The following is a 72089-nucleotide window of genomic DNA, read 5'->3' on the forward strand; positions in this document are numbered from 1 at the left end:
CCTTAATACTTAGCTAAAATCTATCATATCTATTATTCGATTATAATCATAATCCTAACCTGGACCCTAACCCTAATCATGTTAACCATAAACATAATCCTAACCCTAACCATAATACTAATGCTAACTATAACCATAACAATAACTCTAGCCTGACCTTAAACATAATGCTAACCACAAACCTAAACATAATTCTAATTGTTCTTCTAAAACCAAAACTTAACCATAATACAAAATAAATTTAGTTATTAATTTAACCCTAGTCCTTATATTAACCCTATCTCAAACCCTAACAATAACCTTAATTATGATTATTATTCTAACCTTACTCATAACATAACCATAATTATGAGTGTAACCCCACCATTAACCCTAACCTTAATACTAAATTTTAACCCAAAACCTAATCCTAAGCATAACCATAATAATGATGTAAATTAGAACGTAATTATAATCCTATCCCGAACCTTAAACCCAAGTTAAAACATATCATCTACTATTATATCGCAATCATAATCCTAACCTTAACCATAACCAAATTACTAACCCTGTCGCTAAACTTTAACTTCAAATAATATTATCAAAATGTTATATTATTAATAAATATAAAATATAAAATATTGTTTTTATTTAATAGTTTTTTAATTTAATATAATATAAAATAAACTAACCATAGCATTATAATGTATTATAATTCAAGCCCATTAATGGGCTTCATAGGGTTCATCCTTTGCTTCTAGCAAGGAGGGAGAAGTTGTGGAATCTACCTAAGGCAAGGTGGGTGAAGGTCAACTTTAACGATGCCTCCAAAGGAAATCTTAAGCCATCGGGTATTGGTGTGGTTGTTCGAGATAACGTTGGAAATATAATACCTGTGGGTGCCAAGTGTCTAGTTAGTGGCACCAACAATGAGGTTGAGTGTGCGGCAGCTATGAAGGCTATTCAGATGGACCTCAAACTAGGTGTTAGAAAGTTGCATTTGGAAAGGGACTCTCAAATAGTGGTGAATAGGAGTATTAAAATAGAATTGTAAGCATGACATTTAAACAAGTACATTAGAAAAAATCAATAAATGTTAAATGAAGTGAAGAAGTTTAGATTATCAAGCATATAGAGAAGTAAATGATTTGGTCAATAAGTTATCAAATATTGGGGTGGAAAGTTCCCTTGAATACATTTTTGTGCTTTTTGAATATTTTAGAGCAATAAAAGCTACAGATTTGGATTTAGATGCTTAAAGTGTCATGATTTGTTTTGGGTCATAGTGAACGTGTGGGAGTTCCACATTTTTTTATGTGTGGATTGATTTGATGGTTGGTTGGCATTTGTACTACAAGTTCAAAGTAGGCATATGTGCCTTTTTCTGCACAAGTATTACAATAGTTGAAATCTTTTCATGGATCTTGGTCGCCTTCTAGACAATTCACAAAAGGTTTTAATTAGGGATTGTTTTGAAATGAGGCACAGAGAAGATAGGTGTTTGGTGTGTGATTTGGTGTTGTGGAGGTGAATTTCTCATTGAAGATTGATTGTCAAATTCCCTCTTTCACAAGGTTAATCTCTATGAAAAGATTGTGAAATATTTTCAAGTATGATAGCAAAGTTTTTTGGGATGTTGTTCTTAAGATTTTTGGAGAAGAATATCTTGAGAAGGATTGGCACCCAAAGTCAAAGTTGGACATCTTTTCATTGTTTGTGGTATTGGCTTTTCTGGTGGGAGAAAATAGGACAAAAGCTATATGTGTTTCTAGGGCTTATCTAGAGCTAAAGTGGGTGATTGGCTGAGAGGATGTTGTTGCCTGCGCAAAGGTGAATGTTGGCTTGCACATAGGTAGAGGGTCATGGATGTTGATTGGAGCTAGGGACAGAGTGTTGCAATTGTTAAAGTAAAAGGTTCATTTCATTTCATTTATTAAATTAGCTTTACTCCCTTCTTAAGATTTCACTTTATGCTCCTTGCATTTCCATTTAATAATTAACTAGTAATTTTGAAATGTCATTTACCTTTTAGGGTTTCCCTTTTAGGTTTTCGATCTCCTTCTATAAGGATTAATCTTTTTTAATTATCTTTTATCTTTTCAGTCTGATAATATAGTTCTCATATTTTCAGAGCAAAACCCTTGCCTCTTCCTTGCTTTTTCTTTTTTGTGACAAGTTCTTGCATGCAGGTGTTCTTTCATTTTTGTGGATTTGTATTGTGTATTTCTCAAATTCTTTATGGTATTAGAGATCCACATCTTCATGCCCCTATTCTATTTATGAGAGGTTTGGCTTGGGTTTCAAATTTGTGATTTTTCTATCAGAGAGTTTCATTTTTTAGAGTTATTTTGTTTTGAATCTGGGGGGAGTCACTAATTTTTGGGTCACTTTGAGCCCAAAAGGACATCACTGTTGAGCTCAAAGCACCCAAAAACCCATATTTTCATATACAATTTGTCCATTTGAGACAAAATTGAAATTTGAGGCAAAATAATATTACTTCTAGATTAGGCGCAGTTCCCGGTGCGACAATTTTCTAATTTTTGGCATGCAAATAGAGATTTTATGGTTTGAAAATTAAGATTTTTGCCACATTTCCTAAGGTGGTGACTTTTTGATTTTCGGCATGCTACTCGAGATTTTTTGGCACACAAATCAAGATTTTTGGTACAAAAAACAATATTTTTGTTATGGGATCAAGATTTTTGGCACACATATCAAGATTTTTTAGTGCACAAATTAAGATTTTTGCACACAAATTGAGGTACTTTTGCACAAGGATCAATTTGTGTTGGCACAGATCCCAAGATATTTGGTACCTATTTTTTTGCTTGAAGTCAGATAATGTTTTCTATCTTTCAAGCGGTGTAACTTGCTCATTTTAGCTCCATTTTTCAATCCAAAAGAAGCGTCAAAGAGCTCTTCTCGAGCCCTGTCCAGATTCTCTATTTTTTTCATTAGTATTTCTCAAAGGTACATGCAATTCTCAAACTAAATCTTTTTTCTCTCTTCTTGTTTATTCATTCCTACTAGCAGTTGGGGTTTAGTTTTTTGCATTATGGGGGTGTTTTGTATTATTATTTATGTTATTCACATCAATAAACTAGAATTTTTTTCAAAAACAATCCAACACCTTCTAAAACAATGGTCGAGACCTCTTCTTGTCTAGAACTTCTAACCCCTCATAACTATCACACATGGAAGACCTTGATGACACGACTTCTCCAATCAAAATGGTCGTGGTCTTGTTTAGATGCAATGCAATTAGTTTTACATAGGCCTTTTGAGGTCATGCAACATAGGAACAAGATGGATGAGGCAATAGGATTGATTTCTTTACAGGTATCCAATACTCTCCAGTTTCATCTTGATGGGTGCAATACCCCTCTAGCTATATGGACCAAGCTTGAAGGCTTGTTTAATATAGTGAATGAGTTCAGGGCACTTCAAATTGAGGCAAAGCTTACCTCTCTTGTACCAGATTATTTTCCTTCCATTGAGGACTTCTTGATGAAGTTCATCGGTAGAGATCTTTATTGCAGGGTTGTGGGAAGACCAAGACTAACACTAAGTGCATTTACCTAATTCTTGATCAACTTCATGGAAACTTTCAAATTTTTGCTTCTACCTTCTATTCCACCAAAGATGCTTTAGGTAATAGATTTACCATGTCATCCTTTGAGGTTTTTTATGATTGTTTGACTTGAAAGAAAGCTAATCTCTCTCAGTTTGATTCTCTCACAAGCTCATCGACTTATGCATTGCTAGCTCAGCCATCTTCAGGGACGAAGGAGAAGACATAGAAATTTCATTCTATAGAGTCTCAGATTGATTCTAGCACTCACACTTCATCAGGGTCACCTCCTCCTAAGGGGGTAAACCAAAGCTAGAAAGACCGAAGTGTATTTATTGTCATAAGCCTAATCATGAAAAATCATATTGCTATGAGAAGAAGTTAGATGGCTATGACAAAAAGGATTCAGATTTGAATGCTCTCCTTCAAAAGAGTAACATTGGTATTCCTTCTACTTCTCACAGATCATCTTCATCATCGCCGTTTCAATCATATCTTAAAGATATAGGAAAGGGTCATGCACTATGTGCAACTGCTACTCCACATTCTTCTAGATGGTTACTGGATTCGGGTGCTTCACACCATATGGCATCTTCTCAAGATGTGTTCCCTTCTTTTGAGGCTTCTCCCACTCCACAAATGTTGATAGGGAACAACACTATTATGACTATATCTGGGAAAGGTTCTATTGACATTGATGATGGTACATGTCATGATGTACTTTGTGTTTCATCTTTGTCATCTAACCTTCTCTCTATTTATTTGATTACACACAGTGGGACAGGGAAGATGGTTGAGTTCGTACAAGATTCAATCCACATCAGAGATAGTGAAACATGCAATATTGTTGCTACATGGACTGTTGATCATGCTTCCTGCCTATATTCCTTCTCACATTTTGGTCCACCATCTCCACTATCAGAAACTCACTTTCCTTCTTTATGAGAGACTACTGAGATGAAGTCAAGTCACTTGAACTTATGTATTCTGACTCCTACACCTCCACCTCTTGTTCAGATTTCATCTCTTGCACAGGATTACTCTTCAGTATTGCCTACTATTGTAGCTCCATTCATCAAGCCACCTACTGTAGTGGTTGAGGATATATCAAAGGACACACATCTCCTCTCATAAGACAAATTTAACACATCTGTTATCCTACCTCCATTGGAGATTCTATTTTAGTATTTTCATGATTTCTCCTTTGAGCATCAGCTAGGTTTTCCAGCTGCACCTTACATACATGGGTTTTATCATCCTTTTCCATAGTCTCTGTTTCCATCATATTGGAGCCATATTGGTATGTTTATCGACACAAGAGTTCTTCCATTCTGGGGGGCTATGAAGTCTCAAGCTTCTATCATGGGGGCTTTCATTGTACTTATGGTCTTGAGACATTCTCTTGAGATGTTTCATTTGTGCATCATTTTCTATCTCTTTTTGGAGTGGGGTTTATTCCATTGGGTTTTCTCTATTTCTTTGTTTCATAGATATTTGATTATGATTGGGTACCTCACCAGGCCTTATTGTTGGGACCCAATTTTGCTTTCAGCATTATAGTTTCCTTGCATTGTTTGTAGTTGCATTTTTGCTCATCTTAGGGGGGGTGTTAGAGTAAAAAGTTAATTTTATTTCATTTATTAAATTACATTTATTCCCTTTTTAAGATTTCACTTTATGCACCTTGCATTTCCATTTAATAATTAATTAGTAATTATTAAATGTCATTTACCTTTTAGGATTTCTCTTTTAGGTTTTCGCCTTCTATAAGGATTGATCTTTTGTAATTATCTGTTATCTTTTCAGTCTAATAATATAGTTCTCATATTTTTAGAGCAAAACCCTTGCCTCTTCTTTGTTTTTTCTTCTCTTTGACAAATTCTTGCATGCAAGTGTTCTTCAGGTTTTATGGGTTTGTATTGTGTATTGCTTGAATCCTTCAACAATCATTATTTTTATGGTCTTCCTTGAACCCGGAGCCATTGCACGTGTCGAAGGTCAAGGAAGGGTGGAAAATGATGTTGGAGTCCATGGTTTCTCAAGTGTGAGTCCTAGGACTTGGTGTGGATGTGGGTGAAAGCAAACAAAATTTTACTATTGCCAAGTCCTCAATGTTGAGGGGAGAGGACGGGTGACCTTTGATATGGAGGCAAACTTCTCATCATGGTGGTCGTCGTGGTAAGCATGACAAGTCTATTAGCAAGAGGTCAAGTGTTCGTCTGGTTTCAAAGCAATGAGGTGGTGTTGTGGCAAGTGTTGATGTGTCAAGTTGTTGGACCGTTCTGGTGATGTTGTAGAGAGTAGTAGTGGTAGGATGATTGTGGGTGGGGTTGGAGCTAAAATTCCAAATTTGACCCATGAGGAAGTGCCCAGATATTTTTAATGAAGATGTCACATGACATTTGACTTTTCTAAGTCATGGAGTTTATGCATATTTTGTATGTGTTATGCTTTGTTGGTGTCTAGGGGGATATAAGGTAGTGTTTGAAGTCCAAGTCTACATATTGCCACTAGGTGGCCATTTTGGAAATGTAACACTCGATGTACTTTTATTCCTATTAAAATAGAATATATAAAATATTACCGATCAAAAAATGTATTACAATTAAAAATATTATTTAAAAAATTAATGTAATTTTATTTGATAATACAAAGCTTATTTAATGTCTTCTACATAATGATGCAAATGTTACTAAATTATACATATTTAACTTTATAATATAGAAAATACGTAATAGATATCCTTCTTGAGATGCTTAATCAGCCTTAAGGTGAAAAAGTGATTAAAAATAAGCACATCAAGAATGATCTCTCTCACAACATTATGTATATGCATATGTGCATAAGTATGTATGTATGTACATATATATGTATCTATAGATGTATATATATATGCATCAACATTTTTGTGTGTGCACACGAGCATGCATGTGCACGTGCATGAATATATCTAGATGTGTATATATGTAGATGTGTATATTTAAAGATGTAAAATATTTAAACTAAAATCAAATCTAGCTACACACAAGTCTAAAACAATTAAAGCAGGTTTGTATTTATGCTTCAACAGTTCTATTTTGTTCCATTTACTTTATAACAAGGTCCATTTAGTATTAATCAACAAAATAGTATTAATTTAGAATCTCGGTAAAATGCACAAAAAAGTCCAATGTATTCATTGAATGCAACTTTTTCAAGCATTTAGCTAGTCAATCCATAGTTGTCCAATTTTTATAATTCTATGGATAGGTATCCTTGATGTACCTATCCATCTCTAACAACTTGATTGTAGCTAAGTTTAATTTTTATAGTTGTCCAATTTTGTTTTGTTTTTTTTTAAATTGGTCAACCCATCTTAGTAAACATATATGTTGTGAAAATTCTCTTTTGAGACTAGCCCAAAGGAAGATACCTGCTTTCAGAAGACATGTTGGATCCCAACATAGATTTAGAGGGGTGTCAATCTTATCCAACTGTTGATAATTTATTATATTTTTGTAACCTTGTTGGACTATAATTTATGTCTTTTGAGGCTCCCAAATTAGTTTATCTTTCCTATCTTTGTGATTTGGTTTCCTACTTTTAAAATTTTGATTTAAAATGTACTTTTCCTATGATGAAAGTGGAGTTTTGGCTAAGGTTTTCCATTGCCACCCTCCATACTGATTATCATTCATTTTAATTTTATAATCACTCATGTTCTTCCCTTGCATTGAAAGAGTATTTTTTTTATGTTTATAAGTAGATTTACACTATCTAGAGAAGAGAGCCTTCCCATGAATCTCTCCAAAATAAAGCATCATGCCCTCAAGCGATATCCCAAGTTAAGTTATTAGTTATTAATGGATTGCAATTCAACATAAAGTTCTAAATACTTGAACCTTTTCGAATATTTTTAGTTCTGAACAAAGTTAGGGGATTGTTATTGTTTAAATATTTATGATATAAAATTTTAGCCCATTTACTATTATGTTCTTTGAAAATTCTCTAGATAAGTTTTGCCCCTAGCACCTCATTTTGCCAACTCAAATTGTGTATGTCTAAGCCTCCAAATTCTTTAGGTTTACTTTTTTTGTCATTTTTACAAAGCTTTTTTTTTCTTATCTCTAGCATCTTGCTAGAAGAAGTTTTTTAAGTTTAGAGTCTAATTTCCTTATAGCACTTTTAGGTAGGGGAAGACATGACATATGATATGTGGAGATGGCCAAAAGTGTTGCTTTGATCATAGTCATTCTACCAGCTTTAGTTAACCATTTCCCTTTCCAACTTCCCTTTTTTTTATCCAAATTTTCTAAAATCGTATCCCAAGCTTTACTTTCTCTAATGTCTTTTTCAAGTTGAATGCCAAAAAAGTTGCATAGAAAGGTTCCTTTTCTGAATTTCATTATTCTACAAATTTCTCTCTTCACTTCCTCTTTTATATTAATAAAGAAAATATTTGATTCATTAGCGTTTACTTTTTGGCCTAATGCTTCCATATAATTATTTATTATTTGCTTAAATTTTTTAGCTTCTTCCTAAGTGCTTTCTCCTGGTAGAATTGTATAATCTTCAAATTGTTGATGTGTTATGTTAGGGACATCCTCAGTTAATGGGATTCCTCTAATTTTTCTTTCAATTTGAGCCTTTATTATAGCTCTGTCAAAAGCTTATGCCATAATAATAAAGAGAAAAGGTGATAGAGGACCCCTTCTCTTGTTCCTCTAGATATGCTATAAAAGCCTTCAGGAGTACCATTTATGAGAAGCGAGATTTTTGGTATCGAAATGCAAATATATATTAAGTTGATCCATTAACGAGAGAATTCAAAAGCTTCGAGCATCTTACATAAAAATCTTCAATCCACTTAATCGTAGGCATTTTGGATATCTAACTTCATTAGCATGCAAGATTCCTTATTAATTTGTACATAATGAATTAATTCTTGGATGATGAAAATACCATCAAGAATTAACCTATTGAACAAAACCTTATTGTTCCTCTGAAATGAGCTTTAGTAGTACTTTTTTAAGTTTGTTGGCTAGTGATTTTGAGAGCATTTTGTAGATTATATTACACAAGGCTATGGGCCTAAAATCTCTTGGATCCATATGTTCAGTTTTCTTTGAAATTAAAGCTAGGAATGTATGGTTAATTTTGGTCAGAAGGGATCCAAAAAAATTGGTTGCCTCAATTGCCTTCCAAAGGTTGTCTTACAAAATATCCCAACATTTTTTAAAGAAAAAAGCTTGAAAGTCATCAAGGCCTGGAGATTTTATTAGGATTAAGTTGAAAAATGGTTTCTTTTAATTCTTCTTTAGTAAATTTCCTATTTAAGTTTTTATTATCTTCAATTTTTTTTTCGGGAATAGAACCTAACATCTAATTCTAATAAATTAAATTTGATGATTCAAAGTTATTAAGGATATCTATATAATAATTCACAAATTTCTATGCTATCTCATTTGGATTTTCAATTACCCTTCCTGAATTATCCTTCTTTTTTGTTATTCTATTGATATTTCACCTATCAATAGTACTATTATGGAAAAAAAATTATATTTCTATCACCTTCTAACAACTATGTTTCTCTTGATTTTTGTTTCCAAAATATGTGTTCTTTTGTTAGTATATTTTCTTGTTTAGTTAGAAGATCTTTTTCTTTGGTATATTTTTCATTATCCATCCCTACCCTAATGATTTCTTCATTTAAGTTTATCTATTCTTTTTGATTGTCTATTTTTCCTTTAAATATGCTATTAAAATAATCTTTATTTCATTTATTTATTTTTTTATTTATTGATTTCAATTTGGCTATGACCTTCAAATTTCTCTCTGTGCCACCATTGATCGCTTTTTTGATTCACCTATTTCTTGTCTAACCGGATAGTGATCAAATCCTTCATTAGCTAGCATGATTGCATTGAAAGGATGATTTAAAGATATTAAATTTCTTTTAAATATAAATCTGTCCAATATTTCTACAATGTTACAAAAGCTAGCTCATTTATTATTCCACGTGAAACCCTTGTTAGATGTTGGAATATCAATAAGGAACTATCTTTTACGAACCATGGTTTGAAATCTAATATAACCTGGTTAATGATCGTGGAACCACCTACGTTTTCTCCTACATCTAGAATTGCATTAAAATCTCCCCAAATGAAAACATTTTCTTGTGGATTTAACTCTGAATAATTGCTAATCGCATTCCAAATTACTTTCTTATTCATTGTTGGTGTTGGCCCGTACACATTAATAAATAGGAATCGAAATTCATTTTCTAAGTTTTTTAGTCCCCCTCCCTCCTACACCACCCATCCAATTATTATTGGATACAAGTGGAGTGAAATATACCCTCCTTGGTTCCCATATATACCAATCCCACCTAAGGCCTCTACTAAATCAACTAGTTATGTTTTCCAAGAACCTAGTTATCTTCTAAATTTTTATCCTCCTTTATTAAGTTTTGATTTTGTATTAATACTATTTTTTATTCAAATAATGTTAAATTGCATTTGAGTAAGAATTTTTTTAGGGACGTTTAGGACCCTAAAATTCCATGTTGTAAGCTTCATGGCTCCTTGGGAAGGAACTTCCCTTCCCTACCTTCTTAAGAACATTAAACTTTTTTTGGTTGCTAGTCAATCATGTTGTTGCTCTAAGTTTGTTAGAGTAATTATTTGTTTGCACTTATTAATTAAATCACTTTGATTTAATTAATTAAGTTTTTTATTACTCTAGTTTGCTTAAGCTATCTTGTAGGTGCATATAATTAATATTTTATTAATTATATTGTGCAACCTAACTTTTAAGGCTTTAGGTTACCCTTTTCGGGTTTCGATATCCTTTATAAGGATTGATCTCTTTGTATTTTTATTATGAAAATTTGTTGAATAATATTTTCTTCATCTGAGTTTTTCAAATCAAACCCTTGCTTCTTCTTGTCTTTTTCTTCTCCGTGACAGGTTTTCTGCATGCAGATTTTCTTAGGTTTCGTGGATTTGTTGTGCGCTTTTGCTCAAATCCTACATGGTATCAGAGCCAGATCTATTGTAGCTTGTTTGATGTTTCAAGAAAAAGGGAGAACAAGGGTTTGGCGGATCAGATCTGGTGTTTTTTTGGGCTTTTTCTGAGAAAATAGGGGGTCATTGATGTTCAGAGCAGTTTGAGGCCAAACAGACCTCATGGATGGATTCAGAAGGCATCAAAACCCCCATTTTGATATAAAATTTGTCCAATTTGGACAACGTTGATATGGGAGGCAAAAAAAATTTGTCTGACTGGCCTGTAGTGCCATTGGCACGCGGATCGAGGCAAAAAATTAAAAAAATGGCAAAAAATATATTAAAAAGTGGCACTTTTTGCTGCAACAGTTTAAAAAATCGCCTGCATTCACTAAGACCGCTAGCGGTTAGCGGTAACCGCCTGCAGTAAACCGCCGATGGTCCGCTGACCACAGCTGCTCTCGGCGACCGCTACCACTTTGCAACCTCTGTCGCCGGTGGCACCGCTCGCCCACCACTGCGGCCACCAGTGGCTCTGCCGCCTTCCTCAGCTCTGCCTCCACCCAAGTGGTGACGCTTTTTTTGTGAAGTTTTTATTATTTTTTTATTTAAAAAATAATTTTTTATGCATTTCGGAGGCCCTGGTGGTTTTTTCTCCGTAACTTGAGCATACAGACGTATTTTTTCGATCTGAAAAATGCGTCAGAAAGATGGTTCCAAGACGGAGATGATGGTATAGGTTTTTTTGAGTTTTGATGCAGTTTGGTTGCCTATTCTGGCAGTCAAAGCTGGATGTTCTGTTTTGCACTCTTGGAGGCATATCTTGAGCATTCGATCTCCGTTTTTGGACTTCTTTATATCGCTAGAAAGCTCTTTTTGTGCTCTTTCCAATGATGCTGGTTGTTCCAAATTCTGTTCCAGGCACATACTATTCAGTCTTTTGCATTTTAGCATTCTGGTGGATATCATGTTTGTTTCAGGTCCGGGGATCGATTTTGTTGCTTCAGTTGCTTTGTTTTGGGCTCTCCTTCTGTTGTTTCAGCCTTATGTTTTTTCTGATCATTGTTGATATTCATTGTAAGCATCTTTATGCAACGCACTGAGATAAAGTGCCACTCTTGCATTTTGGGATCCTTTTCATCATTGTGGTTTGTTGTACTCGCACTATTTTATAAAGTACCATAGGGGGGATAGTTGTTTACCACTTATAGGCCCTTTTTCTCTTTTGCCTCATGCAATGTCGATGACACGTGCCTTTATTGGTGTGTGTACCTCACTCTCGATGTGTTTGGTTCCTATGTTGTAGGAGATTTTTTGGCCCACCTTTTCAACTGCCTATCACCTCACCGGCATTAAGGGGGGTTATATTGTTGTTCTATGCTTCTTTGGTTGATGGTTCGTTGGTGTGAGCTATGCATTTAGTACTTGATCCTACATACTAGGCGATTATAGTGGTTGGCTACCTATGCATTTCAGTGAGATGGATCATCTACCATATAGACACGCTCGGTTTGTGCCTTCTATTTCCATGGAGGTTCTACATATCAGCATTTTGACAGAGTTTTGCGGTTCTTCATGCTTCAATGATTCTCTTCTGATCTCTTTGTTCCTTCTTCTAGAACATTCTTTGCTATCTCTTTTTGGAGTAGGGTTTTTCCCATGTGGTTTTCTCTATTTCTCCTCTTTATAGAGATTTTGTGATTAGGTACCTGATCAGGCCTTATTGCTGGGACCCAATTTTCCTGCTTTCATAGTTGTGCTAGGTTAGCTTACCTCTTGAGCTTCGCTTAAGGGGGGGTGTTAGAGTAATTATTTGTTTGCACTTATTAATTAAATCACTTTGATTTAATTAATTAAGTTGCCTATTACTCTAGTTTGCTTAAACTATCTTGTAGGTGCATATAATTAATATTTTATTAATTATATTGTGCAACCTAGCTTTTTTAGGCTTTAGGTTACCCTTTTCGGGTTTCGATCTCCTTTATAAGGATTGATCTCTTTGTATTTTTTTATTATGAAGATCCGTTGAATAATATTTTCTTCGTCTGAGTTTTTCAGATCAAACCCTTGCCTCTTCTTGTCTCTTTCTTCTCCGTGACAGGTTTTCTGCATGCAGGTTTTCTTGGGCTTCGCAGATTTGTTGTGCGCTTTTGCTCAAATCCTACAAAGTTCAGCTAAAGATTCTCTTCCTCATTTTCTGCTTTATTTTTCACATATTGGATGTTATAAACCTTAGTTTGCCAAGATACCAAGATTGTCTAGATTGTTGCTAACGTTCTACACACTTGCAGCAATAGATTTATCTTCCCTTTTATATGAATGTTCTTTTTCTAATTCTTTCAAAATTTTGTTACTAAATTCGATATCATCCTTGTCCATTTCTTTGCCTATTGTTTTCTTAATGTGACTATTTCCTTTAATTATTTTATTTATATCTTACTGAAATTCTTCTAATTCCTGGATCCTGAACTTCTCTCAGTTTTGAAATTTCCCTGCTTCGTTCCTATCAAGAATATCCAAGCCCCATTTATTTGATATATCTTCTTTATTTATCAATTCAGATTCCCTTTAAAATGTCTCCACCTCAATAGGAATAAATCTACAATCACCTTCTCTTTTTTGTAATTTTTCTCGAGAGGGTGAATTAGATTTCATTTCCTTTTGTTTTACAATATTATACTCTTTTATTGTTATTATGTCCGATTGATTATCTTCCCCTATTCCTATTGAAGTACCTAAGACTATGTTTTTTTTGTTGATATTGATTCATTATTTCCCTTGGTATTTATTAAATTGTGTTTTTCCATATTATCCTATAAATCTTCTTCTTCAAATTCTTCCTTATGCATTTCCATGATTCTTTTGAGTAACCATCTTTTTTCCTTCATCGCTTCTTCACTTTCTTCATCTTCTTCTTCAACGTCAAGATCCTCGAGAAAATCTTCTTCATCTAAGTCAACTTCATCCAAAGGAATCGGTGATTCAAATCAATCCGCTATATTTACTTTGTTCAATGTTGTTTCCTCAGCTTCTATTTAATGGAATCTGAACATCTTTTGTTCTAATTTCACTCTTTTCAAGATTAGAAGTAAAAAAAATCTCATTCTTTCCTTATTTTCCGTGATGGTTATCAATCATATTTTCTTCTTCAAGGAAATGGCTTCCTCCTAATGGTGTTTGCCAGATTTTCTATAACTTCTTATTCCTTTTTAATTTTTAATTTTTCAAATTAGTAGCCTCATTATCTTGTAGCCTTTCTATTTCCTAAGTTTCCTTTCTTGCATTCTATCCTTTTACATTTTCTAACATTGCGTAATCAACATTATGTCCATCAACTTGTGTAATCTGATGTTTTCTCTTATCTCTTTAATAAATAAATTTTGTATTATGCATTTTTCAGATTGTTCCAGCATCATAATCTTATCTGCTATAGTTGAGATTGTTCCAGCATCATAATCTTATCTGCTATAGTTGAGTTATATGGACAACATCTTTCATTCTATGTTGTATCCTTCCCCTTCTCTATAAGCCACATCTTTTATTATCATGATAGTTTCATTTTCCTCCTCTCTTGTGAGTAATCCTCTTGTTTACTTGTGCCTAAATAATATTGATCTAAATTAATTTCAGGGCTTACCGTTCCATCCGCTTCCACTATCTCTCCTTCAATATCTGGTTCTGCAGATTGGATCATGCTTACTAGGCATTTACATGTACTCTCTGGATCTCCTAGAATTTGATATCCATCTTCCCTTGATTTTTTACAAATAACCCCCTAATTCTTTTTGCTTTTTACCATTGAAAGACAATTTCTTCAAATCAGATGTTAGCTGTACAACTGACTAAAAATTGTAATCATTATATCTAGATTCTAGTTCAAACTGCATTTTTTCTTGAATTTGTTTTTGGTATAAACTAGGTTGTAGTTTGTAAACATATATATTGGTGATAATTTTGATTGGGTCTAAATCCTAAATTTTAGTTTTCATATTAACTAAGATTTTGATATTGATGCATTTTTTAACTATAGATTCCAATCCTTACAATGCACCTATAGAATTGTTGATTCTTTTAAGTATCTAAATATGATTAAGTTCTACTAGAAAAAAAACTATTATAATCCAGGTTGGTTTATTCATTTTATTAATGTGAGTTTCATCGAAATTGGGATACCAATTACAGAAGTTTACACTAACTCCTTTAAGAAAATGTTGAGAATGTAGTTGCACATCTTTGATTTGCTTATTATTAGTGTAAGAATGCTAAAGAATCACATAGAGATAGAATACTTACCCAACACTCACAGTCATTATGTCGAAGTGTATTCTGTCAGATTTGGATTATTCCGAACTGTGAAAAATCCCTACGGATTTACATTCAAACCACTGCTTTTCTAAGAAATAATTGCTTATGATCGTGACTTGTTCTCTTCTTTCCTTGGTTTCTCTGTGACAAGCCTGTTAATCATCTTTGTTTTGCTTCTTTCGTTGATTACAATTGACTCTCAGAGATGTCCACTTTTAAACGATTCTCCAACCTTGATCCACTCCTTTATCATCATTAAATCTTGTTTCTTTGCCTGTTTTTCTTTCGACTCTGGTCCAAACCTTATTTTTTGTGGCATCCATCATTGTTGTGATGTGGACCTAAGTTTGTTGTGGTGGAATATGCATCCCTCTTCTTTAAGGCAAGATGTATTTATCTTTTGAATCACCATTCATTTCAACAGACATTGATTTCCCTGGTGAAACCCCGGATAGGGATTAGAAGCTATTTTTTGCAGGATAAATTAGAAATTATTTTGTTCGTTGGATTGTAAATAGCTTGTCCATATCTTGTCTTCACGAAGTCCGAAACCTATTTTGCATATCACACCAAAGCCATTTGTTGACTTTACTGAGTAATTCGTATTGATTTGTGCATATGATTCTTCTTCCATTCCATTCAACTTATTTACCCTTCGGATCTACTCGATGCTACAAAATACTAAAATGAATCTGATAAGTTCTTGTTAAGGCATAATTTTGTCTTTCAATAGTAAAGTTGTAATTCTTCAGAATATGCAATAATATTGTATTGATGCTAGTTGTGGCAAATTTTCAGATTCACTGACAGAGATTTTCCTTGGCAAACATTTACGTTTTCGTATTCCTTGGCAGATTTCCTCGCTGTCTAGCAATTTTTATTCTCTCACTCACACTATTAATTAGTTTGTTGATATTTTGGCTTGCTGGGCGATTTGATGCTTTGCAATCACGATTGATGTTCTTATGTATGTAGTTTTCAACTTCACCGATAATGCATTCTTCTTGATCTGATGCCACTTAGCAACCTGGGATAATTCGCTTGCAGAGTTATTTTTCGTTATTATGGAAATCTGATGTTTCAAAAGGAAATCTTTGCCAGTTCTGATGTAAATTTCACTGTTAAATTCAGACGAAGTTCGCTACCACTTCGCATGCACTATTCACTGCCAATTTGCATGTGTTGTTCACTGCCTGCTGGCAAAATAATCAGAATAGATTGGTTGTTCGCTGCCTCCTATTTAATTTAAAAATTAGACAACTTTTGCATAAACTGTAATGACTCTTATTTTGCCATTTAAGATAATATCATTCCTCTTTCTTAATTGGATAATGTTGGAAATAGTCATTGCAATAATTAAATTATTCTTTATCTTTTTTAACAAATTTTATCATCTCAATAAATGACTTGAATGGTATATGCAAATATCATATACATAAATTTACTTTGTTGACTTCGACATTATCTTCTCCTTAAAGGATCTAATTAACTATATAATTCTTAAAAACTCTAAAACATTAAAGTTAAAAATTACCTACCTACTTTATATATTATCTATCTAACAATTTTTCTATTTAATCATTTTTATTATTCAATTTTTATGTTTTTCATAGGTGGATTTACTTCAAGCTCAACAAAATTTCTTGCAGTAAGTTTTATGTCGCTAGTGCCCAACTTTAACAAGAGCTCTGTTCGAACAAGAGCCCCTGCCTATTGTGAGAAGCATAAGGGAAAAAAATTATCAGAATATTCTTTAAATAAGAAAAGAACAAAAATTATAGTCAATGCAAATTGAAGATATTGCGAAGTGCTTGTGCTCCTACTCATAATGTGAAAAAAGCCCCATGAAACTGAAAAAAACTAGCTATAAACTACAATGAACCTTTCACCCAAAAACAGGAAGTGCACATATCTAGCTACAAGTTTCAAGCAGGTTTTAAGCAAGGGAGGCTAAAAATTTCAACACCACCCAGCAACTTTTATGTCTATACAACCTGTATGGTCTCTTTTATTATTCTCTTTTATGAGCTCTATTAGCACCTTTACAACGGATATGCCTCCTCCGTGAGACCATTACTATTATTTATAATCTATTCCTCTTATTCATTTAGTTTTCTTACATGAAAAAAAAAAATTTGAAAAATCAATAAAACCCACTTGCTGGGGAAAAAAAGCTAATAATTGCTGGATTTTTTTCACAATCCTCCAAGGAAGTATAACCTAAATAATATTCTTAAAAGATTCATGCATAATTTCTGTTCAAATGATTTATGCTAAATCATTATTGTAAAGACGGATTTTTGGTGGGTGAAATAATAAAGCAACAATAGATCAATTGAAAACAAGATTACCTTCAAACAAAAAATATGCAGATTCTATAACACAAAACAAACTGAAAGAAGAGCTCTCTCTCTCTCTCCATATTGCTAATGATCACTAGACAGGAGCTAAACAAGCTTCTGTAAAGAACAAGAAGAGGCAACAATTTTGATTTTGTTTCTTTTGAGAAGTAAATAGGAGCATTAAGGCTTGGAAAAATTAAAATAAATTGGTAAGTATACACTGGGATTAAGCCCAAACTGGCACTAACATCATTTGGACTAAGCAAGGATTTGAACCTTGGTTGCACCAGTAACAATGCAACCAGGAAGGAGCAGTAATATTAACTCAAATCAAGCATTTTTTAATAAGAAAACAATAAATATAACTCTTCATCCTAGTCCATATAGATAAAATATTATAAGTGAGACAATAACGTAGCTTAGAGGAACTGACTAGTTAAGATGTTTTGGGTGCTTTTACTATTTCAGGAATAATCCAGTAAGCTACTGATTACCAACAATGTAAATAACTCTCTAAAATTAGAATTGGCTGTAACTAAGTTATCAGCAATGCTCAGTTCTAAGAAGCTAATAAAAAAATTTGAAAAATCAATAAAACCCACTTGCTTTGAAAAAAAAGCTAATAATTGCTGGATTTTTTTCACAAGCCTCCAAGGAAGTATAACCTAAATAATATTCTTAAAAGATTCATGCATAATTTCTGTTCAAATGATTTATGCTAAATCATTATTGTAAAGACGGATTTTTGGTGAGTGAAATAATAAAGCAACAATAGATCAATTGAAAACAAGATTACCTTCAAACAAAAAATATGCAGATTCTATAACACAAAACAAACTGAAAGAAGAGCTCTCTCTCTCTCTCTCCATATTGCTAATGATCACTAGACAGGAGCTAAACAAGTTTCTGTAAAGAACAAGAAGAGGCAACAATTTTGATTTTGTTTCTTTTGAGAAGTAAATAGGAGGATTAAGGCTTGGAAAAATTAAAATAAATTGGTAAGTATACACTGGGATTAAGCCCAAACTGGCATTAACGTCATTTGGACTAAGCAAGGATTTGAACCTTGGTTGCACCAGCAACAATGCAACCAGGAAGGAGCAGTAATATTAACTCAAATCAAGCATTTCTTAATAAGAAAACAATAAATATAACTCTTCATCCTAGTCCATATAGATAAAATATTATAAGTGAGACAATAACGTAGCTTAGAGGAACTGACTAGTTAAGATGTTTTGGGTGCTTTTACTATTTGATTTCAGGAATAATCCAGTAAGCTACTGATTACCAACAATGTAAATAACTCTCTAAAATTAGAATTGGCTGTGTAACTAAGTTATCAGCAATGCTCAGTTCTAAGAAGCTAATAAAAAAATTTGAAAAATCAATAAAACCCACTTGCTGTGAAAAAAAAGCTAATAATTGCTGGATTTTTTTCACAAGCCTCCAAGGAAGTATAACCTAAATAATATTCTTAAAAGATTCATGCATAAGTTTTGCTCAAATGATTTATGCTAAATCGTTATTGTAAAGACGGATTTTTGGTGGGTGAAATAATAAAGCAACAATAGATCAATTGAAAACAAGATTACCTTCAAACAAAAAATATGCAGATTCTACAACACAAAACAAACTGAAGGAAGAGCTCTCTCTCTCTCTCCATATTGCTAATGATCACTAGACAGGAGCTAAACAAGCTTCTGTAAAGAACAAGAAGAGGCAACAATTTTGATTTTGTTTCTTTTGAGAAGTAAATAGGAGGATTAAGGGTTGGAAAAATTAAAATAAATTGGTAAGTATACACTGGGATTAAGCCCAAACTGGCATTAACATCATTTGGACTAAGCAAGGATTTGAACCATGGTTGCACCAGTAACAATGCAACCAGGAAGGAGCAGTAATATTAACTCAAATCAAGCATTTCTTAATAAGAAAACAATAAATATAACTCTTCATCCTAGTCCATATAGATAAAATATTATAAGTGAGACAATAACGTAGCTTAGAGGACCTGACTAGTTAAGATGTTTTGGGTGCTTTTACTATTTCAGGAATAATCCAGTAAGCTACTGATTACCAACAATGTAAATAACTCTCTAAAATTAGAATTGGCTGTAACTAAGTTATCAGCAATGCTCAGTTCTAAGAAGCTAATATTCTATTCACAGATTTCTCACCTTAATGACGATTGCCAATGTAAATGCTGTTGTAAGAAATAAAATCATGTTGAAAAATATTTTGGCAGGACCGAATTTTGAAAAAAAAAAAATTGGCAGGACCCCTCGTTGAGAATTTCAATCCCTTGTAAAATCTATCTAATGATCAATAGTAGAAAACGAGCATCTCAAACGACCAGGCATCCTCACACAAGAATTACTAACCTACAAACCTGAAACCGTACTATAAGACAGTCCATTACTACCTAAAAAGCTTCAGATTTCACACCTTCGAGAAAAAAATGGTTCTCTCGTCTTATTCAAGCTGCAGCAAAAACAAGCTCCCCTGGATAATACAGCAGCGATCCTAACCCTGGCAGCACTAAATACCTTAACTGTTTCGACCCAAATTCGCATTCTTACCCCTCATCGTGTTCTATGAAAACTCAAAACAACCTAAAGAACATACCCAAAGGTCAAATCCAGAGTTAATGTCTCTCATTCTCCAGCCCTACAGACTATCAACAACTCAAGTTTCCCCACACCCTACAGTTGAGCATTCAATTGCTTTACAAACAGCATTTCATTTTGAAAAATAAAACATTGTCGATTGAGGCTTCATAAGAGGCAGCCAATTAAATCCCCTCTTGGGGCAATAGCTTTTCAAAAAAAATAAAAACAGATCCAGAATATGGGAGCTTCGGTGTATCATCTGACCTGGCTTTGATTAAGAGGATTGAATAGTGTTTTGGTGCAAGAAGAGGTTCCATGCTCGAATCCCAGCAAGCCACGTGACATCGAGGAAGAGAACAAATGAAGAGCTTGTGCTTTGGAGCAACTGAAGGTAGATGAATTGGAAACAATAATTATTGATGTTTCTGAGTAAAATATTCAGGTTTCTAATATTGACGAGGACAAATAGAGTTGTGAATTAAAAAAATTCATGCTCAAATAGGTGAGACCGGACCCGAGAGAAATCAGTCACTAATTGCAATTGACATTTACAAGAATCTTTGGAGTCAGACGAATTCAAGAGAAAAATGAGGTACAAAGCCAGATATTCTTCCATTAATCGGGAAATTGAGCACATGAAACCCTAATTCCATGAGGCCGTGGAAACCCTAGTCGCAGGGGTAGATAATAAAAAGTAGGCACCCCTGTTTGACATCATTTCCGAGCATTTTCGTAAACTATTTCCATATTTCACCCATGTCATGTTTTTGTTCTTGTTCTTCTTCCCACCCCGAGAATTGCTTGCTCTGCGCTTCCCACCATGGAAGGTGGTTGGAACTGCCACTGTCGGATTTCACTCCCTCTGATATTTTCAAGGGATGCTTTCACCGGGAAAAATACCCATAGCGTTCACTTGGAAAGCTGTTCAGTCTCCAGTCACAGATCCGAGTGGCAGAGCCAGTCAGCCAGTCTTCTTTTGCCTGCAACCAGCTGCAAAAAGATCCAGAGCCATGGCAATGGAATAGACCCGCCTAAGAAATTGCTAGATAGATCGAAAAGCTGTTCATGAATTTCTTTGTTTTGCCTGAGTTTAAAAATAATTAAAACCTACAAAATTTGGTTCTAGCCAATAGAAAATTAGAAATAAGTTTTCAAAAATATATTTTAAAAACAAAGATCTCCAAAACTTTAGAAACAGGAATTATTTTTATTGCAAAAATTAATTGAGAAGAACTAACGAAAACATTAGTTCCTTGCCTGTATAATAGGCAGGGACTAATAATTATCAAAGTTCAACAACAAACACTAGTTACTAGCATTTATCACTTTCAAATTCAAGTCAACAATTTAAATTTAAGAATGAATGGAAGAAATTGAGAGAAGGCAGAAGCAAAGGTAGCACATGGCTCAGAAGATAAGCCAACCAAGCAAACAAATCCATATTCAATGGAATCTGGCATCAAATTACATTGCCATACTGTTTTGAACATGTGTGAATAATTTGGTGGTAATTATCACATTATGATAGAAATACAATTAACTCAATTTAATTGGTGGGAAAATATGTTTATGTTACAATGCTGATTGTTACCGGGATGTCTTATTTAATTAGGTTTGCAATTCAATGCAATTTGACATCACATTACATAGGAGTAATGCTTTTTATCATATAGGTGAAATGCGGTTGGAATGACAACTTTGAACATTGTAGAAATTGAATCAGCTAACTCAATTTTGTCAGTAGAAAAACATATTACAATGTAATAGCTCTCCATCACTCTGATGATGGATCACAGAGTGTGATCTGAAACGTTACACAATCAAATCCAGAAACAAACAGCAATCATGGATTGTGGAATCATAATGAAATTGAATGTAATAGCTACCAAAACGTCTTATTTAAGTAGGCTGGCACCACTGGCAAAAGTGTGGTCTTCAGACGTAAAATCAATTTAAAAGTCTCCTCAGCTCTGACCTGATAATCCAGCCCTTCATTTGATGCGTGATCGGGATGAAAACGCAATAAAGCTTGTTTATAAGCTGCCTTCACCTGCCAATAAGAAAGGAGTCTATGATTTGATATTATGGAAAATTTAGAACCATCTATGTAGTATTGGAGAAAAAAGAGAACAAACATAGGCAATGTCGAGGTAGAAGATATATACACCAATAATCACAATTCTCATATCCCAAAATATCAGTTCAACCAGGCTTCTCTACATTTTGCGGATTCACCAAATGTTTATGTACTACACCCAATATTAGTGCCAGCAACTCTTTGCAACTTTTCTTAACCAGCTACTTTAAGGCAACTATAATCCTCCACTAACAACATCTGAATCCTACTTGTAGGAAAACAATACAATTCTAGATGGCTCACAGCCCAAATTACAGTTGTGCTGTTAATAAAGACTTCCGGAAAAATAATTTCTCATACCTAATTTCTGCTGAAAAATGATCATATTTTTTATCATCAACTGGCATGCCTATTATTTGTTAGGATTTAAAAAGACTAACTTGCTCCTCACAATATTATAAGTTTCTGAATCAGAGCCCTACAGTTGTATTTCATGTTATGTATTTTGAACTCAACTCTAAATTTGTTTTTACTGTTAATCTAACTAATGTCATCACAAATCATAAGAGTGGTTAATAATAACTAGTTCTCACTATTTTTTTAGGTTCAGCTTTTAAATTTATATCTTAATGCCTGAGAATCAAACTTCAATATCCCCTTCATGGTAAGACAAATCTTGACAAGAAAGATTTTGAATGATCCTGCCTCATATGACCCAAAACTTCTCATAATGTTTTAAGCTTACATATGAAAATTTAAACACCAATTAGGGACAGCTAAAACGCCTGAAAGCCTATGATGACATCTTCAGAAATTTATGATGACTCCAAAAATACTTCAAAAGCATTGTTATATCACTCCAGTATCAAGAAAAATCTTGCATAATTCGCAACCCCAGAAAAATTTTTAAGTGAAAGCGACTCCAGGTGAGAGTACACATTGAAAGCTTTGCAACAATATAACTTGCCTTTATAGTATATTCAGTTATATAAAAATAGAACACATTTTCTAGGCCAATCTGCTAGATTCAGCCAGCCGAACAGCGAAGTCAATAACTATAAAATTATAAATGTAATCGAAAATGTATAAAAAGAAATCCTCCAACGTCATTCAATACATATACACCAAACTAGAAAGAAAGAATCTGCCTAGAAATCCATGTGAGATCCATTTGGTGACCCTATGCTTGCTTTCTGACATCAGCAAGGACAACTGCAGGAATATGTCTTATGATCTGTATGTGACATGAGAGGCCCAATTGATTATATCAGTAAGCGAAGTCCTGATTTAATTCAGCAGTTGTTTGTAATGCTCACTCCTTACATAAAACTTTATTTGCTGCAGCAGATCTTTTGTTTCATATGCAATTACCTTAAGGAAGTATAATAAATGGAGTATTTAAGGGAGAATTACTAAAAATTAAAAATAATTTAAAAAATTAATGTTAAGTCAAAAGGCATGCACATGAAGAGTTGTGTATGTTTAGAGAAAAGGGTTCATAAGGAAAGATCAATCAAGGAGAAGGAGACATCAATCATAAATATAGTTATATTATTACCCCTTGTAGAGAATTAACCGTGGTTCAGAAAACTGACAACAAAACCCCTCAAGGTTTGAATTGAAGGACAAAGGTCCCTCAATTTCTCTTGCTGAGTTGGTGAACAACACCCCCTGATTCAGGCAGATTCTAGAACATTTCAAAGGAATTTACATAAAGAGAAATAACTGCAGATTGGAGGAAGGTTTACAGCAGAGATAAGTGAATAAGTTCTAGATTTTCTCAGATACATTCTAAGCCTTACATATGAATTATTTAACAAACTTGAAATATCCTTGCTAAAGATTTTGGTCTAAGTTGCCGGTTCGGATTCTGGTTCAGATGCGGGTTCAAAATTCGATCAAAAATATTTTGGGCTGGGTTTGGGTTCGTTTTAGGTTCATCCGTACAAGAATTTTTTTTTTTTTTTTTTTTTTTTTATTTTTTTTTTTTTTTAAATTAAAAATTTATTTTAAAATATATATATAAATATATGTAAAAATATGCTGCAGCATACCAGTTCATACACCAGTATGCTAATCTAAAGCTATTTAGCAAATTCAACCACCACATATATTAATGATTTGTTCGAATGGCATGACAAAATGTCAAAATATACCACCATATGAGCGTTTTCAGTTCAAAACTTTAGTCTTTAAAACAACAATGTCAACATTACTAATCAGTAATCAGTAATCAATCATAGACTCATGTGTGATCAAATATCAATGTATCATCAAAAATCATCAAAGAATTCATCATCATTAGACAGTTGCTTATTAGAAGCACAACTAGTGCCACTAGCATCAGCAGTCTCAACCGTAGTCTCAGCCGTAGCCTCAGGATCAGCTCCATCAGTACTATGCATATCAGGATCATCTTCAATCGCAAGTGCATCAAAGTGGACTTCCAACTCCGCAGCCTTTGGTTTGACATCCCATTGTTTTGCCTCCCCCTTTTGTACGTATTCTCTGTGAGTTGTGAGCCTCAAGTTTGAATGCACAAACAACAAGTTATCTACTTTCTTAGAGTTTAGTCAGTTGCTTTTCATCGAGTGGATGAAGGAGTATGTGCTCCAATTCCTCTCAAATGATGATGAACTAGCAACCTATCAAAATTTGCAAATTTACAAACAAAAAACTAGAAATTAGAGTTTTGAATATTTACCAACAAGAAACTAGTAATTAGAATCTTAGGATTAAAAAACTAACCTGTGATAAAAATTTGATGGCAATGGGTTGCAAGTGTTGGTATTTTTGTCCATGGAAGTACCACCATTTATGAGCATCAGCATTGCTCATCTTCAAGAGCGTCAAGACCACAATAGTCGATGCTCGCAAAACTCATAAATTTAGACCTCACTGTAGGTCGTAGGTGCTCAGGAAAGAGTCTTCAAAGGTCTATCTTGTACCCTTGAGCAACTTCAAGATCTCTATATGTGAGAACTCTACTGGTACTCCCCTTGAGAACTGATTGGCTATAGAGTCTGGGCCTCAATGCAAAAGCAAGTAGATGCAAAGGGGTAGTCATTTTGTTCCATCTCTCTATCATGATTAACTGTAGCTCCTTGAAGAACATTTCATCGGGATCTTGCTCTTTCTCATTTATGATATTTCTAATGTCCTCAATCATGGAGTCAATGCCATCATATACCTCACACAAGCAAGGCCTATCCATGTCAATGTATCAGATCATGCTCAATATAGGCTCGGTGATCTTCAGAAGGTACTCAGCACAATCCCACCAAGATTCATTTAGCATCAATCCCTTTATGGCAGTTGTTTTATCACTATTAGATTGCCTCCATATGCTCCAATTAGCACTAGTTAACATTCTAGTCAATGCGTCTTTAACCTTGATAAGGTGCCTATAATGGGCACCCTAGAATTGCCCAAAAATTGAACCAACTGCTGATAGGAATTTAGTCAAATAATTTGCATCCAACTCTTAATTTCTCCATTACATGTTTAAACCCTTTTATGGCTCTGGAAATAAAATGTTTGTTTGTTTTTATGTCTTTGCATAGATTTGAAACCACATAATATGAAAAAGAAGGAATTTATAATAATATGCAAACTGAAGATTGAACTACTACTGAAATAATATTAATTTTCAACTAATAAAATCAAATACATAGCAGACTTTTCAACTTACTAATTACTCCAACATTATAACATAATTTTCCAATAATGACTTGTCATCTTGATGCTACAGTAATATGAATAGTGTCGCGCTACAATGCCGCTACAGTAAAATCTGCCTTCAATCAGTCCAAGACCCTCATTAAATCATCCCTTCACAATGGCATAAGCATCGGACAAGAAGCAAGAATGATATGAACAAACACCCAATCAACTTGTAGCTAGAAATGCGCCCAATCTGTCTATTAATAAAGTTGATAGCAATGAATTCCAAAGGCCAAACCCCAATGGAATGACATCTAGAATGTCACAAGAGAGGATAGACATCCTCTAATGCCAAGAACGGATCTGCAACTCACACATCAATTTTTGTCTCATATTCCACCTCCGAATGAAGCCACTAACGCTCCTTTTTATTCTTTCTCCAAGGGTCCATTCCACTCACATTAGCAATGTGGAACAAAAGATGTGCGATATAAAACATATTAAAATAATCACTTATGTCTCCCTTAAGCGCCCCTTTTGATTTGCACACATCCTCTTAAAATTTCATATTAAAGTAACACTTTAATATTTTACAACTAAATTAATTGTTACTTTAATAATACTTCAGGCATATGTCGTCGGTAGATTTTGCATTTTGTAGCCAACTGGGTTATGCCGTCGGAGATTTTGTATTTTGTAGCCAACCAGTAGATTAGGATTATTATGTAGCCGACAGACCCCTTCAGGAAGGTTCGGCGGGTAGTCTTTATACCCCATCTGGGATCATTGTAAATCATCGGATCTTATCTTATGCTCTGTATGTAACCTGTTGGCATATGCAAATAAAGGAGTACTGTTGTTCATGTTCATTATCTGTGTGCATTTCTTAATTAACCTATGAACCTGGAAGGTGGGAGAAATGAAGATTAATGCCAAATCAGCTTAACAAGGATCAAAATAAGGTCAAGGGCAAAGATGGAATCTGTACTGCGCAAGAAAATTTAATTTTGGCACAACAGGCCGAGCGTCAAAGGAGATTTCAGAAGATTGCTGACGGAAACAGGAGCGCTAAAGAATTGTTGGAGGAGACACGACAACGGGTGGAATTGGTGGAGGAAGCAAGGGAGGAATTTTTGAATTTGTATTCGCCAAGGGAAGAGAATCCAGACGAAAGAAAATCAACTCGCACGGCTCGAAGTGTCGAGGGAGCACGAGCGTGGAGTGAACTCTTCGTCTAAGATACACTTCCGCAAGGGACAACTTCAAAAGATCATTCTTCACCAAGGTTCGCAGCTGTTGAGTAATCTCTATAAAACTCATTTCTTCTTTTCTTTTTCTTATGTAATCTCTATAAAAAGATTCAGTAGCCTTGACCTCAAGTTCACTTAAATATTCATCAAAATTAGTGATAACCTCCTTATTCATAGGAATAGCCAACGTGACAAATTTTGATATTACTGAAAAGTTTGAAAACTCTTCCTCTTTTGCTATCTGTTATACCACTTAACAATTTTAGTGGCACCAATTTCATTTTTCAGTTCTTCCATTTCTGTTTCCCCTGGGTTGCTTCCATTTCCTTCCACATTGTTGTCCAGAACGACTTCTAGCATTATATTTGTTCATGAGGCTTCCATATACCAATTGAAATATTATTTCATACAATAGCAGCACCAAAATAATTGAACTAGTAAATGATTCTGCACCGGAGACTCCAACTAAAGTTTTAATTTCAAATGATGGTTACAAAAGCATACCATTTTATTGCATGATGCCCAGGCCTACAAATTTGATAACTTTTGATATAAATCAGACCCAAAACAACTTCTGCAATATGATTTGCTCCTGTAACTGGTGTTTAATCTGAATGTTTAGTAATGGCAGCCTTGATAGTTGCTGCAGAAGATTTCCTCGCCAGCATCAAATTGTGAATCCCAAATGATAACCATGTTGTCTTCTAAATAGAATCAACAAATTACTAAAGACATGAGCCTACATCCAGACTGTTGCTTACAGGGTTTCCCCTGTAATTCTCTAGTACTCACAAAGAATACCATAAGAGAAACAAAAATCACAAATAAAGCATAATAGCATTAACCATGTCTTCTAATTGCCCTCAGTCCTTTTTATAAAGACTCTCCTTTCAAAAAGCAGCGAACTCCTCCATAAATCCTGACTTTGAGGTGACTTGACTTAAAACATTAAGTTTACTTATTAGAAATCCCTCCAAGAGTAACTCAGAAAGAAAATTCATTTATAACATAAAGTGGCCCACATCTATGACTGGAAAATGGTAACTTATGGTGTGGCCAAATAATGAATAGTTAAAATAATATTTGCTGGGACTTCAGCTTTTTGGCCTCTTATTTAATTAACCATTTTATACCCTTAAAAATCCCTTGGCTCCTTATCAGGTACACTACAAAACTGTTCAGTTACAATTTCTAGGTTAATTTATTACTTATAATTATCTATGATTCTATGCAACCATTATTGAGTTAGACTTGTTTACTTAAAGAAGAAAAAAGAAAAGTTTAAAAGGGCACATAAAATTGATTTACTGTGTGTGCCTTCTGGCACCAGGGGCAACATCATGAAATAATGAAGGTACATTTTCTGTTATTTGATTTTTTAACTGGTATCATCAGGAAGGTAAAATGAATGTCTTCTACTTAAACTTTGCATTTATGTTGCTTTTTATAGTCTTCAACTGCTGAAAAAACAAATTCAGCTGTGACATCACCTACACACATCTGACTCGTCGTAAAAGGTTCTTACACTGGTAAAAAATGATAAACTGAAATTCTGAATTAGTTGCCTTCTGATAAAGGTTTTAAATTTTTAATCTGTGGTTTCTACGTCAAGGATTCCTGTCTTTGACTCCTTTGACTAACATGCGACCACCATAAATGTTATATACAGTTTTAACATGCCAAAATACTCTTAACACAATAAGAAATTTGCTAACTAATAGTAGATGGTAAGAGAACTTGTCAAGCTAAATTTCCCTATTTAAAGAAGGTTGACTGTGATTGAATTGTGCGATAGGCTGATAGCCTCTGGCATCAAACTGTAATAATGCCTTAGAGTGGAAATCCTCTGGGGATAGCCTCGGATATCATTGAGAGATAGCCTCTGGCATCAAACTGCAACAGTGCCTTAGAGTGTAAACCCACTGGGGATAGCCTTGGATGTAATATTGCAATTGAACTATGACCTGGGTGCCCCTCAGTGATACCTTCTGACATCAAACTGTGATGGAGCTGGAATCCATCTAAGAATAGCCTCTAATCTCAAACTCAGTTTTAGCTTTGATGTGCAATTACCAACACTGAAATGAGATCAAGCTGAAGTAAAAATCCTTTGAGAATGATCCACTGTCCCGCATCGAACTTGTTAGCATTTTAATTTATCTCTTTCAAGATAACCTAGACCATAATTAAAAATCACGTCAACTGGAAGCTCTATAAGATCTAAACTACCATAGACACTAAGCTATAAGACAGAATATAGTCATTCCATACTAACAGCTTTGCCATTTGCCTGGAAAAAAGAGATCTTATAGTTTTATGAACAAAAATAACTAACCTTAGTCTGTTTGACCGTTTTGACGCGAAGGATAAGTAGGTAGAGGATTTTAAAGAAAAACCCTAACCTATACATGGGCCTGACCCTCTATCTAGAAATTAAACCACCAGAATAGCAACTACCAAAAATAGTTGTGGCTAACAATACCAACTTAATGCATAAGTGCACTCTATGATCTACAAGCTATTTTTGGCTCCAAGACCTGGCAAACCCTTTCACGAATAGTAAATAACAACATCCTAACCCCCAATCAACTGCCAACTCAATTAATCACTTTGGTGACTTGAATCTATATCCTCCACAAAAAGAAACAAAAGCAATGTTCCAAACACTAGATATTTTTGCAAATGATTAACCCAGACATTCTAATTGAAAATGTTAACCTAGGATTTGAAAACCTGATGTTGAACCCCAAGAATGATGGTGTGACAAAAAACCCTTACAAAAAATACCTATAGCACAATCACCCAAAATAACGAATGAATGGCTAAATACTGCCCTCAAACCCTAGGGTTTTACCTTAAATCAAACCATACATAGAAAATCCTAGAGGCGTCATAAATCAACGAGAACATTTATGTTCTGAAAGCCCACACCAATAATTCATGCTTGAAAAAATAGATATGCAAACAACAATCATGCATAGTTTAAGAGCTTCTGTCATATGTTACTGACACCCTGCTTTTACTATGTTACCAGGAACGTTGGTTTGGGTTCTATTGCAGAACCAAATGGGTCTGGGTATGAGAGTGAGTCTGGTTTGCGGACAGGACAGAAATGTCCACAGGGTGCCCTGCACAGCAGGGCAATGAACTAGCCATTCCATCAGCACTTTCAACAATAATTGTTCATTGTTGCAAATTCCAAAATGTTCAATAACATATATATTAGACATTATAAGGCATTTACAAAGTTACAAAGGAATCAAGAAAATTGTTGTAAATCAAGTGCACAGGCAGCCGAAAACACAAAAGAATTAGCCAGACCATACCATAGGTATATTGTAATTGTGGTTCCAGATATATATGAAAGCCTAAAAGCATTAGCCAGTCCATCCCAACCAGCTGATGTGGATCTACTCTTATATATTGCTGATCTAAGCCTTTGCTTGATTTTAAACAAATTTGGTATATTTTAACAGTAATACTAGTGATAATAAAGTATCCTGTAAGTATATTAATAAATAAATAAAACTATAGAACAACTCTCAAGTAAAGAAATATAAAGTAGAAAATGTAAATAAGATGAAAAAAAATTCAATGCTTACTCTTTGAGTAAATAAAATGAGCTCTTCAAATAAAATTATAAAATAAGTAAACAATATAAATAAAATTAAGTTACTCTGAAGTAATTATAATTTTTAACCTTTCGTAAATAAAATAACTAATAGCTCTTGGCATTTTTTAAATAGATGTATTTAAGATACCTATTCTAGTAATAATACCACCTGGTGCTTATATAAATAAAATGTGCAAGCATATCCATTGCAACTGCTCATTCCTAGTGCTGCAAGATTTTTATTTGCCACAATGTAGAGCTTTTATTTATTATTTTATATAATATTTATTTTAGATTTAATATTAATTGATTTAAAAATATAAGAATTATAAATTATATACTTAATATCTTTTTTAATTTATAAAACTATAATTTATTTATTTACTTCTAATATATTTAGATATAAAATATTATAACCCAAGAAATCCAAACACCAGTGCATCGGGACCCCAAACTGGCAGTTTAGCTGAAAAGTTAAAAACATTCTGCTTGAATTAAACCTGAGGAAACCCCTTGCTAAATGCCTCTTTTTGGTAGTCAATGTCAGTCATTTAAAGCACCTAGTTCAGTCACACCTGCCACAAAAACTCTATCATTTAATCAGGCATTTCATCTGGTGGTTTATATAGTTTAAGATTTTCTCTGTTTTCGCCCTAACCACGCCATATACTCTTTACTGTCAATAAAACTTGTCTAAGACTGCCTAAGAATGGTTTATGAGTGTCATTGTCACTTCAAAGGTTAACGTTTATCCATCAGACACCTCTTCCCTTTAAATAGTCAATAAGGTCTGTCATATCCTCCTAGACACCCTTTTGAGCAGCCTTTGTTACTTAACATTGGTCTAGGCAACCCCAACAATTACTTCAGTCACTCAAAATAAGTAATTCAGGTATCCTTTTAGACTACTACTCATTCCAATTCTATGTTACCCGGGACGCATTTCCACCCATAAGCCCCAAGTTTGGGAATCGGGTTTCCAGGATTAGGGGAGGGGGGTGACGGGGCGTTTCCAAGTCGTCCCCGCCTAGCCAAGAAAACCAGAAATGCATCCCTGAAACTTAGGAAACAGTCAACAAGTTTTGGAAACTTGTTGACTGTCCTGGGGACTGATTTTCTGTTCCCTAGCCGTTTTGGGGACTGCTCAAAGTTTCTGATTTCAAAAAAAATTGATCCCAAAAACATTAAAAAATGTTTTTTTAACCCTGCGGGCTCTGCATGTTGGAATGAAGACTTGAAATAAATTATAAAACAAAAGTTTTTGTATTTTATAAAATTTAAGTTTATAACTTTGTTTATATGATGAAGTTTTATTTTTACTTTGCGTTGTCCTGCCCGACAAAGAGACAGACGACTGTCTTGACATGGAACTCAGGTGTTAAAAGGATTTATAGAATTTAATGCAGGTTGAAAGGCAGATGTTAATTGCAGGTTGAATGCAGTTGTCCAACGACTATCAGGTTGAGACTTACTATTGGTATTCTTAGATGCTGATTGAAAGTGATGCTATTTTTATGATAATTCGATTAGATGCTAATTGCTGTTGTTTATGATCCTTGATGACTCATTATTTGATGAATGGAATTGATAATTTTAAAGTTTTAAACTAGGTTGCTGTGATGAATGTGAAACTGATGAATATATTTCAAAAATCCAGATATATATATATAGCTGTCCCCTGTTCTGGCAGGAAAAAAAAAAAAAAGCATCCCGGAACCCATTTCCCCGTCCCCCCCTCCTGGAAACTTGGGGTAACATAGTTCCACTTAAAACCTCTTCACTAACACCTAGGCACACCCTTCATTCACAATTGCACACACCCTACACTCACTATTATTACTCAAAACACCTGTCAAGCATCTATTTAGTCTGTTCATTTCAATTAACTAACACTCAGGCACTTATTTTATTATGTCCTGTCACTCATACTTCCGCGAGGGCAGTCTAGACACAAATAAGCTTGGTCTCTACCGCCTAGAATGCTCTTGTGCTGGATTTGGGCACACCTATCCATCATTAATGTTGAGAACGCCCTCCTGAGATGTAAATAGGTACACCTATGCATCATTAATGTTGTTAAAACCTCTCCTGAGACGCGAACAGGCACTCCAAACACTCTCCTTTGTCACTTTGACCATTTCTTATTAACTTCTTTTCTTACACCTCCGACTTGGCAAATGGATACAACACTGAAGAGTGACAGTCGATCCACAAACCACTTATAGTGAGGTGATGACACTAAGCTTATATTTGGCACCTCAACAGAAGGATATTACAAAACTAAACCAAAAGGTCTTATAATTAAAAGTTTTGTAGTGATGAACAAAACTGAGATCAAGCGATGAGCTTGAAGCCTTTCACGCATGGTCTCTACTATTGAATAGTGACCGGGGAATGTAAAGGTCCTTCAGGACTTTGTATTGATCAATTATTGTAATGAGTTGAGAAGAGCTTCTGCATATATCTATTTATTAGTCTTAGCATCAATATTGTGCTAAAAAGTAATACACTGTGATGAAGATAATGGATCGTAGATCTGAAATGTTAATGTTAAAAACTTATAGACAGTTATATCCAGAAGCTTTTCCTAACTTGTTATAGTAGAATCTAGAAAAATTATATCTGCTCCAAATTAAAAAAATTGATTTTCATAGAGTTTGCATATAGTTGGTTTGTAAATGGTCAGTCAGGAAGTCAAGTTGGTAACAGTCCCAAATTACTCCTCAGCATACCACGCATGCCAATGGGTTTGGCAAAGAATATCAAGAGACATCCATCCTAAGAGATGATGGTTTTAATACCATAATAGCATTTCAGTATTCTAGATTTCTAATTTTCTTATGCTACTTGCAATTTGCAATCTTTTATTTTCCTCTCGTGCATGCATCCAAGTGAAATCACCAAAAGTAGGAACATAATATTAAACATTGAAGAAACGTCCCTAGCTAAAGGCCAGAACATTTCGTGTATATTCCTACTGCATTAATCTAGTATTTATTCTCTCATTTTAAACAACAGGTCCACTTTAAATACATTGCCACTTGATGCTTTCTAATTCAAACGAACTTAAAATGGGGTGATACTTAAGCCCAGGTCATTAACAACAGGATTGCAAGATAATGTTGTACTTGCCACCATGAAAATGAAAATTCACAAATAAGACAAACCCTTGGTAAACCTGATTAATGAATTTGAAAAATAGTTCAATCATAACCAACAAAACAAAAAGCATTGAGCTGTTTGCCATAATAATAAAGTGTACTTCTGAATACATAAGAAAACAAAACCAACAGATAATATATGAAATTCACCTGCTGGGGCAATGGACAAGCTCCCCCATCCACAGGTATACCAAGATTGCGTAGCAGTGAGGCCATGTCTTTGGACTGAGAAGCAACTTGCTCAAGCTGTGCCCTTATTTTGCAACGCAACTTTTCTTTTAACTCCATTGTTTCTTCATCCTGTGGCAGAAAATGGATCAGACCATTAAGGCAAACCAAAAAGATCATCACGCTTAAGGTGGCATCAGATAAAGGTATATAATGCATTTCATATGGTTGTGCAAGCTGCAAACTACTGCCAATCCTTTTGTGAAGAGCTAACATATAGTATGATTCATTGTGTTTAGCATTTCGGGCACTTAGCAAAGTACCAATCTAGCTAATTTTACTAACAGCATAAAAGAGATTAGCAGTATATATTTCTATAGCACATATAACGTATTATAATAATCTTGAGGTACCCCTTGACAACAAACTTCAGGATGGACTACCAAGAGCAAACAAAAAATCAAAAAACCCTTATCTTAGAAATCGGGAAAGATTAGAGAAAGGAGTGAAGAAAATAGTAACTAGTACAACATGATTTTGGTTTCCAAACCTTCTTTTGGGTTTCTCTCATTTCTTCAAGACGTTGTTTTTGCCTCCTCTCCATCTCCTTCTTCTGTGCATCTTCTGCCCTTATTCTCTTCCGCTGACGCTGTGCCTCCCCTGCCTAATGAAAAAGAATATTGTATTGACATATCAAATTACAGGCAGAAACGTTTATTTGGCCCACAAATATGATAGCTTGAACAAGCTACAATCTGACAAAATCTACCACAACTCATTGCATGCATGCTCAAAGAGAAACCTTAATACAAAAGAAAATAAGCAATATAGTTCCAAGCCAAGCACAATACAAAATCTACTAATGATTGAAATTAGAAAACCAACTATATTAGTATTTTGTCCAGTAATAGACTGTATCGTACTTTAATGGGGTTTAAACAACCAATCAAGTGACAATGTATCTTTCATTAAGTCTTCACAGGTGGCTCTTATGAGAATGATCACCTCTGTTAAAGTTTTTTGCGATCAACTGCCGATAGAAAAGATGGGGTTTAACTTTCAACATTGTTGGTTTCATCTCTTTGCTGTCACTAGTGTGAAGTTAACCATCAATGCATTACATAGAATATTTTCATTGCTACCTTTCTAATTACAACCCAGATAGCAAGGAACTTTCCATGATTGACTAGTTCTCACTATCACAACTTGTGCAGTTTCACATTATCTGTGTTAGAATGCTAGTCATAAGTTGAATTCGTGATTGTCACCAAAACAGAAAGGAATTTTTTTTAATTTACAATGAGGTAAATGCTCCATAAGCAAGTTCTCTCAACACACCACCAAGTTTTCCCAATTCTAAGAAGCACAATGTGAAAAATATACTTATGTATTCTCTCTCATTTGCAGTATACAGTTTAAATGAAGCGATATTCCAAATTCAAATAAGCTGAGGAATCCCAAAAGGTCTTGATAAAAAGACTTAATTACAACATGCAGCAATTAAGATGAAAGCATAAACACTGTCTTCTTATATAGCCTAAAATATAGATCACAATTTTATCAATGCATACAAATTGAAAGTTTAGGAGATTAAGAACTTTGTAAGTTTGTACCAACTAGCAAGTATTTCTAATCATAACGATAATGTGACGAGACAATTACAAAAACACAATCGTTAGATGCAATTTTCCATGCACATGCCCCCTGCCTTCTAGGAATGGCCCCATTATTTTGCGGACATAGAGGGTGTCCTCATTTTTCTGCACATTTTTCCCATGTCAGTAGAACATTTGAGAATTATTCCAGCATCCCAGAGACCTTTCCTATTTAACAGGGGGCACTTAGGCACCCCCTGACATTCCTGATACAATTGATCTACATCTTGTAGAAAAATATGATGTAAAGTTAGCAAAATGCTATTGAATAAGTTATGCTGTTTAAGTTGAGTGATTCTAACAAAGTCGAACAGCTGCTGTTTAAGCTCTAGTCACTGCAGAAGTTGTCGCAATTATTAACAAAGATAACAAACAATTGCTGATTAAGTCCTATTATAGTTGAGACATTTTTGCACAGCTAAAACAAAAAACCATTTTAGTTTCCAGAGTCACTGTCTAAGACTGCTTAGAAAGCTAACATAAGAAGATTCTAACCTGAAATCTGGGGCACAATTTTCAAGACTACTTTTGAAAGTCTAACTTTACCATTTAATTTTTTAATTATTTTAATAATTAGTAAGCTGATTAATGATGAAAGTTAGCCGCTGTTACTTTAAGTTGAGTTGTTTTTCTTTATGGGAGCTATCTGTCAAATGGTGCAATCTACTATATGATACATTGCCCAGTTTTTTCAGATATTCTACATGTTGGTTTTGACTTTCAAACTCGGATTACCCCTATTTCAGTTTGTACTAAGATAATCAAGGTTGTAAAATTTAGATCACGCAGAGCCGAATCTAATTGAGTCTAACCAACAAGTATTATTATATTATACCATTATCCCAACTTCCCTTACCCCAGAGATTAAATCTACCTCAAATCACAATGCATGAACCTAGTTTTGTTTTTGTGTGTTCTAAAGATTTTGTTTGTTAAAATTCCTTTGTTGCAAGCTATTACAGAGACACCAATCTATATAAAACATTTTAATTAGCTGTATGCTGAAGGGCTGAGAAAGCAAAGACCCCAATACCACAAGCGGTGTGTAGGTTTATTCCATGTAAAGTAAAATATACATACTCAGGCATGATGATCCAGGAAGTCATGTCATAGATGTACAGGTTGGTTGTCAGTTTATGAATTAGATCCCGCTATTAATGCATGACCTTGAAAACGATGAATCAACTAGGAATTAAAGAGTCTGGGAAAACGTGTAAAATTTTCAAAGAACTGATAGCTATGGATTTATTCCCCAAGCAAATGCCACTGCCACAATTTCTATTTAATAGTACACTGTTGGCTTAATAGTATTGCAGGCTATAAGAAAATCAGGCAGATATTTTTAGTTTTAGGGATGCCTTATTTCACTAGAACAGATGCCTACATATGATGAGTATTAGGATAATTAACCATCTAAAATGGAATTGCTTCCAGAATGTAGTGGTCTTCCCTTACACACAACTGCCTACACAAATGGACCTTTAAAGTTGAGTCAAACAAAGAGGAATTTTTTATCAATGGTCTTGAAGACAGCACCAAGGATGAAGAATCGCCTAGGCCTATCCTTTGACATGTTGGGCACCCAAATAGGCAATTGAAGAAAATGATAAATAAAATCATTAAAAGCATCATTACATAGAATTTAGAATTTTAGCTTATGCTGCCACTAATGCTTGTTAAATCTGTAACTTGATCTCATACTGATCTGATTGCACAAATCATTCAGATCTATTCTTGCATGGTAGACCTATATATATAAATTGTTCTATTCTAGGCATGATCAGCGTCTCCCTTGCATTATGGTACTTAAGTTCTAACTTAACTAAGTCTTAGTTATTTTGAATAACAAATAAGACTATTACTCCTTGAATGCCGATTATGAGAATAACATGTAGGGCTGACCTAGATAGTGTCATGTCCCTTCAAGGGAAGGGATATGCCCTTTGGTTACCTTATTTATATGGGGTATGATTGTAGTTAAAGGACACACAAAGAACATAAAGTCTGCTCCTTTAAGCAAGTCTGCCCTATTCGAACACTTACAAATATAAAAGATTTCAGAATAATAAATATATTATTGACATCTCTTCTCTCAAGTCTGTAACAAGGAAGATCATCTTCAACAAGCATAGGAGAAGGTTTTATCTCAAATTAATCACATAGAATTTGCAGAAACTTTACATGGTATCCGAGCTCTGGTAGTCAAACCTAGGCTTGGAAAATTAAACAATCAGACTAAATATATCTAGCATCATTCTTCTATCTTCAATGGCATACACAATCAGACCCGAGGACAGGTTTAATGGTAAAGAACACTTTGATGCTTGGAAATTCAGAATCATGATGATTGTTGAAGAAAATGATGTAAAACAGTTTGTTGATTCAGCATCCAAACAACCTGTTGTTGAACCCAATAAAACAATCTGTAGTAAAGGAAACATGAAAGCCATGTAGATCATATTAGATGGAGTGAAAAATGGAATAGTTCCCATGCTAATGAAACATCAAAAAACATTTAATATGATGAATGCATTATTAAATGCATACGAGGTCAACAATGCAACTAGATTCCTCGCACTAAAAAGGCAACTAAATCATATATAGATAAAGAAGGGAGAATCGATGAATTCTTACTTCCTAAGGGTTGCCAATCTAAGAGATGAACTTGCAAGTATAGGAACCATAATTGATGACAAGGCACTACCACTAATGGTTATAGATGGGTTACCAGATTCATGGGAAATGTTCGCACAAGGAGTAAGTGATAGAGACAATCTTCCTCACTTCAATAGATTTAAGGGAGATTGCCTTCAGGAAGAATCTAGAAAACTTAAGAAAGGGGGAAAGTTGAAAACTGAAAATGAAGAACTTCATGGTCTCAACACAAATTCCTATAAAGGTAAGAAGAAGCACTTCAAGAAGAAAAAGGGTAATCAAAAGAATGACAAACCTAATAAAGATCATCCAAAATAAAATGCGAAAAATACGAAAAAATTGGACACTATAGATCTAATTGCTTTGAGAATTCTAAGCAACAAGTAAACTGTACAAACATTACTAGGAAAGAAGATAACTATGATCCTAAGAATCGTGTATTCTATTCGGCACTACCAAATGAATTCTTAAGTAAGGCATGGGTGATTGATAATGGATCATCTCGACATATTACGGGATACAAAGAAGCACTAAACTCTATATCAGAAGAAGTTGATGGCGAAGTCACCATCGGTGATAATTTAGTACATTTCCTCAAAGGAATTGGAAATTGCACCCTAAAACTGAAGTCGGGTAGTGTTCTATATCTCAAAGGAGTACTCTATGTACCAGGAATAAAAAAGAACCTAATCTCTGTTACAACACTTGAAGATGATGGACATAATGTTGCATTCATGGACAGTAAAGTATTGACCTGGTCTAAGAACTCTTCATTTAAGAAATCAAAGTTGATTGGTCAAAGAAAGGGATACTTGTATGAATTAAATATAGAAACAGAACCTAGTTGACCTATTCAAGCCTTAATTCATGAAGCTGCTGATATAAACAAAATAAGGCACAGAAGGTTAGGTCATCTAGATTTCAAGACCTTATCAACTATGGAAAAGATGGTAACTGGTTTACTTAAGTTGAATAAAGATCACTCAAGCAATGCAAAGGATGTGCTCTGGGTAAGAACATCAAAACTCCATTTCATGATAGCACTAGAAAAACTAACAATGTTTTGGAATTAATCCACTCAGATTTATGTGGACCTATGTTTGTTCCTTCTCTTGGAGGATTCTGGTACTATATACTTTTTATAGATGATTTCTCTAGGAAAACTTGGATTTACTTCTTAAAGTGTAAAGAATCAGAAGAAATTCTTAAGAGATTTAAACAATTCAAAACCTTAACTGAAAACTTATTAGGACACAAAATTAGAACTCTTGGGACTGATAATGGAGGGGAATGCACTTCAGATTTGTTTAAAGAGTTTTGTAAAGAAATAGGAATTAAGAGGGAGTATACCCTTCCTTATAACCCACAACAAAACGGGGTAGCAAAAAGGAAAAATAGAACAATCATAGAAGCAGCAAGAGCTATGATATTTGATCAAAATTTAGAATATTATCTTTGGGCGGAAGCCTCTTGTACTACTATCTATATTCAAAACAGGAGTCCTCACTCCTACCTTAAAGATAAAACTCCTAAAGAAGTGTTTACTAAGGTTAAACCCAATATAAGTCATCTTAAGATTTTTGGGTGCCCTATATATATACATGTTCCTAAAGAAAAAATAACCAAGTTAGAACCCTCTGGGAGGAAAGGTATTTTTGTCAGGTATAGTGAAACATCTAAGACATAGAGGATTTTCATACCTGATCAAAAAAACATTGAACTTAGTAGGGATGTAATATTTGTAGAAGATGTAGAATTCAAAAGAGCCCTCGATTTTGAAGATCCCTCTCCCTTAGTTTTGAAGAAAATATTGAATCTGAGTTTCAGAGGGAAAACATTGAAGAAATTGAAAATGAAATTCAAGATCTTAATCTTGAGAAAACTCAAAATCCAAAGAAAAGACCGCTTTGGGCCATTAAGACAGTAGAGGAAGCACAAGAGTTTGCTGCACCATCTGGAACCTTCAGAGAAAGAAAAAGACCCAAAAGATTTTCTAGTTATGCAGCAAATATGAGTGATTTATCTAAATCAAAATCAACCAATGTTTCAGATGCTATTAAACATACAACTTGGAAAGATGCCATGACGGAAGAATATCAATCCATTATGAAGAATGATATTTGGGAAATTGTTCCAGAACTTGAAGGAAAATCCGTTGTTTCTTCTAAGTGGATATTTAAAATCAAGCATGCTACTAACGGTAGCATTGAAAAATATAAAGCTAGATTCATAGCCAAGGGATTCTCTCAAAAAGAGGGGATTAATTATGAAGAAACATTTGTTCTTGTTGCCAGATATACCTCTATAAGAGCAATCCTAGCTATTGCAGCATCGAAAGAATGGAAAGTACATCAGATGGATGTAGAAACAACATTTTTGAATGGAAAGATTACAGAACAAGTATATTTGAAGCAACCTGAAGGATTTGAAACTCATAACTCTAAATTTTTTGTTTGCAGGCTCAAGAAAGCTCTTTATGGACTTAAACAGGCTCCAAGGGCGTGGTATGAATGAATTGATAAGTACCTCACCGGCTTAAGATTCTCCAAGAATGAAGCTGATCCAAATCTATATCATAAAAGGGATAAAAATGATATCGTAATTTTGATACTATATGTTGATGATTTACTAATAACAAATGATGATCATCTCATAGATCAGTGCAAGAAAGATCTAATCAAAGAATTTGAGATGAAAGATTTGGGACTCCTTCATTACTTCCTAGGACTGGAAATATGGCAGAATTCTGACAGCGTCATACTTAATCAAGAAAAATATACATTAGATATCTTGAAGAGATTTGGAATGTGGAACTGCAGGTCTATGTCTTCTCCAATGGAGACTAATCTACATAAACTTAAGGAAGCAGCAACAGAATCACCTTCCATGGATTCTACTCTCTACAAACAGATGATTGGGTCCCTTATGTACTTGGTAGATACAGGACCTGATATTTGCTATGTTGTTAACGCCTTAAGTCAGTTTATGTGTGAGCCAAAGGAGATTCACCTAGTTGCAGTAAAACACATTATGAGATACTTACAAGGCACTCTTAACCTCGGGCTCAAATATGAGAAAGTTGACTTGGATTTACATGGATTCATAGACTCAGATTGGGGTGGAAGTGTTAAGGATAGAAAAAGTACTTCAGGATGTTGTTTCAGTTTAGGATCAGCAATGATATCATGGATATGCAGAAAGAAGTCATCAGTAGCACAAAGTTTCATAGAAGCCAAATACATTGCAGTAACAATGGCCTCTCGAGAAGCAATTTGGCTTAGAAAGTTACTTGTGGGATTATTTGGTCAAGCCATGAGTCCTAGGATTATTCATTGTGATAATCAGAGTTCCATCAAGCTTTCTGTGAATCCAATTTTTCATGACAGGTCCAAGCATATTGAAATTCCTTACCATTATGTTAGAGAATGGTAGACAGGAATACTATAAAATTAGAATACATTTGTACTACAGATCATACAGCAAATATTCATACCAAACCTCTCTCGAGTGAAGATAGATCACTTCAAAAAAAGACTTGGTATGGTTGAATTATGAAACATTTTATATTCTTTAAATTATTATTAATAATTTTTATTGTTAGGCTATTGATTGTTATGGGCTTCACCATTTGTATTCATTATTTAAGAGGTGACAATCTCTGAGATAATGAACACTTGCATAAAAGACATTATGAGACATGACAATCTCTTAAAAATTGTATTGAACAATAGAGAACTATTGTCAGATCTAGATGAGTTCAAGATCATTTGTGATGTAGACATTGCTATGCCTATAAGTCACAACTTGGATAAAGGAAGAATTTAATCATTCTCCAAAGATTATCCTGTGTCCTGGTAGATTTTAACTTAGGATCATGTTGTGATATAGGAATGCCAATACCTATGAGTCACAACTCGGATAAATGAAGAATTTAATTATTCTCCGGATTTTATCCTATATATTGTATTCTTTGCAATACTGTTATTACTAGTATTGGTGATAAGTCATATCACGGGTATAGTAATATAACATAGTATCATGTGTTTGATGATACCACATGCTAAGAAGATTTAGATGGAGATAGAGTATCAATCTATGCTTATTCATCATAATTGATGATGCTAGATATGTTATCTCTCAGTATGATTATCAAGTTAAGAGAGAGTATTAAGTTTGTAACTTGATCTCATACTGATCTGACTGCATGGATCATTCAGATCTATTCTTGGATGGTAGACCTATATATATAAATTATTCTATTCTAGGTATGATCGGCATCTCCCTTGCATTATGGTACTTAAGTTCTAACTTAACTAAGTCTTAGTTAGTTTGAATAACAAATAAGACTATTACTCCTTGAATGTCGATTATGAGAATAACATGTAGGGCCAACCTAGATAGGGTCATGTCCCTTCAAGGGACATGCCCTTTGGTTACCTTATTTATATGGGGTATGGTTGTAGTTAAAGGACACACAAAGAACATAAAGTCTGCTCCTTTAAGCAAGTCTGCCACATTCGAACACTTGCATATATAAAAGATTTCAGAATAATAAATATATTATTGACATCTCTTCTCTCAAGTCTGTAACAAGGAAGATCATCTTCAGCAAGCATAGGAGAAGGTTTTATCTCAGATTAATCAAATAGAGTTTGCAGAAACTTTACAATGCTAATGTTTTTGTTATCTTCTGGTATTGGATGATGAAAGTAAATGACGATGAGCAGACCACTTTCAGTGACCCATAATCAAGTATTCAATATATAGATATTCAATTCCTTATTCCATAATGTCATCTTAACATGCTAAAAGTCTGATTATGACTGAAAATTAGATTATTATCCCTTAAAATAATTTCTTAAAGAATGAGATTGAAGTTATTATTTCTGATGCTAAATGCTGAAATTTGTAAAGCAGTTGCATAGAGTGTAATTAAGCAAATAAAGACCCAAACAACTACGGAATAAGAGATTCAAGACTAGACTATACCCAGGATAAATCAAATATGAGAGCTAAGTTTCATCTTCACTATTACTATCCATGATTTACTTTCAAATTCGCTCAATTTGAGCCTCCATAAAGACTGAGACTTTTGCAGCACATTTATAGTGGCTCTACAAGCTTTTCTTGCACAACAAACATGCTAAAACAACATGTTTTGGTACTGCACTCAGATGTACAGTCTACAACTCTCTAGATGACCAATACAAGAAGTAAATGAGCAATTAATACACAAACAGACTCCAATTGCCAATTCTTGCGGAGGAATAGAAAATGAAGCATTTTAACTTCCTGTTCTGTGTGGATGAAGTTTGATTTGTCTTTTATGATGGCATATGTGATGATACTGAATGCACCTGTGTTTTAACTGCTGCATCTAGTGAGTTTTGTAGGGACCAAATATGCCAGCATGGGCACATGCAAAATACATCAGTATAACCTGTTTCACAACTTGTGTGGGCCCCAGGCTGTCAGAATCAGACTTTGAATACCATGTGTATGTGTTAGCACATGCATGGGCACAGTCATGGACCAGGTGTGTGGGTGTGGGTGTGTCATCCACTTGTAAACATTTTGTTTTTAAATATAAATTACTGATCTATTTAGGACCCCCTCGTGTTAATTGTATACGTTCTGGTAGTTGAAGACTCTGAAGAGTTTGCCTGAATAATAACCATATGTGGACCAGATATAAACTGCAGACTAACATAAATAAACAGACAATTTTCATATTAGTCTGAATCAAATTGTTGAGGGACCAATAAACACCAACATTATCATCATGCCTATAGCAGAAATTTTTTCAAGCTAAAGACGTACATCATGCAGGTGCAGGCATGCACACGTCCATCCACGTGAGCATACACTTATGACCTATTTGAGTGTTTTCGGGGAACTATCATATCTTCTAAGGAGAATTGAGTTATCTAACTATCATATGTGCTGTGCTCCCCATACAACTACCAGGTATATTGTCTATTAACTTGAGGAATGAAACTGACAAAAGTTACTAGCATGTTGGAGATTTGTTAACATTTGACAAATAATCATGTCCAGGTACTTGTAGCTTGAAATAATTTTCTTTTAGCATGATAAAAAGTAATTAGAACAGAACATGTCAGAAATTAGATTAGCCTTTGAATTTGTCTCTATCTGGATTCATATCTTGCGAGGACTTTACAGTTGTCATGTGCTTTAGTAACTCGTCCTTTATAGATGATGCCTACAAAGTCCAGGGGAAAAGCAAGGTCCCTATTTTCATTAAGAATTACAGAGGCTTTCCTCAGTTCAGGAGATCAGCATATTTTCTGAGAATCATTGAGCTGTCCCATATTTGCACCAATCTTTCTTCACGTGTTGTGCTACCTATCAAATTACTGACATTGTCATATTAACTTATGGAACAAAATGAATTTCAAAAACAGCAACCATCATGAAAGGGAAAAATGATTAGTGACCACAAAATTTAATAGGATGCTCAAGCTTCATTAACGTTATACAACATAGAAATTACAAAAATACAAATGAGTAAATTCTTCCTCCTTTTAAAGAAAATATCAGCCTGTACGATGAAAGCAATCAAAAAAGCTGCCTAGAAGATTTCATTAAGCTGCTACTGCACCAAGCACCGAATGCCAAGACTATAGAAGATTTCATTGAACAAGACATAGGCAACTTCATGGGTTTGAGTTCTGATAACAATTTTGTTGGCAAAAAGACTTTGACCTTTATAATAACTTTGCAGCCAACAAGACTTGCTTTACAAGGTATATCCTGTTAAATACTTTACAGTTTTGAATTATATATCTGGAAATAATGTGTAATCTTTCATCCACTTTTGCAATTGACACTCTGAACATAATCTCAGAAATGTATATCTACTTGCTCCATTTCATCTTGTGAAAACAGACACTTTCTCATGCACTTCAATCATTTTCTACTCAATAGTCCCAATTCCAATGACCAATTTTATTTACCTGTAAACACTAATGCAATTTCACCTTGCATCATAAGGACTGTTTCTTAACAGTCAACCCAGCAATACAATGCCTAAGTACCTATTTCACAACAATCAACTTCAAGCAAAATTATAGCTTAAATTCAACTCGGAAACTAAAACAAGCCAGCTGTTGTGAGATTTCAACAACCACAAACTAATGTTCTTATAGCTTTTCTACAGGCAATCTTGAAATACGGATGGCAGAAAAAGCACAAATTCAGTCAATCATAACAATGCCTAACTAAGAATACAATATATTGAAAGTAAATATTAACATGGAAAAAAACATATTGAAAGTGGTTGAAATTGAAGTAAGAACAAGAAGATACTCCTATTGGGAAAGAGTACAAACCTGGCGCTGCAGTTCTAACTGTCTCCGGGTCCATTCTTCTTGTTCAGCATATCTAAATGCTACTGTTTGCTTTAGCTTCTCACGATCAGCAACCCATTCACTTGAGTTTTCTACCACTGCAAATTCAGATTGTGCTTCTACAACAGATGGTTTCAAAATTTTATCTGTCACTTGTTTGGACTTAGAATGAGGAAGATCCAGATGAACCTCTCTCATCTTGATAACATCGCTGTTTTGACCCAATTCATTCACCTCTCTACATGGCTTAACCTCAACAGTATTTGCAGATTGACCAATTGAGGCTCCATTGAAGATCTCTACTATGGGATTTTGTGTCTCTGGCTCCTTGGGAGTTCTATGGCTTGTCACATCATCCTGACTGGAAGTATAAACTATACCACTAGCACTTACAAGATCTGGAGGATCCGTTGAACACCTATCAGAATGGTGCTTTTGGAAATCACCATTAGCTTGCTCATTCTTGCCTTCTTGATCAAATTCTCTAGAAGGGCTATAAGGGTAGACATTTGAACCAGAAACACTAACCTCTTCCTCAACATAAGATCTCTGATATTCCATACCAGAAAAAACTTGCTTTTTAAATGATGCTTGTTCCCACTGTTCATGAAGTTTTCCATAAGAACCTTCCATGATAACTTCACAGTCTACACTGTCACTATCTGAACTCAAACTTTCACAAACATATTTGCCATTTCCAGAAGAACTTTTCTTGTGTTTACTTCTCATACGTTTGTAAGGCCTGAATCTTCCTGCAGAAAATATTTGACAATCATCTTCATCTTCATCTTCAGGAGAATTTGTGGACTTGGGAATTTGATAAAAGTTGTGATTGAAGCTCTGCCCTATTGATTCAAATGAAATAGTTCTTAGATTTTCTGTAGAACTAGCATCACTATCTGAAGTTAGATCATGGTCATCATCTTCATTGCTGTTTGTCAAATTCTCTGTACATGGTTCACTATCATTGTCACTCTCATTGTCTCCATCATTGCTATCATTGTCTCCATCATCGCTATCATCCTCAATAACAATAACATCTCGAGGCAGATTGCTCACATTGCAGCTGCTTCTTGGGATCTTCATATCCCCAAGTCCTGCCATAGAAGATGTGTGAATGGTTTTGGGTTTTATGTCTTGAGTTATCTCTTCCTCCTTTACTCTAAAACCCATAGGATATTTGCCTGGAGCTGCTCCTCGACCCTGTAACCCTCGTGTTTTAACCTTGCCACATCTCTCAGCCTCTTTCCACCTGGAACATCTGAAACAACTTTTCGCAGTTGCTCTCCCCAACCATAAACCTTGACATTTGCATTCATAAAATGTTGACAATGTTTCTTCTTGCCTGTTATGCACATGCAAACCTGGAACTTCTGCATGTCATTGGCAAGGATGGTTACCAGATTGGAGCTTAAATAAAAATGTCAAACAAATAATATTATGGCACTAATAATTTAACACATGGTATGGTTAAGCACACACTTACCACGAAGAGAAGAATCTGAATTGGCAGCCATTATAATGTGTCACTGATTCTACAAAATTCTCTTCTAGAAAACCCCTGCCAAACTATAAAATGCACCATCAGCTGAAAAAAATTCCAGTGAATAACTTAAATAGAAAGCAAAAACATGAGCTGAAATTTATGACAAATACATGTAAAATTGATGAGCATACATTTTAATCCTCGTAAGCTTAGGGCTCACAGAAATTGCCTAAAATTGGGGTTTCCACACTTTCGCTATATCATTTAATTGTCTACTTTTTTTCCGTTGTTTATAAAGGGAGTCTGTACCAATAAAAACCTCAAAAAATTCACATCAAAGTTGCAGAACTGTAGCCTAGCAATCAGATATACAAAAGCAAAAATGATATAATTCTAGGTTCATCCGGTTTACAATTCAGGTGAATTACAAACTGGGCTTCTTTGCATGTCTAAATTCGTGGTGAGTCATTGAGTTGCAGTGTATCCTGAAACAGGTTTGGAGATTATCTTGCAGGCAAATTAGACAAGAATAATAAAAATAAATGCAGCGGAAGAGTGCCAACACTTTAAAAAAATAGAGCTGTGCCCGCTGAGAAAATTTAGGAATATTTTAATGGCAATGGTCCCATGAATTTTATTCTCTTAAAAGTCTCACCTCCTAAATTTAAGGACTGCGTAATTGATGAAATATTTTTAAAAAGAAAGAACTTTATTTTCTTTCTAAATTTTTAGTTTTGGTGGGAATAAATTTTACAAATGTTTCACATGTGCCAAATATTACTCCTAAGCAGGTGGGACTAAACCCAGCCCCACCCCATTTTCACCCGCTCAATTTTAGAGACCTAAAAATGAGGGGTTCCTATTTTCGAGGAAAAGATTCTAAATGATCCTCCAGCCCCTCAAAAAAATTCTCATGGGACCTCTTGTGCCTAAAAAATAGAGCTGTAGCCCCTCCCATGGGACCCCTGCCTTAGAGGCAAAATTAGTCAAGCAAAATTTGATAAGCGAGTGATTTGTTAACAGAGCATGTGGAGAAAATGAATGCAATCAGGTGAACTCAATTTATTCAAAATAAACATCTATGTAGTGAATTGGTTCAAAACTGCTGAACCAATGTATCATGGATTCCCTACAAATTGTACAGGCTTTCTTTCTTCTCTTTGAGAACACCACTGCCAATTGCTAAAATACAACATCAGCTTAATAAATTCGGGTCAATAACTTGTAACAAAATGCAAAAACATGAGCTAAAATCGTGACAGACAGATGTAAAAAAGTCAATTCTATCACTGGGGCATACGTAATACTCCTCGTAAGCTTAGTGTTCAAGGAAATTGCCTAAAATCGGAGTTTTCTACACTTATGTTAAATCCTTTAATTGTCTACTCTTTTTCCTAGCTTCTCAGACGGGGAGTCTGCAGCAAAAAAATCTCTAAAAATACACGTCTCAAGTTCGTAGCGTAGCAATCAAATATCAAAAAGCAAAAATGAAATAATTCTAGGTTCAGCTGAAATTGTGACAGATACATGTAAAATTGATGAGCGTACGTAATAATCCTCCTAAGCTTAAGGTTCACAGTCATTGCCTAAAATCGAGGTTTTCATTATATCGTTCACTCTTTTTTCTAGTTTATAAGGGAACTCTGCGGCAATAAAAACCTAATAATAAAACACGTCGAAGTTCCAGACATGCAACCTAGCAATCAAAAATCCACATGCAAAAATGCGATAATTCGAGGTTCATCCAGTTTATAACTCAGGCGTGATAATAACTGAGAGCTCATTTGCACGTCTGAATTCGCAGTGAAAATAGAAGACGTTGAATTGCAGTGAATCACGACACAGATTTGGAGATTTTCTGCCAGACAAATTAGACAAGAACAATTAAACTGGATTAGCACATCATAACTGGTGCTGGTGCAGGATTAGTCTAGCAAAAGCTGATAAGCGAGTGATTTCTTAAGAGCGTGCGCAGAAATCGAAAGCTCACTTGCCCTCAATTTATTCGAAATATACATCTAAGAAGTGAATTGGTTCAAATCTGCTGAACCAATGTGGCACGGATTCCCTACAAATTCTACAGGCTTTCTTTCTTCTCTCCTAGAACACCCCGGGCATACTATAAAATGCAACATCGGCTAAACAAATTCGAGTCAATAACATGAAATAAAACGCAAAAATATGAGCTGAAATCGTGAAAGATACATGTAAAATTGGAGAGACGAGTCAATTCTATCACCAGGGCATGAATACCAATCCTCGTAAGCTTAGGGTTCTGAAATTGCGTACAATTGGGGTTTTCAACACTTACGTTAAATCCTTCAATTGTCTACTCTTTTCCCTAGCTTAAAAGGGGAGTCCGCAACAAGAAAAACCTCAAAAAATACACGTCTCAAGTTCCAGAGCTGTAGCATAGCAATCAAATATCCAAAAGCCAAAAAGATATAATTATAGGTTCACCTAGTTTATAATTCAGAAAGATTAATAACTGAGCTTCCTGGCATGTCTGAATCCGCGGCGATACTGAATGCCATTGAATTGCAGTGAATCCCGAAACAGATTTGCAAATTATCTTACAGGCAAATTGGACAAGGATAACAAAAATACATGAAGCGGCAGAACGCCAACCTTCTAATTCAAGCAAAGAACATTGCTGTTGTCCTCTTTATTTTCCAGGAAATGCTGTTGCTGGATTAGTCTGTCAAAACTGGTGATTGTTCTGAATTGCTCTATCAAAATATGTTCAGCGGCTGATTTCTTGCAGAAAACAAATGCAATCTAATGCCCTCAATTTACGCCGACGACGAATTTAACGTCTGACAAGTGAATTGGTTCAAATCTGCATTAACCTCCGAACATCTTTCGTTTGAAGTTTTTTGGCTATTTTAATCGTGTGCATTTCTTGCAAGTTACATTTTTTTAATTAATGCCCGGAGGCTGGAAATACATTGGCAAAACAGGTAGGTAAATATTAAAGCAATTTCATGGAAGATGATAGGAATTCGCTTTTCTAAAATTTGGATTTGAAAAATTTTGTGCTCAACTTAAAATTGGTAAAATGGATTTAGAATATCAGATTTTTAGTTTTTTTCTATTAGCAAGTACAAATTGAAAATCAAAATCTGATTATGCTTAATGAAACTTGCTCATGTTTTTTGAGGAGTGTAAAAACAATAGATTAGACTATTTTTTGGAGTCTCCTTACAACTTAACTCATCTTCCCAATGAAACAAACAGAAGTAAAATGTCAAAATTAGAAATGAAGATTCACAAAACCTTGATTCTACAATTCCATGAACCAAATGACACTTTAAATGGAATAAATATATCTAAATGATAAGTTGTAGCAATTGACATATATATAAACATTTATTTGAATATTGAGTGTAATTGATGTATTGTATTTATTCTAATATATGCATTGATGTATGTTTAATTAGTAAATTAATTTTATCGATATAATATTTTATTTTATTCATTTTAAAATACATATAAATTTTTAAAACTTCAAGTTTAATTGAAAATTTTAATCAAAAAGATTCTATATTAAACAAGGTAAGATTCTATGGAGGAGGGCTTCCAAGAAAAATCAATTGATCGACTCCCTCAAATTTGTACCTTAAAAGTACATGTTACTATTTTTAACGAGAAGATTTTAATCCTCGAGCCCCATAGAAGTGGGGACAAGCTAATCTCCATCAAAAAAAAGTACCAAAAAAACAAAACAAAGTTGAACTTTTTTTTTCAAAAAACATAGTGATTTTTTTTTTCAAATTTTATGTTTTCAATTTTTGAAAATTAGTCAAATGAATCCATAGAAGTGCACCATAAAGACTACTTAAAATTTGAAAAAAAAAATAATTATAATTATAATAATAAGAAATTATATTTATAATTAAATTTTAAAATATAAATATTTAATTTTTTAAATAAAGAAATATTTAATGTAAATTACAATAGAAATGATTTGTAAAACTACATTTTTAAAAGAAATATTAATCTCAAAGGACTCTTTTAAGTTTTTTAAAATATAGATTAAGAATAGATCCTAAACATGACAAGATAAATATTTTACATACACTTTAATTCTATATTTGCTATTAATTTATTTTAGGAACATTTATTCAATCTTTTTTATTATATTTTCTTTTCTTTATAAACTTTTCTAACAAATATGTTCTTATGTCTAAATTTTGAGTCATAATATATTTTGTTATTTTAAAAAACATGTAAACTTTAAGGATAATAAAAAATCTGCATCTACAAAAATTTATTTGATTTATTGTGACTTTGAAATATTAACAAAACTTTTCAATTCCAAATATTTCTAAATAAAAAATCTACCCTTATCATACTTTAAAAAATTGTCATATATTCTTCCTATGCATACTTTTCAACACATTATTGTTTCATTAATACAATAATAAATATTTATAAATAAAGAAGTGCCACCTAGTGGCTTTGTATTTGACATTTATTCAATCTTTTTTATTATATTTTCTTTTCTTTATAAACTTTTATAACAAATATGTTCTTATGTCTAAATTTTGAGTCATAATATATTTTGTTATTTTAAAAAAATGTAAACTTTAAGGATAATAAAAAATCTGCATCTACAAAAATTTATTTGATTTATTGTGACTTTGAAATATTAACAAAACTTTTCAATTCCAAATATTTCTAAATAAAAAATCTACCCTTATCATACTTTAAAAAATTGTCATATATTCTTCCTATGCATACTTTTCAACACATTATTGTTTCATTAATACAATAATAAATATTTATAAATAAAGAAGTGCCACCTAGTGGCTTTGTATTTGTCATTTAGTTTTTAGTTTAATTAAGTAGAAGAATAAAGATAAAAAATTAATAGTAATGATAAAATTTAATATCATATAAAAATAGAGCTCATAGAGATGTGGCCATGTCTCTCTAGCCCTAATATTCTTCCTCGATTACAATTTCTATTAAAGATGTTCTCGATTGTGATCTATAAGGATGAAGATTAAAGATTTAGTGTATTAATCAAATATATTTTATAAGTTTCATATATTTATATATGTTGCATGCTAAAATTTCACCATAGCATACAAGTAGTGCTTGGTGAAAATTCGCTCCTATAAGACCCCAATTATATAAACCAAGTGATTGCAATACTATTAGCCTAAAAAAATTCAAAGTCATACTTCATTCTTCGTGGGCTAAAGTAGAACCATTCAACATCACCAATAGACTAATAATGATGCATTGACATTATTAGTTTTATTTTTTAAAATTTCTTTATAGATATACTAGCAGTTGCATGTTTATGTACGTGCAACAATTAGCCGATAGGAATGATTTGTGTAATTGAACGGAAGGAAATAAAGAATTATTATGGTTAAATTCAGAATTATAATTAGATTAAGTTTTCAATTTAACATAATATTTAATTAGGGTTAGAGTTAAGTTTGAGGTTATGTTTCAAGTTGGACAAGATTAGAGTTAGGATTATGAATCAACATAAATTGAAAACTAAAAAACTGAAATCTAGACTTAAATGTTAACTTTCTATATTTATTCAAAAAAATAAGAAGTATTCTTATTTTATTTTAAATTTTTGCATACATATCATTTCAAAGTATAATTGATATGAAGACAATTATTCTATATTTTTACTTTAAACAACATTTGTATTAGAATTTTTTCAAAATGGTACAAACTAATCTATTTATATAACAAAGTTTTCTAAATTTATCAGTCTTTTGTCTACTACTCTCCCTATTTTTAATTTAGTAGCTTTCTTCAATAAAAAAAATAAAAATAGTTTTCTAAATTTGAAATCATTTTTATGTAAAAAATCAAATGATAACATTAAACTATAAATTTAAAACTAAAATCTACTTACATAGGAAATCTATCTATATCTATTGAAGATATGTAATCTACCATTTTTTGTACCTTTTTATTTTTATCTTAATAATTACTAAATTTCAAATGTGTGTGTGTGTGCACGTGCACGCGCTAGATATATATTTTAATTTTTCTTTTTACTTATATATTATTTAAAAATTTAAAATTATATTTTCAATTTTTTGAAATGAATCAACTTAGATTTAAAACCAAAAAACTAAAAATCTAGACTTAATGTGAACTTTCTATATTTTTTTAAAAATATAAGTATCTTATTCTATTTTATATTTTTGCAAGCAAATAATTTCAAATTGTAATTAATATGAAAACAATCTTTCTATATTTTTTCTATAATCAACTTTTCTAAAAATAAAATCTAGATACAAATGCAATCTTTTTATTTTGTTTTAATTTTCTTTTAATATTCTATTGACTTTTTGCATTTGAAATTATAATTTAAGATAGTTTAATTTTTTAATTCTAAAATAAAAATGTATATATAAATTGACTATCATTATTATTTTTAAGATTTATAAAAAAGACATGAATCATTGTCAACATATTTGATAATAAAAATAATATAATTTCAATGTCTTTCATAAACAACAAAGATATATGAGTACATATATTTGCAGAGAGATGGATAAATTTGCAAATCAAATCCAGGCTATCAAAAATGATTTAAACAATAAATTGAAACAAGCCTATAGTTATAAAATTAAGAAATTTTTATAACTAATATGATTTAGTCCTATGCATATTTTCTATGGTCATGCATGTATTACCATTTCTATTTGTTTCCTCAACTTTTCTATAATCTATATGCATGCATTCTGTAACTACTCACTATGTATTTATTATTATATTAAACTTGTCAAACAATTCAAACAATTATATAAACTTGCTATAATCTATATGTATGCATTTTGTAACTACTCACTACATACTTATTATTGTGTTAAACTTATCAAGAAATTCAAACCAGTATATAAACTTGTGGCATTATAATACTTACATAAATGAAAAAAATGAACATGCACAAGAAGAAAAAATCACCAAAATTGTTGATAGGAAAAATCCCATAGAGCCTACACAATGTTAGAAATGGGAGAAAAACATAGGTTAGTTGATAAACATATAAGTTAAATAGAAGAAAAAATAGAAACTTTTAAAGAAGAAATAAAAGTTAGAAACTTTCCTACAAAATTGACAGTGATAAAGGAAACTTCAATTTTTTTAAATGAGTTTTTACATCAACGAAAAATCATAAAACCGAGATGTCTTACAACATTTCCGTTCAGTCTTACAACATTTTCGTGCAAAAAAAGCAAATTGGGGAGCAAAGCTCCCACAATAAGCCTATCGGCTTAAAAATCAAAAAAATAAATATTAAAATTTAAAAATAAAAATTTCCTTATTCCTTATATATTCTTTTATTATAGAATATGTTTCTATTTTACTGGAAAAAAATTAATTATGTTATCTAATTAACTTCTTTTTTCCTTTAAATATTTCATGTAAAATTAGTTATGTAGCTACACTTTCTAATTTCATAACAGTTGTTTCTATTACATATTCTTCAAAGCTAAAGTTTTTTTTTTTTTTAATTATATTTCTTTTGTAAAAAATAAGAGTTTCCTTTTTACTATGAAAATTTGTTTCTCTAAAAAGTTAATTTGAAAACTTAATGCTATTAATTGATATATTTACTATTTTCAAGTATGTTATCTTTAATTAGTTTTGAAAACCACACTTTCTAAATCTTTAAAAAAAATTGTATTAATATTTATTAGTATTTTATTAAAATTGATGATATGTGTCTTAGTTTTTAGGCATTCATTGACTCTAAGATAATCTATGATAGTTACAAATTTCTAAGTCTCTACTTAAGTATAATATTCATATTGCTTCTATTTGTTTGAACCAATCTAATTATTCATTATTTATTTCCAAATTGTTGATGTTATCTTTTGTTGAAATTTAGCACCTTTTATGTGACACAAATTGCTCTAGCTTATTATCCTCTTTTAACAAGAAAAGAATTCTTATATCTATGTTTGCTTGTCTCTTATTTGAAATAGTTTACCATATATATGCTCAGCTATATTATTTGAGACTCACCTTTAATCCTTTTATTTATTTTTTAATCGTACAATTGGGAAAGAAAGATTAATGGTTGTGGTTTTGAACCATATCAACTTAAATTGATTTGATATTTACCATCTACTATAAAATTACATTATATCTCAAAAGGAATCGTATAACCAGTTTACTTAGAACATAGGGGAAATAGGATAACATGCTAGAAATGATAACAAATTATGCAACTTTAAATTACTAAACATAATTATATGAATTTTGACTCTCTAATACTAATTTATAGTTGATACATTTGATTTCATTGAGGATTTTATATTGCATAATCAGTATAATCTTCCTCTTACCAAAACTTTACATTGCAAATTTTACATATGATAATATGTTATCTTCTCCTAACCAAAATTTTTAGAACTGAAACTTTAGTCCATTTAAACCTTAATTTGGAAGCATAAGGGTTATATTCCTTTGATGGAAAGAAAAACTTATTAAAGAAGACTATGACTCAAGAAACAAAATCTAGAGAATTTTACAAAATAAGGCTTTATGACCTAGATACTGAAAGCTTCTATCCTATATTGACAAGTCTGTACTTTTATATATGATAGGCCAACAATGGGGCAAATAATTAAGAAATAATTAACAATTTATGATGAAGTTCAGTTGGTCTATTCGTGTCAATTTGAGAGTGTAAGCTTGTGAAAGGTGTCCGAGCAATATGCCATCAAGGGGTGTTAGTTGTGATTTGAGCGATTATGGATGTAGCTAAAACACACGAAAAGTGAACCTATGGAAAACTAAAGTACTTTTGGCAATAGGAACTATCACTTCTCGATGATAGAAACTATAGAAATAGAAGCAACTCATAGCAAAAATAATCAGCGATAACAATAATTGCAACTTGCAACAAATAATTAATTAATTAATTCATAATCTAATTCATATGAAATCTTATTGAACATTCAAACATGGATATCAAATATATAAGCTAATACAATATGATTATATGCATACCATATAATGCTGATTTAATTAAAATATAAATGAGAACAAATTCAAATGCACTTTATACATAAAAGAATCACCAGGTAACTTTAGAGTGGGCCTGCCTCTTCAGCTACCTGGTGATGAAGAAACAAATTAATTTTACAACTTCTTAACAGTGGACACAAATATGGAATTTATGTTTTAGAATAATAACAATCTATGTACATTGTTGTGTGTTCTACAGGATTGCACGTATATATCTCCTAATACTTATGTCTCCTATTGCTTTATATATAAACTCAACTTTTTACCACCTCTTTGATATGTACAAAGAATTACATAATTAGCATGTAACAGAAATCTTCTATGTGGAAAGAATAGGCCATTTTTTATTAACAATCCAATAGAATATTATTTCCTTCATCCATAGTTTTTGAACCACTATTTTGAAATGGTTTTATTGTAGAAAAGTACAAATATAGAGAGAATCTTGTTGACAGGTTTCTTGTCCATGTGATTCATGGAAATGAATCTCAACTATAATATATTGTCTTTACTTCCCGACACCCATTACATACAGAAAACTCAACAATAATAATGGTTAATTTTTGGGCCAACTTTATTTCTATCCTTTAGCATGTAACTCATCTTCATGCCCTTTCCACACATACATGTCTTATGTATGAGGTTTGCATCAAATATTGATGAAAACAAAATGTGTCTCCATGCTATCAAGAAATGATATGCAATGTAAATTAAGGCTTGTGGTTTTCCTTTTTAATATTATAACCATAACTAAGTAATATTTCCATTGAGGTAAGTATGTGTCATATATTTAAAAGTTGATGAAGCTTTGTATTAATGAAATAGTGATAGGAAGATGCATAGTAGGGGACAAGAAGATCTGCAACTTATAATTAACATGCTAGATAAAGACAATCATATTTATTCACATACTTTATCTAGTAACTAGTTTAAATATTACTTACAATATTAGATCATATGCAACATAGAAGGAGAAAATGAAATATTGAAATGGGTATTGAAATGAGCATGAAGGCTTATATGAAGGCTGAAATATGGCATAATTTGGGACATGAATAGCTCTCATCATTCCCCCCAACTTAGCATATTACATGTCCCCATGCAATCAGTATAATTAAGAGGATTTTGGTGTGAATTAGAGGCACTTGGATTTATGGGTTTAGACTTTTTCTCCACCTGGAACCATGATAATTCATTTATAAACACAAATCCCTTTCTTTGCTTCACATGACAAGCTTTGTTAATTTTTTTCTTCTTTAATAGGGATATGTCTTTCAACTTTTCACAAGTTGTTTCTCATTTCTCTTTGCTTTTTTTTTTTTTTTTTCATGTTTTATAGCATCATGGTTCAAAAGGTTACATATAGGAGAAATTTATCGCAATTGGCACAAGACGAGAAATGAGAGACAAAACAAAGGCTATTGTAGGATGGATATAATGGATAGTATGATGGAATTATTAAGGGCGATAGATGGAAGATAATAGGATGACATTACTTCCCCCAGCTTAAAGATTAACTGTCCATGGGAAACAAGGAAAGGATAGGGAGGGGTGTTGCGTAGTAATCAATATAATAAGCAATACAAATAAAGTTAAGAGATAAAATAATGAGAAACAAAATTAATTTTTTTACCAATATGCACGTGCAGAGAGATCAAGGTTGGAATACATAGAAATGAAGCAACTAGAATCTCCAAAATGGAGGAATCAGAAACAAGGAATGAAGAAAAGCATCCAAAAAATCATCAAACTAAAGCAGTGTAGAACAAACAATGGGTAGCACATTCCAAGAAAAAACCACAACTAAACATGCAACACATACTATGGGTGATCAAAGTTGAGAAGACCACACTGAATAGAAGTTGCAGAGTGACTGGAGGGGCCTAGAACCACAGGATCCAATGAGTGCCCCTGAGAAGAATGATGAGCAAAAAAGCCAAGAATAGGTCATTTATTGCATTATTTTTATTTTTTATTTTTTATTTCAAATTTTGATAACAACAAGTGATCGCTAATGGCGTTGTAAAAATATTTTTTACCATTAAGAATTTATTTTACGATTAATATTTTCTAGAAAATGGTTTTTAGGTAGTAATTTGTTGACAATGCCTGAAGGTTTTCATTGTTGGATCTTTTATTTCATTTTTTTAAAATCTTTTTTTCATTTTTTCATTTTTTTCTTTTCTAATAACTACATAGAATGACAAAGAGAAATAAATGCTTACATGGATGATAAAAAATTATACCATCCAAAACTTGAGTTTTTTTTTCATGACCTCATAGATGACACTGTTGAAACTTGATTGCATAATGAACTTGGAATGATGACTACGAATGATATCCACAAACTTGGAAATATTGAAACACTTCACAAATAAACCTTGACTTATGTATCTCATGACACTAAATTTGAAATCTTGTTGAAGAACTTTAGAACACACGAGCACACTTGGATAAGAGAATTATCCATAAGAATGATGATCCTCACAAGACATAGTGCTCCAAGAATGTCAAACTATGAACCTCTAGCATGAAGTTGTGTTATCCAATCCTTTTGATAAGTAAGAGATATCCATTTCATGAAATAAACACACCTTCATTATCAAGGACAAGGTCATAGAGTGAAATACCAATGATAGTCTCTAATGTATCCATAGAACTTTAGAGAGGAGGAGACACAGCTCAAGGAAGGAGTGCGATGATTTGCAATGTCTTTAAAGTTTTTTTGGATGTGTAGCATAATAAAATAGTAACGCATTGTGCACAGATCTCATAGACCAAGTTGCACATTGTCCTCTACTTTACCAAGCACCAAAGAAATCTCATCTCAAGGCGGTGAATACCATATGCCAAGATCTTCCTAGGATCTTGAATAGTGAAGCACATGTGAAACTAAGATGTACCAAATAGCTAGCAAGCCCACACAATGTTAACAAAGCCAACACACTGTGTTATGCAATGCTTGTGCAGAGAAGCATCATCAACTGTTATTGATGCTAAGATCATCTTACCACAACAAGAGACCTATAACCATATTCTCAAAACCAAGCATATCAAGTATAGTAAAGCAATTGTATCCAATTAATAACCCTACCATTAAGTGAGTAATGCATTTTATTACAAATGATAGGTAGAGTTATTAATATGAATAAACACTTGATAAAACTAAAAGAATGTGATTACAATGAGTTAGACCAATGTGAATCAACATAGGAATACATACCTTGATGTGGTCCAAGAATCACACAATGAGGTATATTAGAAGCATCAATGAACATTTATTAGGAATCAATCAAGAATTAGAAAACTCAAGGAATTCCCCACCAACTTAACTTCATACTGCAAGGGCACGAGAATATGAAACCAAAGAAATAGGATCACCAATTTTTTCAAAATTAAATGAATATCCCCCTATCTTAATGTCATATTACAAAATCATGGAGTTATTAGGACAATCCAAGGAATCAAGAAATAGAATGGTAGTGCAAACAAACAATATTGACAAATAGATATTAATACTTTGATTCTTTTGGAAATGAATAACCATCCATTTGCAACATAGTTTATTTGGCCTTTAATGCATATAATCTCGTATGATTGTGCTTAATCAATTATTGGTCCCAAATCAACAAGTATGTGTGGAATACACAATTTAACCATAGGCCTCAAAGATCAATATGCATAAGTACAAAAGTAATAAAATATAGATCTTGGAGAATCGGAAAACACATTTGTGGAATGAGGAAAACATATAGTTTAATATTTCTCAGTGCATGATAAATATCAACACACATAGTTATGAGTTTGATGATTGACTCACGTTGAAGTATGACCTTGTTTGTGTTAATTTGTGATTCACTAATTAGAAAAGAAGAAAAAAGTTGATTATAATTCGATAAATTATATTGTTCTTCTAATCCAATTAGACCAAAATCACATCCCATATGTGTATCAATGTATTCCAATGTTGACTTACCAATTACAAGAACATCATCAAATGGTAAAGGGATCCTTGAGAGTTTAGCATTATATTCTATTTCAGCCACCTTATTATGAAGTATGTTATGAGGTATTATAGTTTCCCTTGGTGGACATTGTGGAATGTAATGTGACTGGGATAATGGCAAGAATTGTTGAGGACATAAAGTGGATGGGATTAAGGGGGATGGGTAGAATAGAGATGGTAAGGATGGATATGGTGGAATATAAGAGGGATATATAGGTTGTCGTGAGCATGCATGATTACATTCAATGTGCATATTAGATGGAGAAGTATGTTTTGAAGAAATATGTTGGATTTGTAATTAAATAGAGTGACAATATATGTTACCAACATAACACATACCTTGATCTTCTTGGGTTGGTATTCAAAATGGAGTACCAAGTACAAGGAAGAATTGCTCACTTGCATCCTTATCATGGCAAGGTTCACAAATATCTTGTACTTCATGTATAATATGCTCTTCGTTGTTCAGGCATATGCACTGGTCATCTTTCCAATAGCAATTAGAACAATAAGTGGTTAAATCGTCATCCTTAAAATCACATTGTTCTAAGAATTCATCAATGATTTGCTTATGTTCAAACATAGATATCTAATTATTGCATACCTATGATAATGGAAGATCAAGATTGTTTAAGACACATTCATTAGGTAGAGAGGGTATAAAAACATCACCTTTAGTTGATGTAATTTCCCCACCAGTTTCTTCTTTTGTAAGTAGGGGTCTAGGGGTGGTAGCCACTAGTGGGGTCAAGAGGCAACGCCCCTTGCGGGGTCCTGGGGCAATGAAATAATTTTCACCCAAAATTGATGTACTTGAACAACCATGTAAATGCATTATTTCTATTGTCTTCAAAATAACTTTTCTTCTATCACAATAACTCACAACAACTGGTGATAATCTAAAATTGAATCTAATTTATAAGGCCTACTTGCAAACTCTAAAATAGTGCATCTATATGATTTACACAACACAAATTAAGATTAATTACTTAAGCAAGGCTAGCAATTGCAAAGGCTTTCATCCTAATGCATTGTTCCTAACTCAACTCATCAAGCTAACATGCCTTTGACACCTCTCCCCAGCAACAACACCAAATTGCTAGGCCAACACTAGGGCAAATAAGTAAGAAATAATTAACAATTTATGATGAAGTTCAATTGGTCTATTCGTGTCAATTTGAGAGTGTAAGCTTGTGAAGGGTGTCTGAGCAATATGCCATCAAGGGGTGTTAGTTGTGATTTGAGCGATTATGGATGCAGCTAAAACACATGAAAAGTGAACCTATGAAAAACTAAAGTACTTTGGGTGATAGGAATTGTCACTTCCTAGCGACAAAAACTGTAGAAATAGAAGCAACTCATAACAAAAATAATCAATAATAACAATAATTGCAACTCACAACAAATAACTAATTAATTCATAATCTAATTCATATGAAATCTTATTGAACAATCAAACATAGATATCGAATATAAAAACTAATATGTTATTAAATGCATACCATATAATGTTGAGCTAATTAAAATATAAAGGAGAACAAACTCAAATGCACTTTATACATAAAAGAATCACCAGGTAATTTTAGAGTGGGCCTACCTCTTCAGCTTCCTGGTGATGAAGAAACAAATTGATTTTACAACTTCTTAACCATGCACACAAATATGGAATTTATGTTTTAGAATAATAAAAATCTCTGCACACTACTATGCATTCTACAGGACTATACGTATATATCTCTTAATACTTATGTCTCTTATTGCTTATATATAAACACAACTTTTTACCACCTCTTTGATATGTACAAAGAATTACATAATTATCATGTAAGAGAAATCTTCTACATGCAAAGAATAGGCCATTTTCTGTTATCGATCCAACAGAATGTTGTTTCCTTCATCCATATTTGTTGAACCACTATTTTGAAATGGTTTTATTGTAGCAAAGTACAAATATAGAGAGAACATGATTGACGGGTTTCCTGTCCATGTGATTCATGGAAATGAATCTCAACTACAATATATTTTCTTTACTTCTTGCCACCTGTTACATACATAATACTTTGCAATAATAATGGTTAATTTTTAGGTCAACTTTATTTCCATCCTTTAGTACGTAACTCAACTTCATGCCCTTTCCACACATACATGTCTTATGTATAAGGTCTGCATCAAATATTAATGAAAACAAAATGTGTCTCCATGCTATCAAGAAATGATATAGAATGCAAATTAAAGCTCTCAGTTTTCCTCTTTAATATTATAATCATCACTAAGTAATATTTCCATCAAGGGAAGTATGTGTCATATATTTAAAAGTTGATGGAGCTTTGTATTAGTGAAATAGTGATAGGAAGATAACATAGTGACAAAGTGTGTTTACACAATAGAGCTAAGAACATTAGTGAATGTATCTGAGTTGTAGAGCCATGGGAGAGAAGAGAAAGTTGCAAACATGTCCAAGGACATCAAAGTGATCTATATCAAGCTAACTAATGTAGTTATTCTATTTAGATCAATATTTTTGTTGTCATCTAACCACTACAACAACAAAAAATCCAACTAAGGGTGGACTTTAACAAGATATTTGTATCAAAACCCCTAATAGGGTGATACATTATGTTGTATTCCAAGTCCTTTAACCATGATTCTCTTAACCAAGCAAGACTCATAGATCTATTATAAATCCCTCGACCCTGTGACACTTGATAGTGTCTCTATAATCTTCTAACAAAGATAATCTCTTAATTGAGCGGACTTCAAGAGAGTACAAGCTTTGTGAGGATCATATCACACATAATGGTTTCACCCTAGTAGGGTTTCCATGAGATAAATTTGTTTGTTATGCAATACTACTTATATTTTAATTTTTTTTGCTTAATCCTAATCTGTTAAGTTATACTCATTTATCTCAATAGACTAGTATGAGATAAGACTAAAAGAAGTTTTGAAGTTATTTGTAATATACTAATTCACTCTCCCCCTCTTAGTATATTCATTAGTGAGTCGACCAGTAGTTAGTATTTGTAATGCCTACCCCTAGTTTAGTTTCATCTTTCTTGTAGGCTTCCAGGAGTAAGCCTAAGTCTAGGGGGAGTGGATATAATAACTACCCCTAGTTGACTTTTCTAATTGTATTGTCAGATTCTTTTAGGCCTATTTTACATTTATGTTTATGATTATCGGTACTTGGTTAGCAGATTTCATTAAATGTTATTTCATATTTAGTTGATTTATGTGATGAGTTAGTTAGTTATTTCATGTGTTCAGGATTATTTCAATGATGTTACACATATGCTCATATAGTGATTTCAGTTATTTTATGATGTTAGTTAGATGAATGATTTATATGTAGTTCTATGGTTACTTACCTCATACTTGCATGTGTATGGTGTACATATATATTTTACTTTATGATTGACATTTATGGTGTGGTTGAGGGAGGGAGTCATAGTCATCTGCTAGTCAAGATCTACATGATGTACCGCTCCCCACCATTGCCTATTTAGTTTAGAATATATGAGTATGTACATGCATGGATTTTATGCAGATTGCAGGTACCAAGTATCGACTTCCCTGAATTGCCAGGATGAGCATACCCTATCACAATATCTCAAATGGTATAAGTGAGGAGATAATTCTTGAGTCCAAACCCTTACCTAAGTTGGTTGTCCTAGAAAGTAGGACAAGTATCTGAGTTGTTTACCCATTTGAATTTGTCAAGTGACATAAATTTGTGATTTTGACCCTAGAGTTTGATTATGTTCTTTGTCTATAATTGAGATGTCATATTTGGTTTTGTGGGTCTATGATGATTTTTTGTTATAATTAAATCAAATTAGAAGATAATTTAATGAAAATTTTATAAGGAATAATCAATATTTAATTAATTGAGAAATTAATTAAATAAAAGAATTAAATTTAAAAGATTATATTAAAGTTCTAATTTTGGTGTAATTATATTTATTTAATTTAATGATAATTACTTAGGAGTTTTATTTTAATAATAAATTCTAAATAATGTTATAAATTTAAATTAATAAATATATTATTAAAAACGTCTCACAAATTAATTAAAGAGAGCAAGGAATTAATTTGATAAATATATTTTAATTAAATGGCAAAAAGTTTGTGCATCAAATTAAATATAATAAAATAATAAAAGATAAAGATCAACGAGTCTTCTTGGGTGATTGCACAATGGAAGTCTTAAATTTAGCGGAGAACTCTTTATCAAAGATCTAGAGCTCATTTTGCAATAATCAGGTTTTGGAAGAGCAATTTTCCAAGAAGAAGGGTTTTAGAAAAAGGGGATTATTTGCATGCTCTGTGTGATTGTCATTTTAGCATCAGATCCAAGTAGGATCTCGTGGTTTATTTGTACAATAGTTTTTGTTCTTTGAACTTATGTCTTCTTCGTGTTTGTTGCGTATTCTGGTTTCAGAATGTTATTCGAGTTGAAACCCTTGTATGTGAATATATTGTTCTTTGATTGAGAAATATCTGGATATGCTTTGAAAATTTTAAAACCCTCATATTGAAAGTATTGCTCTTTGTTTCTTGATAATATCACTGAAAGAATTTAGTTTTAAAACACTTGTTCTATGGACTTAAAGGGTTGTTTTGAATTGTTAGATTGAGTTGTGGGTTTTGTAAAGAAAATGAATTTTGTTTTATGGATTTTGATTGTTTAATCCAGTTTCCATATCAGATCTTATTGAGAGGATATTTAAAAAAATACGCACACACACACACACACACACACACACACACACACACACACACACACACACACATTATAGTTACCACAACAATTTATAATTACTGTGATAACTATAAAATATAATATAGATTGGTGAAATTGTATTTTTTGATGAGGGATGTGTGTGTTTCATTCTTTTAAAAAAATTGTTGATTAAAAACTTTAGGCTCTGCAATTCTTACAGGGCTGTGCCTTTTCTTTAAAAAATAAATAAATATATAAAATTTATTAAGGAGGGAGAGTGGGACCATGACCCCCTGTCTCCCATCCTTCCTCTGCTTGGAACGTGGCTTGCTACTACAATGGCTCACGTTGCCTTAGTAGCATTGAGTGCTACTCAACAATGGCTCATGCTACCACAACAACATTAAGCATTGCCTTACAACAACCCACGTTGTTGCATGAAGCTGAGAGGCTATAAATATTTCAAAATATGATTTTTTTAATGTTTTATTATTATTAAAAAACTTTATTATTTATTAAATTTTATAAATAAAGTTATTTTATATTAATGATATAAATAATATTAAAATGATTATTGAATATTAATATTGTTATTAATAAGATTATTATTATTGTTTTTGTTGGTGTAAATAAGTATTTACTTAGTACACTTTACTTAAGTTTACTTAGGTCAATGCATTATCTTATTATTTCTTAGGTGAGACACTTAGGAGTTTGCATACTCTTATGAGTTGTCATGTTGACAACACTGGAGTAGACAACTCTAATTCAACACATGGTGTCTACAGCACTAGAGTTTGATTAACTAAGTTGTCATGTAGACAACACAGTTATTTGCACTCCTATTCTAGCACATGGTGTCTACAACATAATTTTGCATGCTACACCTTTGTAGGCTTATCCTCTCATCATCACACTTACTCTTGTGCTTAATGGAGGATAACCCACACTTGGTGGACTTGTGCCTGGTTGTATGACTTATCATGTTAATGATTCCTAAGCATTCTAGAGGCCTTTATATACAGACACTCCTAGTGTACTTTAACATTGAATTGAATTGAATATCATTATTTTGATCATACTCTTTTGGTCTACTATTGTGTTTGTGCTTGAGTTCTTTGGTCTTGGGTGATTTTTCCCTAAGGCAAATTCTTAGATGGTATCAGAGCTGAGGGAGATTCTCTTCACATAGCTTTTTGAGACCATTATAATTTCAACACCTCGACCTAGATCCAGAATATCCACAGAAATTGGGAGTGTCTTGAGCCTAAGCGAACCTCGCCATTGTGTACAAAACATCAATTCAGTGAAAATCAACTATAAATTTGCTTATATTGGGCCAAAGTCAATTTTGATGCAATTTTTTTTGCAAACTGGCACCAGAAGGCCCCGATTTGCAAATCTAATATGATCTATTAAATCTGTGCAATTATTTTGTTCAGATCTATAATTATTTTTCTCTGCAAATATTTTTCAATTTTTAGAATATTTTCAAAAAAAAATTGGGCCAGTTCGACCTACAGAGAATTTTTTTTTGTAGGTACTGGGCAATGACACCCCGGGCCTACACAAAATATTCCTTTTATTCAACATTTATCATAGTATGCGACATCCAATTTCGACGAGCACCCATGACCGAAATTTTGGACTACACAACCTGGCAGCCCAACCTTCACCTTTCGGCTTCCACTTCACTTTAACATCGTGGGTGGTTAATTTTACACAATGCAAGTGTTTTTATTCCCACCAATGTGGGATTAAACCTCATAGAAACCCCACCAGTTGTATAAAGTTTTTGGCACCATAAAGACATTCTCTAACACCAGAGATAATACCCCCGCCGACCCTTGAAACTCCACCAAACATTGTAAATCTAGTGTTGTTAAAAAAACATTTTTCTAACATGTGTCAGCTTCATCGCTAGCTATGTTCATATCAATCGGTGCCAACCTCCTATCACAAGCAGACATGTGACAGACTCTAGTTATGCCACGTCAGTGACCTGAATATCCTGTCATGCCACATCTGCGAACTGAATAGTCAGCAAGAGACCGCCACGTGGAGAAACTACCATGTCACATGGTGACATAAGCCCTTTGCCACATCACCAACATGTATTTTTTTCATACAGCTCTGTAAAATCTATACTGTGCTGACATCAACGTGACATCACCAAAGGGGCCCGAGTTTGTTGACATCATAAGTTTACTATTCTAAATTTGATGGTTGTAGACTGTCATTTCCATGCAATTTTGAACTACTGTGATGACCATTTAATAGTCAAATTTAACCTCATATTTTGCTGATCAGACCCCTCTCTAGATTCATTTTTGATTTGATAGTCCAACTTTTGGGATGCCATATCTCAGTCATTCAGGCTCCAAATCAGGTGTAATTTTTTTATTTTGGCTAGAATTTCTTGAATTTTTAATGGTGTAGTTCTTTTCTAGTTTTGTTGCATAGATTTGTTAGAAACTGTGTCTTTTGGTGATTGTACCTGTCTAATCCTGCATTTTGCAACTTTAGTTGCTCTATATGGGTTCATTTGGACTCAAAAATAGGTTCCCTTTTTCTTGAAAATGCATTATTTTTTGTCTACTTTCTAGATCTTCCATCAAATTATAGGGTTATGTGGACAAAAGTATCACTTTCAGAATTAGGTTCTTTTTTGCATTGTAATGCTTTGATATAACTTCAGAATTGTTGTATATATGAGGTACATTGTAATGTTCCAGTTTTGAACTGTATAAGGAGATTTTAAAAAGGCAAAATCTGAAGTCCACTAAGGCCAAAATTGGCAAGTGGCTATTGTAAATTCATTGCATATAAAGTGCCAAAAGCATCTTCTTCTTCTTTTTGGGGGGGGGGGGGGGGGGGGGGGGTGTTTCTTGATTGATTAAAAAGTGGGGGTGTTTCTTGGTGTTGTGTTCCTCTTTTCAGCTTTTTTTTTTCATTTCTTGCATCATGGAAAATTTTAAGTTTCCAAAATTAACACCACATAACTATGCTACATGGTCCATTAAAATGTGGTGTCAATTAATGCATAATCATGTTTCCCAATATGTTGATGGCACCCTTCCTAAACCAACAAGTGATCAAGTATCTAAAAGTGACATTAATGATTGGGAATCTACAAATAGGAAAGCCCTAGGTGATATTATGTTGGGGGTTGAAAAAAAAATCCTTTATCAGATAAAGAAGTACAAGACATCCAAGGATGCTTGGGATGCCCTAAAAAACCTGTATGGTAAAGTGTCTGAGGAGGATGTTTACAAAATTGAAGATGAGCTTGTATCCCTAGATCCTAAGACATTTGATTCTATAGAGGATTTTATCATAAAGGTGAATGAATTAAGAATAAAGCTTGATGATAGTGGTAGTCCTATTAAAGATGATAGGTTAATCTATCTCATTCATAATAGGCTACCATCTAAGTACTCCACATTTGTTTCTTCTCACAACACCACAAAGACTACATTAGGGGTTGCCTATCAGAAAGTCACTTTTGATCATTATGCTCAACTATTGGATGATGAAGAAAAGAAGATACAATCAATGGGGATTCTCAATTCGACCAAGTCTAAGGTATTGGTGGCCAATAATGAGGGTTCTAAAACTTCAAATAAAGGAAAGGGCAAGAAGAAGAAGTGGAAAAATAACACACAAGAGGATACAAAAAAGAAACACCATCATCAAATCAACAAGGCAAGTCTTCCTTGAATTCAAATAAGAAGGGGGACACTAATAAGGAGAAGAAAAAGTGTTCTTATTGCAAGAAGTTGGGTCATGATGAACATAAGTATTATCATAAAAAGATTGATGAGTTAATGAACATCATAAAGAAACACAATGTTCCACTACCTAATGCTTATAAGGAGAAAGGATCCTCATCTTCATATTCAAATGGCAAAGGGCAAGCACTTATGGCTAACTCAAGTTCTTTAGCAGAATGGATTCTTGACTTAGGTGCCTCATATCATAAGGGTTCTTCAAAAGGAGACTTTTCTTCATTGAAGCAATCTAAGGTACCGCACATCATTGTAGGAGATAATACAAAAATGGAAGTTGAAGGGAAAGGACATGTAGAGATGGAAAATGGGGAATTTAAAGACGTTCTCTATGTTCCTTACCTTAGCTCTAATCTCCTCTCAATTTACCAAATCACTAACTATGGAGATGGCAATAAAGTTGAGTTCCTTCCAAATTTAGTAATGGTGTGCACTCTCAAAGATGATTCATTGGTTGCAATGGGGAAATTTAATCATGACACAAGGTTGTATTCTTTCTCCCACTTTGTGCCCAAGTCTCCTTTACATGCTTTGTTGACTCAATCTCATTCAAAAATCAAATTATTGCATGAGTGGTATGGTCATCTTGCCTTCCACCATCTTCATCAACTTTTCTCACAAAACATGGTCAAAGGTCTACCTACAATCAAATTTTCCAAAGGTGAATGTTTAGCATGTTCAGTGGATATGCATCTAGAGGAGAAGTTTGCTAAAGGGAAGTCTTCAAGAGCACTAGTTGTTCTTTAGTTGGTTCACATGGTACTAGCAGGTCCTTTTGCAGTGACATCAGTCAACCAGGGTTGTTACATACTCACTTTCACTGATGACTTTTCATGCTACACATGGGTCTACTTTCTTGATCATAAGAATGAAGTGTTGGATGAGTTCCTAGTTTTCAAGAGTCATGTTGAACAACAATCAAGGAAAGTCATCAAAGTTCTTAGGATGGAAAATGAAAGCAAATATGTGAACATAAGACTTAAAGAATTTTGCAAAATTGAGGGTATTGATCTTCATAATCCACTAGCATTCAGTCTGCACAAGACAGATGTTGAAGCACTGAGGATACACACTCTTAAGCCAATGGCAAGTTGCATGATACAAGCCAAGTCTCTAGATCCTATACTTGAAGTTGAAGCTATAAGTAGTGCCAATCACATACTTAATAGGTCTCCTCATAATGCCTTAGATGGCAAGACTCCTTTTGAGGCATGGTGCAGCATAAAACTAGTTGTGAAACACTTTACAGTCTTCAGTTGTCCAACATGGGCAAACATATCTTCTAGTGGATGCAAGGCACCACCACCAAGGCCTTGTACTTTCATCAGATATGAAGATGGTGTTAAGGAATACAAACTTATGGATCTTGAGACTCATGAGATTTTCATAGAGAGGAATGTACACTTTGGGGAAAGTTCACCTGACTTATCCTCTAATCTTTTTCGCACTTCATACATTGTGGAAATTGATAGTGACACCAGTGATAGTGGTTCAACAGACTTAGATATGTGGATCCTATTGATAGATATAGGGAGAGGTCACAACATCAACATATTCCACATGCATATATTGCCACAGTGATAGGTCTAGCACAATAGGTTACACCTAGTCTTCTAGTTCCAGCATCACAGGATGACTACATAGCAGATATTTCAAGTTTGTTTGTGAAGTCATACATAGCAAATTTGGGGGACATCATTGATGATATACATTTTCTCTTTGATGAAGAAGAATCTTCTTTAGTTTTGTGAGGGCTCACTCTAACGCTCATGTCCATTCTTTACATGATCGATCTTCACAAGTTGATATGATTGTGGATTCTTATGTACAACAATTGTTAGAGGTCTATTTATCATTTGAGGAGACAATAGGTTCTTTGGGATAGGTTTTACATCCATCCTTGCTAGATCCGACATTGTTCTTTTTAACAGCATTGGAAGGGGCAACAGTCAATATCAACACAAGGACAATTGAGCAGGTTTCAAAGGCATCATTTATCATCAAGATTCTTTCTACACATAGGGGAAGCATCTCATATGTACCTATGATATTGTTTCTTCCAAAGGGGAGAAACATTATTCAGCAGTCCTAGATTAGCTTCTACATTGGAGCAGCTATCACTGATCGACATTCTACATTTGGGAGGGGGGGACTACCTTGTCTCCTTTCTTCTTCTCTCTTATGGGGGAGGTGGGGGGTGCTTTTCCTCTTTTGGGATTGTGTTCTTCTCATACTTCTTTATTGTATATACTTGATGTATGTCATAATGGGGGGGTCTTGATTACTCCATCCATCCACACATCTTGTTTTTTCATCTCTCTTTTTAGGGGAGGGTTCTTCCCATGAGGTTTTCCCTCTTTCTTTGCTTTATGAGAGATTACATTGCATTATGTACATGGGTACCTAACATGGCTTAGTAGCTGGGACCCATCTTGCACTTCATCTTAGTTTTCGTAAGCTTAAGTGCATTCCCCTAAGTTGCACTTAGGGGTGGTGTTGGTGTAAATAAGTATTTACTTATTACATTCTACTTAAGTTTACTTAGGTCAATGTATTATTTTATTATTTCTTAGGTGAGACACTTAGGAGTTTTCTTACTCTTATGAGTTGTCATGTTGACAACACTAGAGTAAGCAACTCTAATTCAACACATGGTATATACAACACTAGAGTTAGCATAATTAATTGAGTTGTCATGTAGAAAAGACAATTATTTGCACTCCTATTCTAGTGTGCTACACCTTTGTAGGCTTATCCTCTCATCATCACACTTACTCTTGTGCTTAATGGAGGATAACCCACACCTGGTGGACCTGTGCCTAGTTGTATGACTTATCATGTTGTTGATTCCTAGGCATTCTAGAAGCATTCTAGAGGCATTTATATATAGGCACTCCTAGTGTACTTTAACATTGAATATCATATCATATCGTTATTCTGATCATACTCTTTTGGTCTACTGTTGTGCTTGTGCTTGAGTTCCTTGGTCTTGGGTGATTTTTCCCTAAGGAAAATTCTTATAGTTTTATTAATATTATTAATAAATAATATATTATATATATTATTATTAATTCAATAATTATTAGTATTAATAATTTAATAATAGTTAATTCAATATTTTGAATATTAGTTTTGAAAATGAAAATTTGGAAAATGATTAATTTAGTAAATTTAGATTAGTTTTGATAGTTCAAATTGTATATGAAAATGTTTTCTAATATTAGGAGAAATTTTTTATATCTTTTGACATTCAAAAACCTTTTTACTTATCCTACTTTGTAAAGATAAAAACTGAAAACTCTACTTGTATATCAAATCTTACATCTTGAAAATGAATTGAACTATGAAAAATATGTTTAAACAACTTGTTATGATTTGTTGAGTGTCGAGACTCATGTGGACTTGAGAAATTTAGTAAAAATTGTTATATTTCTAAACGAAAATGAAAACTTGGAAACCTATAGTGAAAATTAAACTTATGTGTTTTCAAAACTGAATAAATTATGGAAGTTACTTTTGTATGCACTATATGTGATGTGTGGATTACTGATGTTGGGTTTAGATTGACTTAGTACTTTGACCAGTCAGGATGTTTAGCAGAGGCTTGGGGGTTTAATTTGTGATGTCATGATGATGCTTTGTATACAATATTTTA

The 72089-nt window shown here is 33.3% G+C and overlaps 2 protein-coding genes across 5 annotated transcripts; both read right to left on the bottom strand.

The window, feature by feature from the left end:
• Positions 1 to 21314: 21314 nt before the first annotated feature.
• LOC149540263 (uncharacterized) lies at positions 21315 to 50188 on the bottom strand. 4 transcript variants are annotated; one of them, XM_089801406.1, is made up of 6 exons: positions 49522 to 50188; positions 46894 to 46976; positions 45390 to 46780; positions 34278 to 34391; positions 33710 to 33859; positions 21315 to 21845 (listed from the first exon to the last, which is right to left on the bottom strand). In XM_089801406.1, exons 2-6 carry the CDS (start codon positions 46922 to 46924, stop codon positions 21678 to 21680), a joined length of 1854 nt encoding a protein of 617 aa, XP_089657532.1. In that variant the 5' UTR covers positions 46925 to 46976; positions 49522 to 50188; the 3' UTR covers positions 21315 to 21677. The 4 variants fall into 4 exon arrangements, with proteins under 4 accessions (XP_089657532.1, XP_089657531.1, XP_089657534.1 ...); XM_089801405.1 differs by having other exon boundaries at positions 46894 to 46968; positions 49522 to 49837; XM_089801408.1 differs by having other exon boundaries at positions 49354 to 49750.
• Positions 24034 to 24810, bottom strand: LOC149540264 (uncharacterized). Its single transcript, XM_089801409.1, has 2 exons — positions 24621 to 24810; positions 24034 to 24395 (listed from the first exon to the last, which is right to left on the bottom strand). Exons 1-2 carry the CDS (start codon positions 24701 to 24703, stop codon positions 24146 to 24148), a joined length of 333 nt encoding a protein of 110 aa, XP_089657535.1. The 5' UTR covers positions 24704 to 24810; the 3' UTR covers positions 24034 to 24145.
• Positions 50189 to 72089: the final 21901 nt, after the last annotated feature.

This window comes from Cupressus sempervirens, chromosome 9 (genome assembly GCF_028749045.1).
Source record: "Cupressus sempervirens isolate cs-2001-9-10 chromosome 9, ASM2874904v1, whole genome shotgun sequence".
NCBI lineage: Eukaryota > Viridiplantae > Streptophyta > Pinopsida > Cupressales > Cupressaceae > Cupressus > Cupressus sempervirens.

What these genes read in the sequence shown, in the direction of transcription:
- LOC149540264 (XM_089801409.1), bottom strand. Translation starts at nt 24,703, where the DNA reads ATGCTGATGCTCATAAATGGTGGTACTTCCATGGACAAAAATACCAAC. An exon ending in CCATCAAATTTTTATCACAG is followed by an intron (nt 24,396 to 24,620) that starts GTTAGTTTTTTA and finishes TTCAAACTTGAG; the next exon opens with GCTCACAACTCACAGAGAAT.
- LOC149540263 (XM_089801406.1), bottom strand. Translation starts at nt 46,924, where the DNA reads ATGGCTGCCAATTCAGATTCTTCTCTTCGTG. An exon ending in TTCAGATTCTTCTCTTCGTG is followed by an intron (nt 46,781 to 46,893) that starts GTAAGTGTGTGC and finishes AATGACATGCAG; the next exon opens with AAGTTCCAGGTTTGCATGTG. An exon ending in TGAGAGAAACCCAAAAGAAG is followed by an intron (nt 33,860 to 34,277) that starts GTTTGGAAACCA and finishes TTTCTGCCACAG; the next exon opens with GATGAAGAAACAATGGAGTT.